The sequence below is a fragment of the Malania oleifera genome, chromosome 2 (assembly GCF_029873635.1).
Source record: "Malania oleifera isolate guangnan ecotype guangnan chromosome 2, ASM2987363v1, whole genome shotgun sequence".
NCBI lineage: Eukaryota > Viridiplantae > Streptophyta > Magnoliopsida > Santalales > Ximeniaceae > Malania > Malania oleifera.
In genome coordinates, this window is record NC_080418.1 from 90,224,527 (window position 1) to 90,296,615 (window position 72,089).

The window sequence follows — 72,089 nt, forward strand, 5'->3', positions numbered from 1 at the left end:
TAATATATTTTCTAATTAACAACTAAAATAATATACATGTCAATTAATAAAATAAACACTTTAAAATGATATAGTAAGTAAAATAATTATGATTGTTATTTTTAAATTAATAAATTCTTCTTATTAGTTTATATTTAATTAAATGATTAATATTTTTCAATCATCAATAATTTACAAAGGAAAGGGTTTCTGAGGGGCAGGGAAGCCGAAACGAAGGAGGCAGCTACATCTTGCAGAGGAGAGGGAGAGGAGACAGTGGCCCCAACAACAACACTTGCTAAGGAGGAGAAGGGTTGGAGCTAGTGGCTTGCGGAGGAGTGGAGGCGTGGCAACGACAAATGTAGTTTGCAAATAAGGAGGAAGAGGAAGAAGAAGGCGACCAATAGTTTTGATGGTGCACCTCTAGGTCTAGGGGAAGATGTGAGGGATCTAGTTGGTTTTAGCCCATCTCCCAACCACGGAGCATTGTTGCGGCATGATCCAATGAGGATTGCCGCGATTTGTAGAGGAGATGCCTTGAAGATGAAGAGAGGGAGATGAGCATGGAAATTATATAATTACCATTAATTTTTATTATAATTATGAAAATTTCACTGTCTATTTTTAGTACCCAATTTTAAGTAACCAAGATGAACTCTTAAAATCCACTTATTCCTCAAAAAGTGGTTCCAAATTGTGTTTTTTATATTGAGGATTTATTTTTGTTAAAATAAATATTATATTTGGAATTATAAATTTTATACTTTGAATCTAAATTTAAGTGTATTTGGATAAATTTTAATATAATTTTATAATATAGTTTATTCAAATGATATACAACTCCAAATTTAAGATACTAATAGGGATGTTAAAATGGGTCGAAACTTAATGAATGATCTGATAGTTTAAAGCGGACTTAAATTTTATACAAGTCAATTTATTTATAAACGGAACGGATCAATTTGGAGACGACTCATTTATGTACGGGTCAATCCGGGTTCGGGTGGGCCACTCGACCCGTTCATTTGCTTGCTAAGCGCTGTATCCATTATCCTTTTTCTCTTACGCATAAAACCCTAATTGCTTCCCTGCCGGTTGCCTATCCACCATTCCACATTCCCACTCCTGCTGCCCTGCACTCCACTGCCGTGCGCCTTTGCCCGTCTGCCCAGCAGGGCCAGCACGCCGCACGCCAAATCGTCCTCGCCATCGCCATCGCCATCGCCATCGCCATCACCCAACGCCCTTGCCTAGTTGCCTGGCTGCCTAGCTGAAGCTCGCCATCTTCCTCACGACGCTTGGACGGTGGTCGTTCCAGAGACGCAGAGGTAGAGACGTAGAGGTGGAGGTGAGTTACGATTTTATGATTTTTTGGGTTTTCTGTTACGTTTCTGGGTTTTCTTATTCACGATCCGTTGTATCTGTCACGGATCAAGCTCCCTCACGACGCTCGGACGGTGGATATCTGTAGTTCTGTTCGGCGTTCGTTTCGGCCTTCGGGTCCCAGACTCCCAGAGACGCAGATCTACCGGAGAGGTGGAGGTGAGTTTCGATTTTTTGATTATTTGATTTTTTGGGTTCTCTGTTACGTTTCTGGGTTGTTTATTCACGATCCGTTGATGAATCGTGATGTGTCCCAGGGCGAAGAGTTTCACTGTTTCTGCGACGGAAGAGATCGGCTTTGCTCCAGTGCTCGTATCACACAGGTTCTGTTCTCTCCGACTCTCCGAGCTGCTTATTAGTTATTCTCACACTGCTTATTTATTAATTGTAGTTGTTTTGTCTGTTAATTTTTTAATCTGACATTACTGATTAAATTGTGGTTTATTTCTTTTCTTTCTTTTGTCTGTGTGTTTTTCCTTAAATTTACTATCTATATATATATATATATATATATATTCACTCCATGGATATCTTGAAAGTTTTAGTCCTTTTATGTTTTGTGGTATTTTAAAATTTTATAATACAAGCATCCTTGCTCTTCCCAAAGCCTCAAAAATCCATTCATTAATTCCTAGCGTATCCAATTCTCACCAAACCAAATAACCAAGTCCACAACTCCAAACAATAGAAAAGCATGTGAGATGCAATCTCAGAACTCTCATGATATAAAATACATAGATCAGGGTATAAAGCCTTATAGGGCCTTCTACTCTACAACAAATTGTTGGTGTCAACTCTATTAAGAACCACGAATCAAATAAATGCCTTAATTTTAGAGGTAAATCATGTCTTCAAGACACTACAATGACTGTGAAAGAAGCATTGTAGAGTTGACACCAAGATCTCCACCTTCCCATCAAAGAAAGGAAAAACATAAAAACCATGCCCATATCCTTCCTCCTACAAATATCTTCCACCACCGCATTAATCGCCAGTACAACATCCAGGGTTCGTCTACCTCCCACAAAAGCACTATGAGTGAAAACAATATCATTCAAAATTTAGAGGCCTAAAGCCACATAACATATTAGCAAGAACCTATGCTAAAAGTTGACACCTTGACACCTTATATAACAACTCTTCTTTGGCACCAAAGTGCTAAAGGTGGAAACAATGCTCTTGCCAATAAATCCTTTCAAAGAGAATTTTGAAAACCCTTTAATAAGTATACTCGCACCACGTCCCAATATGCCATATTGTAACCATCTGAATTGGGAGTCTTATCCCCCTCCATGCCAAAAACAGTTCCTTGTTCCTTCCCCTCCTACCCCCCCACCCCAAGACATCTAATCATTAGAAATAAGGTTCCATTCCAACCCCTTAATCAAAAGCCTAAAATAATCATCCTCTAAACAAAGAATCCTAAAGATACACGTCACATCTACAATAAAATTCAAATCCTAAATAATCTCCCAACCACCCATTAGAGAAGTTATCTAATTAAATTCCACATTCTCTTTCCATTGGCCAATGTATAAAATAAGATAAAATAAAAGATCAGAATTACATTCACCTTCCTCTTACCATTAAAATTTAATCCTTTGCCTCCAACTTCTAGCCTCCTTAAAACATGCCCTTCCTCCCCTACCAAATCTGCAAATCTCCTTTCCTATCTAAAAACTCAATGTCACATAAGATATTTGCCTTTCATCTATAATGTTCCCAAATACCGCTAAACTCCAATTTTTAAAAGCTACTTTTAAATGCTTCAACATCTTTGCAAACCTAAAACCATGCTACCCCCTCATAGAACGAGAATTCTACACATCCCCCACAAAATGATGAAAATAATGATTATCCAAGCACATATTCTTGAAACAAATAAGGGTATTACCCCACTTGATCTTACAAAACTAACAAAATGGGAAGATGATCAGATTTTTACAAGAAGCAAATTTCAAGCTTTTACTTGTTACAATACGAAAACATTAAGATAGTCTACAATAAAAAGGCAGTCTTTGAGGAATGTAGGAAATTTTTGTTTCATTTTTCTTTCTTAAATGGCAGTCTTACCAAAATTAGACCATTTTGATAAGTTCTCGTAAAAAAATAAAAAATAAAGAAGATGAACTATATGTTTCATCATTATTAAAATGGTCATTACCAAATTAAGATGACTAGTGCAAATTTTCTTTCATTGGCTCCCCCTTACAATGAAGCAACTATTATATTACGTCTGCTTTAGTAACTTCATATTTCAACATGTTTCATTTCCTTTCATGATTTCATAGTCCTATGTACACTAGGAACTAGAACCATGCAAACTTAAGAGTGCCAAAAAAACAACAAACTTTAGAATTTAGATTGGAATTTACAAGCATTTTGGCTTAGATTATTTATATTAAAAAAATATATATAGGTCCTTAAACTACAATCTATATTGTATACATATTCAAAGCATCTGCATAATATTTTTTTTTTCCTAATAATTGATGACTTGAACTCATGACATCCACTACTCCATGATCCTCATCGCTTATGACAAGGCAACAGTACTAGTTGCAACACATGGACATGTTCAATACTCAATGTACATGCTTTGTTACATATTACCCAACATAGAACTTGCACTTTCATCTTTTCATGATGTTTCCTTAACCTTCCTGAAAGAGTAGATCCCAAGTGATCAAAAAGTTGATAAACTTATCTTGTGAGAACTAAGCAAAGAGGCAAAAGCACATAGCATTGAACTACAACTCCTTTTTTGCATAAAGAACAAGATATGAAAACAATATCAAGTTTATTTCCTCTCCAACCTAATAGGATTTCAATATCACAAACTCAGTAAATGCATAAGGGGGAAAAATACACATGCGCATTCAATTCAAACAAATAGAATGGAATAGAATAGAATGCCCCAGCAGATTCATTTAAGAGGAAAATTTGTCCGAAACAAAATTGCTCGATTCATTTAACCCGAATGCTAGGTTTCAAAAAATGTACTTTGGCCATAGGAGAGTGTTTAGATGAGAAGCGTAAGCAAACCAAAGTGCCTAAATGATAATAGAAAATAAGCAGGAGAATTTTAGAATTGTAGCTCTACCATTCCATGAAAAATAAAATATTTTGTCCTTGTGGGAAGGGGCAACAGAAAATATACAATTTTAATATTAATTTCAGCATACAAATTACTGTCTGCTGAAGAGTGAAAGGCAAGAATCGGTACAAATCCGCCTCAGAGAAAAACAAGACATGGGCAATCTCGTCATAATAAACAATCAGACCAACAAACACATGAAATCAGAGCCAAAATCGCACGAGAGAAGAATGGATCTGTGCAGATCTGCAGGCAGTCAGGGAAATCAAGACAACACTAAATTAAACCCCAATCCAGAACTCCAATATCTAGTTACGACAACAAACTACGAAAAAGAGCCCAAATTGAGGCTTGATTTAGCAGAAGAACAGCAGGTTTGTGAAGACCTGCAAAGAACTTTGAACACCGATTCAGGTAAAAAAAAAAACACAGTGAACACAGCAAAAAATTCAAGATATGAGGGTGAGCAGAGGAAATTGTGAAGTAGAACTGCAGAAAGTAATAAAACTACAATCAGGCGAGGGGCGTCAGAGCAATCATACCCATCAGATGAAGGGGGGAGGGAGAGAGATACAGAGAGAGAGAGAGAGAGAGAGAGAGAGAGAGATGCTTATATGTTACAATGTAGAACACATTTTTGCCTTGTGGGTTTGGAAGGAAGGAGGGCGGAGGAAGGGGTAACTGATAGAGGCGGCAAAATGGATCGAAACTTGACGGGTGATCCGTGACCCGCCCATTTAAAACGAGTCTGAGTTTTATACAAGTCAACCCATTTATAAATGGTCAACCAGGAATCGACCCGTTTATAAACGGATTAACCTGAAATCGACCCATTTATAAACGGGTCAACCCGGGTTTGGGTTTATTTGCTTGCTAAGTGCTATATAAACACATTATCGTTGGTCCCTTACACATAAAACCCTAATTGCTCCACTGCCGGCTGCTTATCCACTATTCCACATTTCCACTCCTGCTGCCTTGCACTTGAAAATTGTTTTCAGAAAAAGCATCTATTATGTATCTTGAGCACTGGCTTTGGCCAGTCAAAAATCAAAATGTCAATCAAATATCAAACCATGGAAAATAAGAGAGTTGGATAATTGATTTTGAGTGATCTTAAGAGGTATTAATAAGTTGTATAATGTTGATTAACTGGCATATGTTGAATAAGTAACCTGGTTGAAGAAGAAGCTCTTTGTGCATGGCTTGGGCTTTACATTGTACAACTTATTAATACCTTTTAAGATCACTCAGTAACCTTGTTGAGGAAGAAGCTCTTTGTGCGTGGCTTGGGCTTTACATGTTAATGAACTCATTCATGCTTTTTCAATAGGTGAACAGTATATGCTTGTTGGTTGGATTATTTTATGCTTATTTGGAACTGCAAAGGGACAATCTTGAACTTTAGTTATGACTTTTGAGCCATATATCACCAGTGGCTGTGTTTGCTGCAAAGTTATGATGTTTTTTTTAGTACTTATAGCAGATATACTGAAACGAAATAATTTAATGGAAGTACCAAGTTGTTCTTGTTTTAAGGTTTGTGCTATTCTAATTCTCTGTGTACCATTAGCACCAGGAATTTGTTTTGACACATGATTTTTACTGGCAATTCTAATATGTTGTCCTAAAATGAAAGGCTAGGCATGCTGTTGACTTGAATGTTTAAGGTTCTATATTTTATGCCTAATAATATGTAACCTTTCATTTGATTTTTATGCAGGAAATTCTTTGTCATTCTTTGAGGGGATTTGGAAAAAAATTATCTCCTGTTATTATCTTTTCTTTATCGCAATAATATATGGGCTGAGGTGCACATTTCATGGGAGGTGTAGAGGATGATGAACCACCATCAAAACGCATGAAATTATCCTCTGGAGAACTGAAAGGCCTTTCGAACGGTTTGTCTCTTGCAGAGCCTGTAGCTGGCTCTTTGGGAGACGTGATGGCTCGGCCCCTACCAACCCAAGGGGATGAAGAGATGGTTGGTTCACGAGGAGTAATTAAAAGAGTAGAATTTGTTCGGATCATAGCCAAAGCCCTGTACTCTCTTGGTTATAAAAAAAGTGGAGCTCATTTGGAAGAAGAGTCGGGGATACCCTTACATTCTTCTATGGTGGATTTGTTCATGCAGCAAATTCTTGATGGCAATTGGGATGAAAGTGTAGCCACATTGCATAGAATCAGTCCATTGGATGAAACTATTCTTAGGTCAGCATCTTTTTTGATATTCGAGCAGAAGTTCTTTGAACTTTTGGATGGAGAAAAAGTCATGGATGCTTTGAAGACTTTGAGGACTGAGATTGCACCACTTTGCATTAATAATACTAGAATTCGAGAGCTCTCTTCATGGATTGTGTCTTCTTCGCAGAGTGCATTAGTTGGCTCTCCTAGTCAAGCTGCTGTGAGAGCAAAGTCTCGGTCAAATCTACTGGAGGAATTGCAGACTCTTCTTCCTCCAACTGTTATGATACCTGAGAGAAGGTTGGAACATCTAGTTGAACAGGCCCTTAACTTGCAACGTGATGCTTGCAGGTTTCACAATTCTTTGGATAGGGAAATGTCATTGTATACTGATCATCAGTGCGGAAGAGACCGGCTTCCTTCTCAAACTCTACAGGTACATGGTTCTCTGACTTGAGTTTGCGATTTCTATAGAGCATCTGTGCCTGTTAAGTTTGATTTTTTGGTGTATGAGTGGTTTGATGCTTGAACCTTTTTTTTTTAAATGATTGTAATCATGTCATTAGCAATTAAAGCCAATTGTCAATATTGGTTATTTTTTAATCTAACTGGACACTTGCCTGTGCACATGCATATATTTGAGTTTTTGTATAAGTTAGAAGTTAGAACTTAGAACCAATATGGGTGAAATAATTAAAAAATTCTGATGGACAGCTCTGTATGTCCCCATATTGTGTTGCACTATATCAGCAAGCATTTGCAATGGTTAGGGGACTGAAGTGGCTTATGCTTGAAGATGTTAGAAAATGTCTTTATATTCTGTGTGCACATTGAAAATTGAATTCACTTATTGAAATTTTATACAACTGAATTGTGGAGTAGTGTAGTAATTCTTAGGTCTGCAGAGCGGATGATATTTACCTAGCAGGATTTCATTGCCAAATCTAGGATAAAATTCTTTGATTGGCTGATCGAAATCTCATTAGTAAACTATAATGGAAGGATGCGTAATGATCTGGCTTTATGATAGAATTAAATTATATGGCTTGCAAGGAGTAATCGAAATTAATATGAGAACAATCTGGTTGGATGTGAAGGAACCTAATAGGGATGAAATGATTTTGCTCTCTCGTGAAGAACCCCCTCTTTGCACATCTCTCTTTTGCTTGAAATCATGTTGCTAGTACAAACTGATGGTGGGGGTTTGTTCAATGTAGGTCAAAGGGAAGTCCTTTGATCTGTGATTGGATAAGATAGAAAGGTTGGAGCTCTGCTTGAGAAGAATCATAAGTGTAATCAGTGGGTTCAGCTGTGGCTTCATGGTTTTCTAAGGGACTCTCATCTCCTCTTGGTAGGTTGTGCAAGGGTTTTCGAAGAGTCCGAATGGGATATGTCGATTACCGGATGGGGATTAATGCAAATAGGGCAGGAAAGTTCATGAAAATAGGGCATGGATGGAGGGGTAAAAGGTGTTCCATTTTTGTTCCTGAAGGGATGAAAGAGGATGGATGGTCTTGATTTGAGGATTCTTTTGTTGCTTTGGAGAGCTCTTGTCGGCTGGGATCTAATGCAGCAGATAACAAGAAGAATGGTGATTGTTCATGGAGTCAGATTGTTTCAGGCAGCACAATTGATGATGGAGGTCATTTGATTTTCTAAGAGTGTGCTGGAGGTGGTCAGCACTTGCTGCGGGGGAAAAATGCAAGAGAGTCAGCTTTGCACGATTGACAACGGTAAGGGCATTGCTTCCAGCTGAGCAGGGAAGGTTAGAGGCAGCCAAGGTCTTAAATTTCGATTTTGACTCAAATTTCGAAGCTCCAATAGTACGGAAATTTGGATTTCGATTTGAAAAAATAACGGAAATTAGTAGTAAAACATGGAATTCTTTGTGAAACTTTTGAAATGGTTAACAAACATAATAATGTAAGTTTTAGGACTAATATATTGCAAGTTAAATACATCTATGTTGTGTATGCGGTGGAAAAGTTGTAATATAATATGTGTATCAAACATATTTGTAAGATAATGTACAGTAAACATATTCAGCTAATACAAATGAAATTCATAAATCATTTAAATATTATTTATTATACAAATGATGATAATTTAGACATAAATGGTTAAATTAAATGCTGCTGTAAGTTTATTTTTTCATATAATTTCAAAAGCATTTTCAATAATATTTTGTTTCGATAAAAATAAATAAAATAAATTAAGGGAGAAATTTCACCTCACTCCTAAATTTCTTATTTGAATTTCAATGAAATTTCATTGTATGGTTAAAATTTCGACAAGTTTTGCTTAAATTTTGAAATTTCGATCAATTTTGGGATGATTTGTTGAGATTTTGATGGAAATTATGCAAGACGGAAATCGTCTGCCATTTCGATTTCGAGGGTGACAGAAACCGGAAATTTCGTGGAAATTTAAGACCATGGAGGCAGCTAGAGTTTCTTGCAGGGTGATGGGTTGATGAAGATTGGGTGGGCTGGGCCTGGTTTGATGACTAATAAAGACTTGGGCCGGCTATTGGAAAATTATAAATCTCTTTTAAACTCTTTGCTGGGCTTGCTGTTTATGGAAGCACAAGAGCAATCTTATGATTTATCATTGGGCTTAGGCAGTGATAAAATGCAGATGGGTCAATTCAATGAGCAGGCCCATAAGCCCTTAGAGGCCCTTGACCCAAAGGAAGTCCTTCAGCCCGAGTCTGGGGAGGCTATGGGAGTTCAGTGCTTTACAGAGCATAAGCAAGATGATCAAAATTCATTTTTTAATGAGGTACAGGATGATACAAGAGGTCCTATGTTGTGCTTCTCTTCAAAAAATACCCTTGGCGGTCTTCAGGAGGGATGTTCTGGTAACAGCAAAGAGCAGGCGATGGAAGTAGGAAGTAAAGGTGCTTCTCCTTGGCAGGAGAAGAATGATAATAGGGGAAGCTTCAGGGATGAAAGGGGGGATTCTGGTTCTATGAATCTTAATTCTTGGGAGTTTGAAAACCAGGAGGTCAGTTGGAAATTTTGATGGTAAGGAGGTCAATTTGGATAACTTGAGAAGTGGAAAAGTTTACATATGCAAACAATTGTTGAAGGGAGGAAACTTAATGGAGATATGCAAGCTTTGTCAGGTGAGAAAACATAAACAAATCATTAAGAGAGATTCCAAAGGTGTTCCAAGTATAGTGGAGGAGCCGATTGGTGAGAGGGCCAAATGGTGCAAGGATAGTAAGAGATGGGGGGGGGTTGTTTTGGATGAGAATGGTGTAGGGAGTAGTGATTTTGACTGCGAAAAAGGTTTACTTTTGGATCATATTCAGGATAAGTATGGATATTCCTCTGATTCTTCTATTAATTGCCTTGGGGATTTATCTTATGTGCTGCCTCCTCCTTTAGAAGGCTTAGAGGGAAACATAAATTTAAGGATGGAATTCTGCCTTCTCCAGTTCTAGAAATCTCTAGGAAAGACATTGACACTCAGCGTCTGTTGGATGAATTGGGTCTTTGTCTGATCAAGGAGGAATTGAAGTTAGGCTTGATGGGGAAAATCAAAGGTGAAGAAGGGTCAAAGGGAGCTAACTAATTTGAAGTGTTCGATGAAGTATGTTTGGAAGGGATCGGGGATTTCTGGGCTGATAATAGCAGTTTTTTCCCCCTTTCTGTTTTGCTTTTATTTTTTATTTGAATTTTGAATTTTATTTTTATCTTCTTTTTGAGAATTTAGTGTCCTAGTTATGATTGTACATTCTCTATCTTTATAGATACATATATATATATATATGTATGTATATATTGTTATCAAAACAATCTGGTTGGATGTGTGATGGATGATCTTTCAAATGTAGCTCTTGCACAGGTTGACCATCGGAAATAAGACTGGTGGGGTTATCAATGGTTATAGGCAGAAAGAAAATGGAAATTGGTTTGATGAAAGGTTGAAGAACATGCAGGAGTTTGAGTATGAATAAGGGAGAAAAGATGCTGTTTAGTACTGTCTGCTTGTGAATCAGAAGCTGTGATAGTTCATAGCTTCTGGTTTTGTGAGAGAGTTGATGAGGGTGATAGGAACAAGGTTGGGCAATGTTTGGTTTTAGAAAAGTTCACTTGTGGTATATGTGTTGGATGATGGCGGGGCTTATGCACAGAAGTAAGCTATAGTTTGCAGGAAGGGAAGGGAAGAAAAGTTGCACCAAGTATCTTAGGTGTCATGCCAAAGAAAAGATGCATTGCACATCAAGGCCAAAGAGGTGGAAAAACTTCTTCCTAAAGCCAGCTGAATACAGCCATATATATGGAGGCTACACAACTAGGATCTTAAGCATCACACACAAAAGAAATGATGCATCACCCTGCAAAGTGTGAGAGCTGGAATATTCATTCATTGCATCTCTAAAACAATATGAATGCGACCATAATTATCAAGGATAAAACTTGGAGACTATGTTCCTTTGGGACTCAAGTAAAGTTTGGGTCAATGGCCTAACTTTCTTGCAAAAGTTACTCTCTTTTGAATCCTTTGCATTTCTTACAAAATAAGCCTAAAATTTTAAACCCAAACTAACTGTACCTTGCTACAACCCAAGGGAAAACATACAAAAAATGCCCATGCAGTAAAAACTATAGAAAGAGCATACTCAACTCTAAGATAACTTGATCAAATATTTATTAAATCCAGTGTACTAGAAAACCTCCTGAATGTTCCAAACTCCGAAGTCATATTAGCAATGCTAGATGAAAACTTGGGCTTTTGACAAGACATTTTTTCCTCGTATTTTATTTTATTTTATTTTTTGTTATAAACTTGCTGGGTGCCGCTATTCCTCATCAATGTTGGGGGTCTGTTTTAACTAGATTAAGGAGCACTTTTTAACTCATTTCCAATGTGATGTTTGGATATGGTCATTCTATGAAGACTGGTATAAAAAAAGGGATTGTCTTATGCTTAGGGATGTATTAAAGTCTCAATTTATTGAAATCCATCTATTGTCATTTGAGAAGATGGTTAGCAGGATTTTTGGTGTGTTTGGAGAGAATTGAGTGTGCCCTTTGAAAGGTTTTATTTGTTTGTTCATTTCTTCCTTCAGACATTTTAGGGGCATGGAAGTCAAAAGGAAACAAGTTCTTGGAGTTGTGCTACTTCTGCTGTTGTTTGGCGTATGTTGGAACATAGTTCTAGAATTTATAAAGGAAGGGTGATGGCTCTAAATGTATTGTGGAGTGTGGTCCTATTTTTTTTTTTTTTTGGTTTTTTGGGCTTCTTTATGTGCTTAGCTTTATTATTGGATGGTAATTGGCCTACAAAAGAGAAGTAAATTTTTGGTATTCAGGTTGGGTTGAAATTTGGAAAGATTAGTTTTTGTTTATTTTTTGTTTTAATTCCAACATATTTTTATGGTATTTGATAGAGAAGCTTCATGGAAAATCTTCAATCATTGGTGGAAGCAGTGGTGAGTGGCAATGGTTTTGTGGCACAGTGAGAGTATCAATTGTGGAAGCAGGGTTGGGTGTGGAGACATGCAAGGGATGTTTTTGTGTGAAGTGCAGCATAGTGATGCAGTGTCTGCTTGTGGTACGTGGCAATAAAAGAAGAGGATTTATGAAGGCAAGAGATTGGTAGAGGGCAGAGGCAGCTAGGATTTTGGAAAGGGTGAGCTATGGGTTGATAATGGAATGGAGTGGGCCTCAATTTTTCACTATTGTGTGCATGAGCGTTTGCACGTGTCCTTTTTGGTTATATTGAGTAATATAAGCAATTTGAGTTCATGCCTGCATTTGGATTCCAAGAGCACCTAATGTTGAGCCTAAATTGGAGCCCTTTGTCAAATTGTTTAAGAGTAAGTGGTACTCAAACCAAAAGTATAGAGGCCTAGCATGTTATCATTTTGAATATCCTAGCCCAACCTAGCTCCTAGCCTTGTTTAAAACCAATTTCAATATTCCTCGCTTCATAGTAGATGAGCTCTAGTTCACTCAGCCGGCTGGAGAGCAAGGCATGGAGCAAATAGTATGTTGCTAAGAATTGCAAGGTAAGTTAACATGATGGATCTTCCAAAGGGTATGAGAGTTGGGGGACAAACTTAGATTCCTTGGGGGGTGGTGGTGGTGGTGCAAATGGTAATTGCAAGATGGAAAGGTATTGTGATGCAGGACCAATTGTCAGCTTCAATTCTCAATTTTAACCTCCTTAAACTAATAGATATTAGACCTTTAATAGGCTTGCAATGCTTGGAAAATAAGAAAACTAATTTAAGAAACCTAAATAAACTAAAATACTAGTTTCCTAAATAATACTCTAGAATCTTTCTTCCTAAATAATAATATCCTGGAATCTTGAAAATATGACCCTAATAAAATTAAAAAATTACGGAAGTAGAATAGATCTTGTTTGTACACTGCATCATTCTCCCCTAATTAGAAAGAGAATTCAACCTCAAATTTTAAAAATCCAAAGGATGAAGAATCTAGATTGTGTCAATGCTTGAATTTGACCAATGTAATATGCTAGCTGCAGTTTGAAGTAGGATCTCATGAGTGAGAAGCCCGTGGAGGCTCAATTGACAAATTTATCTGGGATGATGAAATCAACTTGCAAGTGATCAGGCTTTTGATGCAGTGGTTCTTTAATCTTAATAGTTGCTTCCGCAACTATTTCAATAGGTCGGCATGCAGGCCTCAGTACAGTGGTTCTACAATTTCAATAGTCGCTTCCACAATTACCACTTCTTGCTGGATTACCTCTTCTGTAATGTCGGGAAAGGAACTAGTCTTCTAATCCACAATAATTAGGGTCAATGATCAATAAAAGAGAGTAAGGCATAAAATCAAGCTTGTTGATCCTAGAGTGAAAAAAATTCCACAGCCAAGTTAAAGATAATGTTTTTTTCCTGCTCTGCCCTTTTTCCCCTTTGCCCCATTCAGTCACTGATTCTCGTACTTACCCAGGTTCGTTTCACCTGCTTCAACCAAATAGATGTGGTTAAAATGAACTGATTGAAAGTTGCTTCTTTGAATGAAACTAGGCCTGGCTTCAAGGTAGGATTCCTGCTACTTCACTTCACTTCAAGTCTAGGCAGATCTAGTGGCAGCTCGAAATCACGTTGATTGGAAGCAATTGAAGGTTGCAGGATTTCTAGGACGTTGTGGTGGTTTGATGACCAGTGAAGTGCTGTTAAATCACTGGTGACAAGTGCTTGGAGGCAGTGTTAGGGCTTAGTCGACAATGGAGACTCTAATGACAATGAACAACTTCATTTCCGTTTGGTGCTTTGACGGATTATGGGACTGAATTGGATTCGACTTGGATTTGGAAGGTAAAAATGGAAAAGATATAGGTTTGATCGAGGTTGTACAAACTTCACTTCAAGGTTTGATTTGAGAACCACATTGCTGTGATGAAGACAAGGACTTTGAATAATCTGGATTTCAATTTAGATGATCGATATTGGTTGATGTTCCAATTTCAGATTATATATATATATATATATATATATAAATATATATATATCAAGCTCTGCTTCTACTTGAATTTTTTCTTGGTTCATGGCTTTGAGGGGGTTAGGCAAGGAGATCCTCTCTCTCCTTTTCTGTTTGTTCTTGTGTTAGATGTATTGAGTAGATTGGTTTTTGGAGCTGTAGGTTTTGTGGGAGGGACTTAAGCTTGTTGTTGTTGTTGTAGATAGAGGTTTTGTTAGGGGGTTGGGGTGGGAAGTGAGTGGGTTGTGGTTTCTAATCTTTAGTTTGCTAATGATACTATTTTCTTTTTAGAAGAGCATAGGGATTTCTTTAACGTGCTTTCGATTTTGCAATTGTGTGAGGGTCTCTGGTTTAAAAATAAATTTGGGAAATAGTGTTTAGCTTGAATTAATTTGGATATTCTAGATCTTTGCAATTGCCCTCTTTGGTTGGGTGTGGTATTCTTGATTGGCCTCTGAGTTATCTAGGTGTGCCTCGAGGACCCTTGCTGCTAATCTAGATCGCTTGGGTGTTGGTATCCTGTGGTGGGGAAGGTGTCTAAGAGCTTGGATGGGTGGAAGGGTGCTTCATTTTCTCTGGGTGGGTGTATTACAATGATTCAGGCTTGCCTTGCTAGTATTTATCTTTATTTCTTTTCTATTTGTAGAATATCTATGATGGTAGCCAGTAGTATTGATATGATCATTAGAGATTTTCTTGCTCTGTGGTGGGGGAGAATAAAATCATTTGGTTAGTTGGGTCTTGGTAATTTGATGTCTAAGAACATTGCTTTAATGGGTAAATGGTTGTGGCGATTTCCCTTAGAGGACTCTTCCCTTTGACACAAAGTTTTTAACCCCATGTTTGGAGAGGCCTGAAGTTGTATTAGATTTGGATGAGATATAATATAAAATTGTATTGAAATTTGTCCAAATCCAAATCCAAGGTCCGAAATCCATGTTCCCAAGTGCAGCGTAGGAGTAAATTTGGCATGCAGGATAATGGGTGGGATGCTAATTTGGGTTTGAGATGTTTTTGTTTTAGCCCTTGGAAGGGTATTTCACAGTTATATCCTCTCTTTATTCCTTATACAAATTTTATTGTGGGAAATGGGTTGTGTTCGGTTTTGCAAGGACACTTGGGTGGGTGGTTCCTTGCTTTTTTCATCTTTTCCTCATTTTTTTAGACTGTCCTCTCTGCACAGTGAACCAATTTCTTCTTTCTTTATTTCTAATGGGGCTGGTTTCTATTGGGATTTCCATTTTCGTAGGGCTCTTAATGATGGGGAGGTTTTGGAGCTTTCCTACTCATTAAGCTTGTTGGATGGTATGCTCCTTTCCCAAAGGAGAGGCCATCATTCTTGGATTCTTGATATTTTTTGGGGAGTCTTCCTGTAAATCCTTATTTGAGAATTTAACTGATAAAAGCTTGTCTTTTCTGCTTGATGGATCCATTTTTAAAGCTAAAATCCCTCTAAGACTGGCTTTTATTTGGTTGGCTGTTCTTAATAGAGTTAACACTAACAATCTGTTGCAGGCTAGAAGGCCTTTTAAGGCTTTATCACTGGGTGTTTGTTATCTTTGTTTTCAAAATTCAGAATCTGATTCTCATTTTTTTCCTGCATTGCTCCTTTTCTTGGAGGGTGTAGGACAATCTTTTTGGTTTATTTGGTGAGAATGGGGTGTATCTGGAGTTGGTGGAAGTATTGTTGGCTATCCATTTTTCAGGTTTTTGAAGGGATAAGATTCTTGTCTAAGGCTGTTGCAATCGGGTATTGAGAATTTAAGATGTATTTTTTTTAACACCACCTTACTGCCCCCTAGCAAGTTTGAAAAATAAATAATGAGGATATTTTCAATTGAGAGAGCCTTGGAGAGGACCTATCATCATGCACTTCACCCAACTAAGGCAGTGTCATCACATTTTGATCTTTCTGGTTTGTGATACAGTTCTATTGATCAGACAAGGCCCATACTTTTCTCTAACTTTTTTCTTTGGTGCAGATTTATGGGGATTAATATCATCTTAATCAACTTTTTTTTTTAACCTTTTGAGGAAAGGGAAGATTTGTGAACATCACAGAGAACAAATTAGCATTATTTCTTCATTCATTTATGAATCAAAGAACAATGAAGGAGTTGTATTCTTTTTTATTCATCAAAAACTGCCAATCTGTGGATGATATCGTTTCAAACACCAAATCATTTCATTATGTTACGATTGGGAGCGAACCACTATGGTCAATTTCTGTTTTCTAGTTAGTTGTTAGTGTGTCCAGCTAGCCCCCGTTTGGAACATCTTTGAAAAAAAGTACTTAATATGAAAAGTACTTAAAGTACTTGTATCAATAAGTAGTGTTTGGTTCACACTTTTAAGTACTTATTTCATAAAGTACTTTTTTCAAACTACTTATTTTCCAAGTATTTTTTGAAAAAGTATTTTTCTGAAAAAAGTACTTATTTGGAAAAGTATTTGTAATAAGCAATCCCAGACTAGTTCTAAGGGATCGTTTGGAGCCACATAGAAAAGTACTTTTTTGGAAGAAGTACTTATATGAAAGAGTACTTATCTAAATGTCGAAGATTTATGATGATTGATATTTGTGGGTTTGGGAGAAACATTAAGAAAATGGTTTATGAAGATTGCTTGTTTTGCTATTCTTGTGCATGCTGTGAATTGCGAGAAATAAGGTTTTTCGTGATGAACACACTCCCTCTTTTACTCTTGGAATAGGTTAGAATTGTGTTCCTTTACCTAAGATGACTTTGGCCTTCTTTTGGAATTTTATTGAGGGTATTTCTTTGGTTTACATGCAACGTGACTGGAGGGCGGTCCTGATGTACATTTTTTTTGTTTTCTGTTTTATTTCTTTGAAGGGTGTTTTTTTATCCTTTTATTTATAGGAGGATACTGTTTTCACCCCTTTTTTTAATCCCTCTTCTCCCTCTTAATAATTCTTCTTTTTCTTTCAGAAAGATGGATGACTAATTGGGTATGATGGCCTAACAAATTTTGGAATATGGTGAAAGATGTGCTTTTAGTATTAAAACCGATCTTAGTTTTGGGGTGAGCTGGGATTTTAAACATTTCACCCTACTTTTTACGTAGAGTACTTCATTGGAGTTGCATGAATATGGCATTGAATTGGTGATGCAAGAGCAAAGGTTAAAATTTTTTTTTATTACTGTTCATTGCACTGTACCATTCATGTTACTTTAGCAATATTGTCTAGAGGCGAGTTAGTTAGTTAGTTAGTTATTTTTTTTAATTACTTTTATTTAGGTTATTATTGTTCAAGTCTTCTTAAGTAGTCAAATGACTAGCATGTGAATTTTAAAAACCATTCAAGAGACTAAGGCTCTTTGTATTTATTTTCTCTTAGTTTAAAATTTTGTGTTTGAATTCTCTTTGAGGATTACAAATCCTAGGAACTTATTTATTCTTGTTTCTTTTCCAATCCTTGTGTTTTTCAGCTTTTTTTGGTTAAAAATGTAGACCTGTGCTCCTAGATCAGTCCCTCCAGAGCAGAGTTAAAAAGTCATCCATGAGTTCAGATCAAGCCTGCCATGGTCAATTGGAATGCTGTCACAATCCTTTCCGTCTTTTCTCTTGTTGTCCCTTCAAATAAAGTGATGCATTACATATTAGCTTGCGCTCATCTTAAATTTTGACTTCAAATGTGAACTTTTGATCTGCTCTTCATTTGTCAACGAGGACAAGTTACTGAATACAAATTAGTATTAATGGCCATTGATTCCATGAAACATTCTTTAGTAAAAAAATCTTAATGTCATTAGAAATTTGACTATTCAATTCTCTGCGGATAATCTTCCCAAATTTTGTTGAATGTTACTTCTTCAGTATTATATGAAAAAGGATCTCCTTGGGTAAATACTCTAGGGAATGAAATATTAACAAACTTATTTCTTTTAGACAGAAAATCAACCTGAAATTTGACTATTTAACTCTCTGCGGATAATCTTCTCAGATTTTGTTGAATGCTCCTTCTTCACTATTATATGAAAAAGGATCTCCTTGAGTAAATACTCTAGGGAGCGAAATAATAAAGAACTTATTTCTTTTAGAAAGAAAATCAACCATGACTAGATTTTTGTGGACATTCATCAAACACCTGGTGCATGTTTGTATCTTTGCTAAGTTACTTGATTTGGGAATAAAATTTTTTAGGGTTTGTTCAGTTGTAGAAAACAGTACTCATTTTTCATTTTCAATTTTCCAAATAACTAAGATAGCGTCATTTTTATTTATTATTTTTTTAATTTTTTTTTCAACATTGTATAGAAAAGTTGGAAAACAATAAAACTGCTCTCCATAACTGAACGTGCCCTTTCCTGCTCTATATCTTTCTCTTGTGGGTCGCATCATAGCTTGTTGGTGGAGCAGTCTAATGTTTAAAACTTGATTGAGGTAGGCATCATATATTGCTGGCCAATTCCAATATGTGGAGATCAAATTCTTAGCCAAGGGGCTGGTCTTGTGTTTAAAGCTGGGGAGAAGAGAGATAACATATCCTTCTGGAATAGTATTTCAAGAGATTTCATTAATAGGAGAAGAATTAACAAAAAGGAGAATAAGACATCTCCTGAAAAAACTTCTGGAACGAACCAGCTGGAAAAAACTAAAAGACAACAAATAAAGTAAAGGAAAAATCAAGTCAAAAAGATTCCTTCAATCCCACTGAACTTCTGGAAAGCCATCTCCCTTAGAAAACCCAAACCCAACACACCACAAAGAGGCAAAGTAATGAATTTTTCCCAAACCAGATGTCAATTCCTTTTTTTCCCTGAAACAATCCGTGTGTTATGCCCCAACCACAACCCCCAAAACATTGCAAAATACCACATTTTCATAATGCAGCCCTATTCTTCCTCCTTCCAAAACCCTCAAATGAAGTAGCCAACGGTTCCTCCACTGATCAAGGACGAACCCAATTTTCTCCCAAAACACCAAATAACTTATTCCAGATCCTCCAAGCAAAATAAAAAAGATGAGATACTGTCTCAGAATTCTTATAGCAGAGCACACAAACATCTGGAGATAGAGCCTTCAAGGGGGTCTCTTGATCTGCAACAAGTTATTGATAATTTGGTATTGATTTTATTAAGCACAACCAACTAAATAAAAGCCTTTTCTGTTTTTTGGGGGAGGGGGGGGGGGGTTGGCTTACTTTGGCCTTCTAAATAAATGAATATTGAGGGAAAGAGATTTGGAACATATAAAAAATGCAAGAATTAACCCTGAAATGATCCAAAGACCAAGATCCCTATCTGGAGAAAGACTTCAATTATTCAATAAAGACAATAAGGAAGATAACTCCACCAGCTCTCTATCATTGAAAGATCTTCTGAAATGAAAATTCCAAGAACTGAATCAACTGCAAATAGAACTGCATTCACATGAATTAGACTCTCTCATATGGAACAAAAACCTTAGTGAAAAAAAAGATAAATACTGACACTTTAAAAAAGAGCTAAAAAAAAGACAAAATCCCCAGAAACAATTCTGCCACCTTAACATAAACAGTAGTGTGAACAGTGTTTCACTATTGTAATTGCCACGGTTCGACAAAGTAACTAGAAAGAATGACAGTGCAATTAGTGTGGTGCAAGTATATTATGAAGAAAGGTATGCTGTTGTCTCTATAAACACTGTTGTTTTATTTATTATTTGATAGGTAGAGAGTAGAAATAAACATTAAAGGATACCAAGGGGATGTTAACCCATATACAAAAAAATAATTGTCTACAGGACTAGAAATCAACTAAATTTTCCTGCTTATCCAGTTTACAATTTGTTGTAACAATGTATTAACTCAACTAAACCATTTTATTTTAAAGACTTGCTGTTTTGAAACAATAAAAGCTAGCTTCTTTATGTTAGGTGTGCTAAATGACACCATCAACTAGTTGCAAACTTTAAAAGATCATTTGGGAACAAGTTTGAAGGCTCAGAGTTAGTTTGCTATGATTGAGCTCATAATTTATCTAATAAAATTGTGATGTACTTGGAACGTTTCTCTGGATGTGTGTGTTTGCAGTTTGGTGTTGGTGGATTGGGCCATTAAATTTTTGTAACTGTTTGAATGGACTCTACATTGTTTAGTTTCACAATTGTTGGAGCTTTGTCTATATACTTGATGTTTGGGTATGTTACTGGAGATCTGTTGATAATTGAGCCAGATACTAGAAGCACATTATGACGAAGTCTGGTTTTTGCAATTTTCGCACAAGGGCAAATATTTAGCCTCATCATCGAATGACCGGTCTGCAATCATATGGGAGGTAACCTTATCTACTTGACATCTTGATATTGAAGTAGTTATGAATTTATTGCTATTCTTTCCCCCCCTTATTAGAAGGAAATTTTTTGAAAGGGCATCAAGGGGATGCTGCCCAAGTACAAACAAATACAGAAAGATCACCCACACTGTAGGTTGTCTGTAACAAGAGGATCCTTTCACCCACACTGTAGGTTGTCTGTAACAAGAGAATCCTTCAAAAACGACTCAGTAAGCCAGCTTATTACATTACAATCCAACTGTCTTTACTAATCTGTATGGGCGAGGCCGATCCTTCAAAGGCTTTCCTGTTTATTTCCCTCCACCCAGACAAAAAGTTGGCGAGGGAAATGGGGAAGAAAGCTTTCTTCTTTTCTTCGCTGGCTCGGATAGCCTACCAAACCCATAACTCTTCTACCACAGATCTGGGGGTAACCCACTGCTGCTTGGTGAAAGAAGTGATCACGTTCCGAAAGTTTCTGGTTCAGGAGCAATGAGAGGATGTGGTCAACCGACAGCATTATCCAAACATGAAACCACCAATTATCAACAAGGATAGCCTCCTTTTCTGCAGGCTAATTAAGGGTCAAACTTTTCCGAAGTGTTGCCCCGCACATGAAGAAAACAGACTTTGTGGGGGCTGCTGATCCAAATGGGTTTTTAGGGGAAGTTGCTGGTTGTTTCTGAAAGAGAGAGGTTCTAGTAAGAAGATCTTGATGTAAATCAACCATTTCTATTGAGGACCCATTTTGGGTCATTAGTGGTGTTCCTAATTAAACTTGTCCAAGCTGCCATAATAGTCCGTGAGGTGGTCAATTTTCCAATCCGTGACATTTCTAAGTTTCTAACTAAGGGAATGTTCTAAACAATCCTTTGATATAACTTGAAGATGATTATTGATAAAGGCATACTTATCATGAGCCAAACTGAAAATGGAAGATAATTATGCAATGTCGGGTGATTGGCTGCACCAAATATAGTGCCAAAATAAAATGTTGCCTCCATTCCCCACTTGAAAACTGAGGGGTAGAAATCATCCCAATTTTTCTTAGTGAATATCCAAACTCCATTTCCATAGCAGCATCTCTCAACATTAGTGATCCAATCATTGTGATGAAGACCAAATTTAGTGGCAATGATTTCTTTCCAAAGTCGTTCTTTTTCCTTTATGAATATCAGCAGCCATTTCCCAAGGAGTGCTTTGTTGAAAGTAGAGAGGGATTTTAGCCCTATGCCTCCAAATTGAATAGGTTGTTTAACCACTCCTAATTGACAAGATGATAGACCAGGAGTTCCTCCAAAAGATTCTCCTTTAAATGACATATAATAATAGATCAGGAGGTTAGTCAAGCTGCTCTTGATGGGAACAAGTCTCTCATCTTTTGACAAATAATTCCTTTTCCAGTCCACCAACTTCTTCTCAAACTTTTCAATTATGGAATCCCAAACTTGTTTGTCTTTTGAGTAATGCTCCAAGAGGGAGACGAAGGTAGGTAATGGGGAAACACCCTAATTTGTAGTCCAAAAGACCAGCAAGGAGAAGCCTCCTAATCCTACCCTGACCTGGAATAGTTTGCTTTTACCTTGATTCTCCTTCAAACCTCAGCAACGTGCGTTCATGACTAAGGATTTGTTGGGGATCCTTTTTTCTCAGAAAATGATAATGTCGTCCATAAAAAGAAGATGGGAAACTTCCATAAGGATCCCATTTTCTCTAAACTGAGTCCTTTGAGAAAGCCTCCTTTAGTAGCTTTATTCATCAACAGGCTCAGCAGTCAGCACTTCCATTACCAAGATAAACAAAAAGGGGGTGGGGGTGGGGATCACCCTACCTTAATCCTCTAGAAGAACGAAAAAAATCAGATGGGCAACATTGATGATTCGATCCATTTGCACCACATTTCCCATAACCCATTCTACTAAGAACATGAAATTGAAAGTTCCAATTAACATGATCAAAAGCCTTCTCATGTCAAGCTTGCAAATCACCCCCTCTTTCAATAGGCATTCACAACTTCATTTGTGATAGGGGCTCATCCATGATTTGCCTAACGGCCATTAAGGCATCTGGTGCTGTCTAATGGCTTTTTTTAAGCTTCATAGCAAGGGCTTTGGGCATAATCTTGTAGATACTTCCCACCAGGCTGATTGGGCAAAAATCCTTGATTTTGCATGCGCAAACTTTCCAAGGAATCAGGGTAACAAAGGTGGAACTAATGCAACTCAAGAATCTCCCTGTTTTGGAAAATCCTCAAAAATGCTAAGTATGTTCTGCTTGAGGTGGCCTCAATTTGCTTGGTAAAACCTAAGGAGAAACCATTGGGGCTAGGTGCTTTATCCCAATTACAATCCTTGAGACCTTAGCAAATTTCTTCTTCATCAAAGGGCTTTCATGCCACTTTGGTAGGATTAAGTGAAGTCAAAGTGATGCGATCCACTACTGGCCTCCATGCCTTAGATTCAATGTATAGATCCTTTTGGAAATTGAAAATGGCCTTTTTAATATCCTGGTCTTCAACCATGATGCTAGACATAGTTACATAGTGTTGAATCTTTTGTTAGCATTTGTTGTCTCGTGGAAGAAACTAGTGTTGCATCTCCTTCCTTAAGCCATAAAGCCTTGGATTTTTGCTTCTAGTTGATTCTTCCAAATTACTGACCTTTCTTGAATAGAAATCTTCTAGCCTTACTTTTGGCATTGAATCCATGACTCCTTATCTATCTCCTTAATGCCATAAATGATTTTATGTATTATTGTTCCAGCATTTTAGTTTACTTTTCAGCCCCTTCAATTTGAAGTAAACACAAAGGTTCACTTCCCCCTCAAAGTGAAGTGAGACCATGAATGATTAACTTGATCAATGTAACTGTTGTGCTTGAGGCACATGTTTTTGAAACAAAAAAGGAGTTGCTTCCACTTCAAGGAGGATTGGGAAGTGATTTGGCGGGATAGGCTTGGGGAGGAAATTCTAAGTAACCTTTGGGAAATGTTCCCAATCTATAGAGATCAAGGACATATCTATACTAAAAAAATATTGGAGTCTCCTTGGAGTTGGACCAAGTGAAAGAGCGACCCATGAGTGGAAGATTGATGAGGGCATTCACATTGATGAAATTGAGGAACTCTCATGCAAGGGTTCTTCAAGGTTCCCCCACTTGTTTCACAAGGATATAAGACCATATTGAAGCATCCCAAAGACCCAAGGAGCATCTTGGCTGCATCTGATTTTCGAGACCTCATTCCAAAAGAGCTGTCTAGAGTGTCCTTTACCTAGACCATGGATATTGGTGAGGACCCATTGGAAATTATCCTTCAGGCCGATGCACAAGTGGGAAGTCGAGAAGGAATTTGAAGATTGATCCAACAAAGAAAATCCACCTGCAAAACTTATGCTGCTAGAAACTGTTGACCATAATCTGGTCTACGGATTCCAATTTAGTTTCCTATGAGCAAAAAATGTCTCCACTTACTCCTTAAGAAAATACTTGGTTAAAGCCCTATTTTATTTGTCATTCAATTCCCTCACATGCCGCTATATCTACTTTCTCAACATCGATTCACCAAAAGACCTTGGCTGTTGTCAGCCTTCACCATGTCAAAGATCCTACCTTGTCATAATTCACTGAAAACATCAAATACTTGAGTTCCCTATTAGTATCCATCTTCTTGTTGCTGTCTAGGGGTTTTTTGATGGTAAGTTTCAAGCCTTGAAGGCTATATTTTCAAAGTTGTCAAGCATACTCCAATGGTTTTACTAACCAATTTCATTTTTCAAAAAACCCAATCAAAACTTGCTCCTTAACACAAGCACTACCCATGACAAGCCCATTCAATTCCACAAAATTAGGATAGGAGGAACCGTCCTTTGTAGTTTTATGGCATGGTCCTACATTGAATGTGTACTATAGGGAGACGTTGGGTTTATAAGGTTGGTTCAAATTCCAACAATGGAAGTGCCTTTTTCTAGACAAAACCATGAGACCAGTGGGCCAAAGTGGACAATTCGTCATTGGAGTTAGGCAAGACTATAACATTTGGTATCAGAGCCGCCTTGAGGATACTATTATGTGGGTGCATCCTACACAGAGGTGTGGGCCACTCTGATGAGGGCATCAACAATCGGATGAGAGAGCATGTGATGATCCCACATTAGACGTGTACTATGGAGATCTTGGGTTTATTAGGTTGGTTCAAACTCCAATTATGTCAAAGCGCCATTTATAGGACAAAATCATGAGGCCAATGGGCCAAAACAGACAATACCTCCCTTGAGTTGGGTTGAGATTGTTACACTTAGACATGTGTTATTGTGTTAAATCTTTTTCTCGAGACTCCAAAGCTAGGTTGCCTTCTTCCAATTGAGCTTTATTAGGTGGTAGGAGGGGTTTTTGTAGTGGAGGAAGGGCCCAAAGCTGATTGGCGTCTTAGTGGATGGGGTCTTCATAAAGTTCAAAAGAAGACAAGTAGATGACACTAAGTGGCCTAGGGGTGACACTTAAAAGGGGTGCAAAAACGAGCAGCAAAGCCCCTAGATTAATGTTGGTAGAGCCCAATTTGAGGCCCATCCCAAGGTCCACAAAGGAAGCAAACAATTTGGGCCTTAGGGGGTCTAGTCTCGAAGATTCAAAGGAACGGTAAAAAAAATGCCAGCTGCCCTTTTCTCTCCTCCCTAATGGCACTTACGAAGTAGTGGATTGTCTTGCTTTTGCATAGAGAGAAACCTCAAGGAGTCCCTTCTTGGTGTGGAGACTTTCGACTTCCATTTTGCAGTGGATATCACTTACCTGCCGATATCAAACATTAGAGATGAGATTTTACGCCAACCTATTAAGGCAAAGCCCTTGGAAAGGCCATATTTGTTCAAGCACTAATGTTGATCTCTGTTGGGGTTAAGGAATTGCTGAATTTGTTTGCCTTGAGTTGAAGCAACAAGGTTTTATCCTTGTTCCCCATGCGTTGGAACCAAGAGGACAATGAAGGTCTTTCCTTTTTGAACGCCTAGAAATATTTTATGCACCTAGGAACCACTCAATCTCACCTACCTCTAGGAAATTTGTGATCCTCTAGACCCTTCGATACTCCATGATTATAAGGCGATTGACATACTCTTAAGTACTAGGCCGAAGGTCTTCATCTTGATGAGAGAGAGATCTCCTTCCTCTTCTCCCATTGTGAGGTGATCACCATCTCCCTTCTTGATCTGTAGACTTTGGAGTTCCCTTTTGGAGCGCTGTCTCTCACCTCCTTAGATTGGTTGCTGAAGATGAGATTTTACACCACCCATTGAGTCAAAGCCCTTTGGAAAGGCCATATTCCTCCAGCCACTACTATTGATCCTAGTTAGGGCTAGAAAATTGCTGAACTTGTTTGCTTTGAATTGAAGCAATGAGGGTTTATCCTTGTTCCTCATGTGTTGGAACTAAGAGGACACTGACGATGTTCCCTTTCTAAATGCTTGAAAATATTCCTGTGTCTAGATGCCACTCAATATCACTTACCTCTTGGAAAATTGAGATCCTGATGGCACTTCGACCCTTCGTGATTATGAGGTGATTGACAAATGGCATCAAGTACATAGATTGAAGGTCTTTCTCTTAATAACCGCTGATTGCCATGTGTCGCCTTGCATGTGCGAGAGAGGGGAAGTCTCCTTGTTATATTAAATTGACTTTAGAATATTGCAAATAGCTTTTAGGTTCTTTTTTGACTGAAGTTCTTAGAAACAAAGTTTTTACAGCCTTGATACAGGGACCACTACCTAAAAATCCATTGAAATTCCACAAAGTGAAATGATTTACATTTAACCCTGTAATAACTAATATTTAGTGAAGTAATATTCACTTAACAATCATTAAAATTTAAGAAAAACAACTTGATTCCATGGTTGGTTTTTAATTATTGTATTTAGGGTTGTAACTTAGTTATTGGAGCTGGCTTGTTGGTTAAGATAATTGGAAGCTTTTGTTGGCTTGTTGGTTTGGTTTTAGTTCTGGTGAGTTGGGGGAGTCAAATTTTTGGTTCTGCTCAGTTACATACATACATACGAACATACATACATATGTATGTGTATATATGTATGTATGTATAGACACACACACACACACACAAAAGAGAAATCAATGAACCAAAGCAGACCGAGCAAGATTTAGAACCAAGTGGGTCTAACCAAATGAATCAAACAGAAACTTGAAATGTAGAATTCATGTTGTTTGTTGGAAAGGGGATTGTAGTAGCTTTAAACCATCTTTACCTGTTTTGATATTTGGTTTTATACTTCAATAGTTATCAATTGTGCTAAATGGCTTTTGGGATATGAAAGATTTGTGAATTGTAAAATGGTATCACCTAATGCCACTTAACATACATTGTAATTTGTCATTGGCTGCCCTCTCCTGCAATCTAGCCCACAATCCTATATCACCAATTTCTAATTTGCCAGCCACACTCTGCTGGTGCCTGCTGCTCCACTGACTTGCCATTGCCAGTAAGCCATTATCGTTACACATTCTCACTTGGATTATAATATTAAGTTTTTGTTTTTGTTTTTGTTTATATAAGTTCTCTCATTGGGTAATTAAATGTATAGTGGTTGAAAATTTCTTTTTTATCCCAAAAATTTTGGTTTGTTTTGGTGTGGCTCCCCACTAACTTTGTTTTGGTTTTGGGTCCAATTTTCTCGAGCCAATTTGGTTTAGTTCAGTTCCAAATTTCCCTTGCAATCAAACAGCCAACCCACTTTCACTCATTTTTCTGATAAAAATATATCTAATATTAATAGAAAATCTCCTCTCCCTATTCTCTCGCTAATTTGTTTTTTCTCCATCTCTTCTCTTTCTCATTCACTGCTGTAAATCGCTCCATTTTTTTTGGCTGTGGTGTAGGGCAGTGAATGAAAGAGAAAAGATGGAGATATAGACAGATTAAAGAGAGAAGCAAGGAGATAAGAGAGAATAAAGAGAGAAGAAGAGAACTGAGAGATGAAGAAGAAATGTGAGAATGATGAGAGAGATTTGGATATTGAGGCAGACAGACGGAAAGGGGGGGGGGGGGAGGGAAGAGGAGAGTTAATAATCCAAAACCAATAATCCCCAACATCACATGTCTATATTATTGACAACCGAGAAACTGTAAAGATAAAGCAATCAAAAATTAGAAAATAATCCCAAACAGACAAGAAGTTACAAAATGACCCCAAACAAATTTAAATGTATAAAATAACATCAAACAATTAAGTATCAAAATAAAACCTAAAATAACTGAAATATCTAAAACAACCCTAAATTAACTAAAATTCATAGAAAATATATAAATTCAATCTAAACAATATAAATTCAATCTAAATATTAAATATAATTAGATGCATAATTAAATATATATAAATAGATATAAATAAGAAAAAAAATAAAAGAAATGATAATATGAAGGATCCGTTCAGGAAGTGATTTGTAAAAGTTACAAAATGACCCTAAACAAATCTAAATTTATAAAATAACCTCAAAATAATTAAGTATCAAATTAAAATCCAAAATAACTGAAATATTTAAATCTAAGATTTTCTAAACAAAGATAAATTGCTAATTTCTAAAATCTCTGAGGTAGAATATGATCACCTAGAACTATCCATTTGGTACTCCATTGAACTCCCCGAGTTAGAGAAAAATTGAACTCAACCTCAAGTTTTTAAATTGTGTAACCAACAGCTTGATAGTCTTGAGCAACTTCAACCAACAAACAAGATGAAAACCTAGCATGAACTGTACCACATCCTTAATCCCCATAGAGAAGTATCACATGGGTCTTTTATATTAAATACTCCCATCATTCAAAAGCTCCAAATCATTAATATCATGTTTCACACGTGATGACACTGACAAAAACAATGCAAGAACTTGAACTGGAGAAGCACTAGCCACTAGCTGATTTTGTCAAATCACTTGCAAGCATTGAAGGCTCCAACATCCTTTGATAAAGTAACTAGTCCAAACAAGAAACTAATTTAATATCCAAATCTAATGGCAAATCAAGTAAATATTCAAGAATGACATCAAAATTTCACTACATTTGGTTAAAGCACATGTGAAGGGAAAAGAAGTAGGTGATGGAAGCACATATTCAATGCATGAAGAAGCAATTATCTCAAGGGGATTCGAAATACAACTTCAATAACTAAGTGCTCATTTTGTTAGGATTTTGGAAATAGTTTTTTGTATTTTTGTAACACAGGATACAATTAATGCACAAAATTTGTGCTTGGTTAAGTGTTCTCAAAAAATTCAGAAACATATCCAAAAACATCTCTAAAGAATCCAGGTTTTTAGGAAATGATTTAAAAGTGTTTTCCATGTTTGCGGTTACAATACTCTGACAAGGTATGGAATATAACCCACTTTTTAATAACAATAGTAGTAGCAGCAGCAGTAGTTATAATAGCTATTATATTTTATAACAAATTGGCACTTGGAATAATCAAATGCAGCCCCACTATTTTCATATGTGGGAACAATTTCATAACAGCTAACCAAACAGGTTTTTGAGTATAAAAAAAGTGTAATGCAAACCCTTATTTTCATTTTCAAAAACAACAATATTGAAACTCACTTTTGGATTCTTAATGGAACGGGCCCCAAGGAATCTTCTAAATTTTGGAGCATTTGATTGCATTTCATTCCATGGGCTAGAAGTGGGAAATTGTAGTTCAGAAATTGAGTCATTGGCAAACACCTCAATCTTCAGAGTTGGCAGCTCATCTTGAATTTCATTGCTAGGCTTAGCATCTAGAATCATCCATAGGCAGTACTCCAGCATGCGGACATATGGATATAAGAAATTTTTATAAATGGGGAAATAAAGCTAAGGTAAAAAAAAAACGGTGAGATCAGCGACACTTTAACGTGATTAATAAAAAATAACTGTTGGCTATGATCTGCATGGAAGTTGGTGAAAGAAGCATTTTTCCCTTCTTTTCTAGACTTGGTGAAAGAGGCAAACATTATTCATTTGCTTACACAGATGTTTTAAGGGAATTAGGGCATGAATGACAGGTTTTCTGCCTTTGATTTTAAAGGACGAGCTTTCTATAGGCTATGTTATATATATATATATATATAAAATGTTTATATTGTAAAAATACAGAGTTTAATTTTGTTTATTGTCTATATTTTTATTTTTTATTTTTTTAAAAGAAGGCGATATACACGTGCAAAGAAACTTTTTGTTGATGAAAAGCATAGATTTTGTGTATCCTGGATTACTAACTATTATAGTGTTAATTCCGTTTGGAATTGGGGTTGAAACCCTTGCATTTTGTGCAACATCATAGCACAACTTCCTCTTCCATGCACTCACCTTGCCTTAGTCATTGACCATTTTTTCGTTGATTGGAGCATCATGTGCGCCTAGCCAAATAGCATGGACAATGAGTTCCAAAAGCTCCTGGTCACATAGCACTAGCAGAAAGTGGTTCACTAATGACTCATACTACACACAGCAAAGTTATTGGTGATAAAATTTCTCCTCTATCTTAAATCATCAATGTCAAAATCCCTTCCAACACTTCTGTGAGTGTCCAAGCTAAGGATGCACTACCTTTAGAGGAGCCCTAGGGTCTACATGCACTTCTAAGGTAAAAAAATGGTCTAGAGGTACTATTATCTTGCAGGGAACATAATCTGATCTTTAGAAGGCCTCATTCGGGCTTTCTTTCCAGCACAAGCATCATCCTCCTCAATAGTTAGGCCATGGTCGTGGAGATTTGTTTTAAGATTGGGATCTGAATGCATGGTGGAGATTTAATAGAAGATTAAAAGAATAGGGAGGAAAATAGAGGGAGGTTGTGACACTTGGCCTTTCTGAAAGAATAGTTTTGAAGGAAAAATCCAAGGGCATTATGCATGACAGATTGGCTATGAATGCCTATATGAGTCTTTGCTGTCTTATAGCCCCATTTGCTTCGTTCACTATTTACCCATGCTAGAGTTTGAAAATTTAATTTTTTTCAGTCTGTCCTTCTGTGGGGTCTAGGTTTAGAAAATTTACTTTCCAACTGGATTTTTCTATTAAGAAAATCAAAAGTTTCATGTTCAGCAGCCTTCTCCCACTGAATGTGCAGAAGTAAGCCGGTCTCCCACACTTGCCTGAACTATTGCATTCTAAACTTGCTTCTGCCCTGTAGTGTCCTGCATCATTAATCCTAGTCTGCAAAGAAGGTGTACTTGATTTCTTATTCTCCAACTGGGAAACATGCTCTTGGGGCTGCAAGAATATATCCTTCTGAAAGGGATGCCCAACTCCTGCGCTGTAATTTCTTTCTCCTTACTAAACATATTCATGCACCCAGCATTCCTCTTTAAACTAGAATATTGAGTCTGATATAAGATTCTAAAGCAAACCAGGCTTTTCCTTTATAGCCCCCGAATGGGCCTTGGCTATAATAGCTTCCAAATTGTCTCTCCCTTAAGGTGTCCTTTGAGGCTTGCTACAAATCAGATCCTTAAATGCGCCCTGCCTTTTATTCAAAGTTCATTGGGCAGGAAATTGAACATGGACAAAACTTTAGACATTTGGAGATTGGGCTTGTTCACTCAGATGGCCACCTCAAATCCTTTATTGTCTAAAATTTGCACAATTATAAAATAATAGTTAAGCATCCCAGCCCACTCCACCCCATATCCAACTTATTCCCATCACCCAACGAAACCCTGGCCACCTCTGCCATTGTTGCCATAATCCCCATGCAAGATGCTGTCCCGCAGTTTTTGCTGGCAATGGACAAACATGATGAAAATGCCGTTTCTGCGAGTATGGAAAACCCTAACAAATGCGCATAACTCTTTCAAGAACTCTCACCACCCATTCCCTTTTGATCCACAGGGAACAGCAATGTCCTTTCGGTCCCTGCTCTAGCTCCAAGCCTCCAAAAACTTCCCAAAGTTCGTTGGTCAAATCACCCACAAATTTCTGACATCAAACTTGGTTTTTTAGAAGTTTGGTAATGGGGATTTAACGACCCCTCTTATCTTTTATTATCAAAAAAATATACTAATCTGTTGCTTTGCTAGGGTAATCATAGATGATAATTTTCCATGGGAATTCGACTTTTAAAGACATCTTTGTCCCTGCAATTCATTGTGTAATGTCATAAGGCGCCTCTTGAAATTAAAGGAAACCCAAACTCCATTTTTATTGTTTTGAACACCCATGGAGGTCCCTGATGGGTCAGCTATAATGATCGAGGGTGAGTTGTCATCTTATTTATTCCTCCATTTTTATCATTTTCTTCTTTGAGCTCATTTAGGCACCAATTTTTTTGGCAATACACACACTCCTAGCTGCCGTACTGTCGCATATCCATGGCCAGAAATTGTTCTTATTGTCATTGCCAATGGTCTATTAACCTTTGTACAACTGTCAGCTACAATTCCTGTCTTTACAACAAACCAATTAACCCAACACCTTTTGTGTCTAATCCACAACATATCTTGTTGATATCATAACTGCCATTTGTAACTTTTGGCCCTTGTTTCAGTGGCATATCTTCCATTCTAATGGCCATTGAGACCTTCAGTGGAGTACAAAACTAAGGAGAAAAGGAGGAAGAAGAGATCAGTGGAAAAGGTTTGGGAAGAGAAGTGAAGGAAGCCATGTGCCACTGAAGAAAATTAGGAAAAAGAAGTAAGGAGCAAAGATGAGAGAAGTAAAATGTTTTCAAATATTTTATATATTTGTCAAAAGAGTGAAATCATGAGGGTTTGCTTGATATAGTTTCTTTTATTTGTTTTCTATTTTTCATTTTTGTGTAGTGAAGAAATAGATTATGAGAACACATTTTTACATTTCAATTTCTTTTGGTCGATTTTTAGCTGTTTGCGAAAAAACTGAAAATTAGATTTTATGGTTTTTGGTTATTTTGGCAATGTGTTGCTAGAATATTTTTTATATCCACAATTAAATTTTTTGGATTAAATCATTCATTTTGTACACACTTTAATTATAATAAAAATAAAAGTAAAATGATAAAAATAATTGAAAATATAATTAAATAAAAATGTCTATAAAATTTCAAAAAATTGAAAAATAGTTAGTTATTACAAAATAATTTTACAAAATTTCAATTGTCATGTATAATAAGATTGTTCTTGTAAAGTCGGTTTTCAAACATAATAATGAATTGAAATAATTGTAATAATTTTTTAATTTTATTTTTTTTGTACTTTTATTAATTTTATTATATATATTTTAATTTTTATTTGATTCAAGGAAAAAATGAGCATTTGTTTAATTATTTTTTTTAATTTTTTTAGTTTTAGAAACATTAATCAAATTTGTTGATTTCCATTTTTTAATTTCTGCTTTTGGTTTTTCAGTGTTTGTTTCTAGTTTTCTTTTTCATAATTTTATGATAATGATATACTATTTAGTGAGATCTATTTTAGTTACGATATTTTTAATTAGTGCAGCTAAAGATTTCTACTTGTTGATTTTTTTGCAATTACTTTTCTCATCCAAATCAAATCTAAAAAAATTAGTGAACCTCTTTTATATCGATAAAATGTTGAATTGACATTGCACATTATATCACTATTATTTATTATGAGCCTAGATAGCTCTAAAAAATCCCAAGTTTTATTTTTGAGTGATTGGATTCTCATTGTGGCTTCAAGTGCATAGTTATCATAAAATTATTAAAAGATAACATATATATTTTTTGTAATAGATAATATCTGAGCCTCAAATTGACTGGCTAATCCATAATGTAGAGAGGCCTTCACTTAATTTCTACCCTCAAACTGAACACCATTAAATTATTTGAGGGGCTGTTTTGTATTACTATAAAAAAATTACAGAAACGAAAATTAAAAACCAGAAGTAGAAACTAAAAACTGAAAACCAGTAATTTGTTTGTTTAATATTCATAAAATTAAAATAAATAAAAAACCTAATTTAAAAAAATTCTCATTTTATCTTTAAATCAAATAATATTATAAAAACGTGATTAAAAATAAAATTGCAAAATAATGCACATTGAAAAAAAAAATACTATAATAAAAATAAAAATTATTATAATTATTTTACTTATTATTATACTTTCAAAATTTACTTTACAGTGCAAATTTTATTGGACATAATGAAAAGTAGTAAAAATATTTTGTAATTGGTTTTATTATTATTATTATTTGAAATTTATGTATATTTTTGTTTCAATTATATTTAAATTCATATGATCATTTTATTTTAACTTGAATATGAAAATGTATAAAATGAATGATTTAATCATAAAAACTATTTTTGGATATTTAAAATTTCTAGCAACAAGTTACCAAAACAATTGAAAACCATAAAATTTTGTTTTGAGTTTTTCGCAGTCAGGAGAAAGTATACAACAGAAATAGAAAACTGCAAGATAAATAAACGTGTGTTATAATCTGTTTTTTCACTGTACAGAAATAGAAATAGAAAACAGAAAACAGCAATAATACCAAACAGACCCTTAGATGACAACTTCAATCGAATAAATTTAATAGGTACAAGTCCTTAATTGTAATACTTAAAAGTATGGGGACAAATAGTTTTTAGTTTTTCTATAAAAAATTGTTTTGAGTTAGCTGCACGAGCACATGCTTATTATTTCACTCTGTGAAAATATGTAGTTGATCATCCATATTATTTTGGGGTTTTTTGGGCTTGTCCATGTTGATGAATAGGGCTCATATTTCAAATTCAAATGAATTTGGTATGCTTCTTTTACAATTGCAGCACAATGGTATTTTTTGAAAATTACAATCTTATTTCTGGAAATGTAGTTTGGGCATCAAACACTTAAATCCAAAGTTCCTAAAATCTGCAATGTGACCCAAATGGGATCCTAGGTTTCCAATAATTTAATTATTGGCTCACATTCATGGATGCTAACATGATTGTGGGAATCCAAGGTGCCCTTACTTCAGATTTGGTTCAAGCCTAGTTCCTCCATAACCTCCCTAACCCATATCCGCATCTTAGATTCTCAAGCATGACAAACCAAGCCTTATTTACTGTTCTGTGGCTAGCCCTAATTTTGGGCATGCCTACAACTTCTTTGTGCTCCTAGTGACACATGCATCTGTGTCAAACAGCCTTCTTTCAAAGACCAATAATCAACTTTCAGTGGTAGATGACTAGGACTCATTTGATTCTGATTTTCAGAGCTGGGAAGCTTTTCCCTTTCCTATCGACTGTTGTGCACCATCATGCTCTCAAGTACATTGTTTCCCAACTGCATTACATTACCATACAACTACTGACCTGCTATCCATCTTGGGAGTTATGGTGGAGAGGCTGAAATCAAGTGTTGGTATCTTACCATACGAGGTATAACTGGCCTTTTATAATGTACAATTTGCTAAATGCTTGCATTGTGCCGATCAGTTTGAGCTTGGCATCATAGTTCTGTATGTTCCATCTGAATTGTTAAGCATTTTAATCCTTGGCCTATCTACTAGATGCTTCTCCATTATCTATATATACCTTCTCACAATAGTTTTTCATTATTTAATTTAATTTAATTTATTTTCAGATTGACACCAATGGAGTGTTTTTAAAGCATAGACTGACTGGTCACCAGAGACCTGTCTCTTCTGTTTCATGGAGTCCTGATGACCACCAGCTCCTCACTTGTGGTGTAGAAGAGTCTGTTAGGCGCTGGGATGTCTCTTCTGGTGAATGCCTTCATGTTTATGAAAAGACCGGATTGGGCTTGGTTTCTTGTGGATGGTTTCCAGATGGCAAATGCATATTCTCTGGTGTTACTGATAAGAGCATTTGCATGTGGGATTTGGAAGGAAAGGAGCTGGAATGTTGGAAAGGTCAAAGAACACTTAAGATTTCGGACCTGGAAATAACTGGTGATGGGAAGCAGATTATCAGTATTTGTAGAGATACTGCAATACTATTATTTGAAAGGGAAACTAAGGCTGAGAGATACATCGAGGAGGATCAAACCATAACTTCATTCTCATTATCAAGGGACAGTAAGTTTGTGCTGGTCAGCCTTTTGAATCAAGAGATCCATCTTTGGAACATTAATGGTGATATCAAGCTCATTGCAAAGTATGAAGGTCACAAACGCGCCCGCTTTATTATAAGGTCCTGTTTTGGTGGATCTGAGGAAGCTTTCATTGCTAGCGGTAGTGAAGACTCACAGGTATGGACTTGCTATTTTTGAATCGATATTTGAAGGTTAATATGTATCAGGAGTAAGGTAGTTCTTTTCAGTTAGAACAGAAATAGGTAGTTATTGATTATGAAGTCATTTATCTTTTATAAAATGTAATGAGAATATAATGAACCGTATTAGTTATCTTCCCCCACCCCCCTTCACTGCTTGCAAACCTTTTTTGTTTACACGTAGATTGTGAGAAAAATCAATGAACATAAGGATATCACATTGGGCCAGAGAATGCATTTGGTGTGCAAGCTGGCATGACCCGAATTGTGTAATCTAATTTTTGTTTATGATTTCAGAAAAAAAGTGACCTGGTTGCACTTGTAGGAATTGATTTAATCTATGCAATGACATCTAAATACTGCTCATTTGTTTTTAAGTCAGGTTAATTTGGCATGCACAATGTTTCCCGTAATATTGCTTTTTTGTTTTTATTTTTACATTAAAGTTTCGTCATATTGGTCAATCTTCGGCATAGAAACTCCCTCCTCTTCAACCTTCCAAGCCAGCACCCCCCCTCCCAAAACAATCCAAACACAAAATATTCCTTTTGTTTTGTTTTTCCCCGTTCATGTTGATAGTTATTTCATATATGATTGAGATCTTTTTTGTTTCTCTTCCCCTGTGATTGCATGTGGCTAGAGTCTATTGTTAAGTGACAAGAATGACCAATTGAATTGAGCAAGGTTTTGGAGAATGGAAGGTGGAACCTTTTGCAGCTTTTTGTATTGAGCTGCAATGTTTCTGATCCTTCTTGGTCACCCTGCTATTCAAGTTGCATAAGTGCTTGTCAATTTTTGAAGACAAACTTATGTTTTGCCACTGTAATTTGTAGGTCTACATATGGCACAGAGGCTCAGGTGAACTGATACAGTCTTTGCCTGGCCATTCTGGAGCCATTAATTGTGTGTGCTGGAATCCAACAAATCCTCACATGTTGGCATCGGCCAGCGATGATCGTACAGTTCGTGTATGGGGCCTAGGTCAGATAAATTTGTCAAACAAAGGTACTCGGTGCAATGGCGTCCACTATTGCAATGGAGGAACACAGAGCTGAAAACAGAAGGGGAAAAAATCATGGACTAGTTTAAGTTTGTTATTTATATTTCTTTTCCTGAAAATTTCTTCTATGTAAATACATCATTTGCATTTCAAGGAGACATAACAATCATGTGGATTGTGCAAGCCATTTTCTGATAATAAATCATCTAGTTCCATTTTAAATTTGATTAATTAAAAAATATTAATGTTGAATGGCTTTTTTTTAAGGCTGGTCCAAAAAATTGGGATGCTGGTCTAACAAGAATGAGCGGTGATACTCTTGCTCAAATTTGGTTGTGCCGCAGCTCACAGGTTCTGAAATGTTTCAATCCGGCAATGTATTTTATTTTTCTGCACATTATTATGAGTTGCATGCTTTTATTACATGTTTGGAACATTGAAATGGAAAAGATTCAAACTTATCATTTGATTTCTTCGTTCTCACATTTAAATTTTTATTCTATTCCATCACTCTCATTTCGTTGCACAAATCAAACGTGGCTTATGATTTAACTTTTTAAAATTAATGGATCTCATTTCCTACACTTGAATTCTATTACCTCTACTTAATCAAGGAAAACGCATTGGGCCTGAAATTATGGAGATGATCTGGGGTTTTTTCATCTTTTCACCTTGATATTGCAATCATGAATATATTTTTTTTGTTTTTGGTTATATCTTTGCCTAAAAAAAAAAACCCTGCATTGTATTATAAAGTTTACGAATATTAAATGATAATGGTGTGTAAAATTAAATTTTGCTTACTGATATGCTATGTATTTTATTTTATTTTTTCACTCTATAATCAATCAAGTATTAAAAAGTTAGGAATAATAGTTGGCAAGACTCAAAGACAGATTTGGGGTAATAAGTAGAAAATGTATTTTCTCAAATATGCCTCCTTAATATTGCCCCTTAACCAAAACCTATGTAGTATATATATGCATGCGTCTGTATAAATACAGCATTTTCTTTGTTTCATTTGATTTGGTTTTTTATTATTCTACTAGAAAATATGTTATTTCATAAAATAAAGACAGGGATTTTTTGTTTCTTTCAAAATTTTGTACGTTTTATATAGTTATGGAGGAGGATTTAATGGGGGTAAAAATATGGCGTGTAATTCTTGAAACTTCCCTCCAAATCTGTGTGGTTTACATCCAAAAAAGGGATGGATGGAAGGAAAACATGAATGGAACAAAGAGAGACATTGACCAAAGTGTAACAGCTTAAAGTCGCAATTGATATGTATATATATAATATATAGATGTATAAAACTAGGGAACATAGATGAAGAAGTAGTACAAATGAAAGGATGAGGTATGGTGAGCTAGGCAACGCTGAAAGAATCTGCAGTGCTCTCCACAAACCTCCTCGCTCCCTTAAACCATCTCTTGTCCCCGGCTTGCGCCTTGCAAATGAAGAGCTTCCCATCCGCCACCGTGGCTGTTATCAGTTGGTGTTTCCCCCCTTCATCTCCGTCCGCAGTTCTCGTCAGCACCGACACGAAGTAGTACTGCTTCCCTCCCACTACCGGCGTTGCGCTTTCCAATATGTTCGCCGTTGCCACCACGTTCTTGTCAAACCCGCCCTGCCAATTCACACACGCACGCACGCACATAAGTACATACATGCATACGCACACGTACCATAATTAATTCATTAAGGAGTAGTACCTCAGCTTCAGTCTTGCCAGAGTATACTTGTCTTCCTAGCAAGTAGTCTACCTGTGAAGCACAAACAATTTCTTCTTTTATTAATTAATTCTTTGGAATTCTATGGGTGACGGGTAATCCAACAAATTAGTATCATATTTATGAACATGCATGCCCGCAGTGCTCCGATTGATTAGAGCTAGCAAAGGAACAAATTAAAGGGAAGAAAGAAATTAATTAATCAGGGGATGTTTGTATATATATATATATATATATATATATATATATATAGAGAGAGAGAGAGAGAGAGAGAGAGAGAGAGAGATACTTTAGATAGGAACTCCTCAGGGGAGCCATAATCGGTTATGGACTTCTTATCGGTAGGGGTGACCATGACGGAGACATTGCTATTGGAATCGAAGTTGTCCTCGTACCTCAGAACCTGACCTGGGAATTCCCTCTCCTTGCTTGGGTTCCATTTTGATGGTATCGACAGCTTGAATCCTTCCCCGTTGTATGGCAAGAAGTCCGTGTTCGTCTTGGGCTTCCCAAAAATATTTGCTGTCCATTAATTAATTTCATCACCATTTACAATTTAAAATATAGGTTGATATATGTATACTAGCTACCATTATTAATTGGCGGATCAAAGCTAGCAACAAGTGCCACAGCAGGAGATGGAAAATGATTCAAGGCTAGCACTTCCGTTGTAAAATGATGCAGGCTTATGCCTACATACCTACATACCACGCGTGGAGATACGAAGTCATTTTCAACACAATGCTTTTCCGTGGATTAATTAATGGAACTGAAATGGTTTAATTTTTCTCTCTCCCACACACTGGTGCAGGGGCATTCTTAATTACATGCATCCCTCTTGTTAATTAAGAGATTCTCCTTCTCCTTCTCTCTCTCTGGCAAAAGACATACACTAATTAATTAAGATGTAATTAAATCCTGATGAATCACCATAATCTAGCAAATGCAATCCAAATAATTAAAACCCATTTACCCAAATTAACATGAGTTTGAATTGAGCTAATTAAAACATCTTCAAGTTCTGACCCAAAGCCCTCTAAATTAACAAAAACAGAACGCATTAAATGACGCACCTCTTTCCCAATTTATGGAGTATATCCTCACTAAGACATTCCATCGAAGCTTAAATTTAAAAATTATACATGTAAAAAAGTTATATTAGAATTTTAGAAAGTAAACAAACTGCATTTAGACAGTGTAATTTATCCAAACTAATTAAAATATATATCAACGTATGCAGATATACCAGTTTCTCCGTAGGCAGCATCGGCGGGGGAAACCTTGGAGCCAACGGCGGCAGCACCAATGAGGACGGTGAGAGCCAAGCGGCGAGAGATGGTGGCGTTGCCGTCGTCTTCAGGATGGACGGCGACGGCCTGCTGCTTATTCTGGATGGCGCGGGAGAGAATGAGCTGCTGGTGGCGATGGGGGGGCTTGATGGCCGCCAGTACTACTTGCTGCTGCGGCTGCTGGCGGTGCGACGAGGAGCAGGAGGAGGAGTGTCTGATACCAATTGCATGGTGGTGCAACAAACATGCAGTGGATGCCATAATCAGTACGTATAGCACGTGCTGGATCTAATGACTACACCTTTTGCTTTGATCTTCTTCTTTATGATGTATCGCTTGCTGATCAGTTTTCGTCGGGGGTGTGTGTGAGCCAGCGCAGGTAAGGAAATAATTGGGCGGTTGTGGATATTGGATAACGGGGAGGAATGGATGACGGGGAGATCGCATTTTTGACGAGGAGATAAGGTTCTATTGGCTTGCCCTCTTGCCACGTGTCACTACATCCCTCTTTGTCCAGCTCCAATGTCAGCCTGTTCGTGAGGGGCTCTTCCATCTCATTTCTCCTTGTTTGGGGGAATTTATCGCCTAATTAATTAGTGGACAAAGTAAAAGGATAAAAATTCATTTCAAAAATATTATATAACTCCTATGACATTTTAAAAATGTAACAAACATATCTTGAGATTTGCCAAAAAGACACGGCTTTAAAGGAAAAGTTTAAGTTTTTTTTATAAACCTTAGGGAAGATTTTTGAGACTTTTAAAGTATCAAGAGGAGGTCTCGGGAGATTTTTGAGACTTTGAAACCTCAAGGAGAGGTTAGAGTTTTTTAACCTTAATTAACTAGATAGAATTAGGAGAAACCTCTAATTTTTTTTTTTTTTTTATATTTTTTGAGAACCTTAAATTTCTTAGAAATTAGAAAAAATTCCTTATATTTTGAACAATTATAAAAAAATTTCTTAGTATTAAAATTTTATTGATAAAAATAACCTTCATTTAATTCCCGTCATACAACTAATTTTAGGGTTCTTGAATAACTATAAAAAAAATTTGCATACTTTTAATAAGGGAATATATGCCTAAGGAATATTGTCAAATCACTAATCTGCTAAGGATCAACAACTGACTCCCCCAAGTAGCACATTACATTATAAAAACTTGCAATAATGCAATTCCATACAATGACACACCTGTCAAATAGCATCTTATCATTAAAATCCAATGCATTTGATTAGTAAATCACCACAATCTTTTTTTTCTTCTCCATGGTGGTAATCCCATAATTAATGGCAAAATTGTCAATTAATAAATTAATTTTTGACAAAAAATTCATCATCAGGTTATTGAGCATCGTAATTTTTTTTCCTAACGATGTTTTTAACAAAAAACCATTTCATAGTAATCGACTTCAGTTGGTAACCTATGCTTACATTGCCAATGCTGACTATTGATGCGCAACGATTTTAATCTTCCGATCAACGAAATAAATTACACAAAGAACATTCATAGAAAAATGGAGATGAGAGATTTTACGTGGTTCGGCAAGGTTGCCTACGTCCATGAAGTGTGCACCTGGAGAAAAATCTACTATGAAACGATGGCAGTATAAGATCTGATCAGTCTCTCCCCGATCCCAGATCCCCTGTACACCCCTTTACCTTCAACCCATTGAAGAAAAGTTCTTCTTAGAGAGAACCCCTCTCTAGTTTTCCTTGCACAAAATGACAAGCAATCCCTTATATTTTCCCATGGCTTACAAACATATATATGACACCACACAACCGTTGAATTTAGAGACAATCCAACGGTTGTGATAAAAGCTACCATAAATAAATAAAAATAAACATATTTTTTTAATAATCTCCACCTTGGCTTTTAATAATAGTGAAACACAACATTCCATCCCCACGCTCTGAGATGCTCTGTCAACAATCAACAAGAGATTACATTAACTAAGTCCAGACAGTGCTTGAACTTAGCTAATGTAACAAGCTTCGTGAGCATGTCTGCAGTATTTCCATTAGTGTGGATCTTCAATAATTGGAACTTACCACTTTCAACCCAACCTCTAACTGCATGGTATTGCATGTCAATATGCTTCGTGCGAGAGTGGTAGACCTGATTTCTTGCCAAGTGGATCGCACTCTGACTATCACAGAATACGTGCAACCTATCTTGCATAACACCATGTTCCTGAATCAGTCCAGTTAACCACAAAGCCTCCTTACTTGCCTCCGCCAAAGCTATGTATTCAGCTTCTGTAGTAGACAAAGTTGTAATATGTTGCAACATAGCCTTCCAACAAATGGAACCACCAACCATGGTAAAAATGAAGTTAGAAATAGACTTCCTCTTATCCAAATCACCTACATAATCAGAGTCCATATAACCCTGAACATTACAATCATCGGTACTTTCAAATAGGATACCATAATCAGAAGTGCCATGCAAATATCTGAAAATCCATTTCACCGCATTCCAATGCATTTTACCAAGATTAGCCATATATTTGCTTACCACACTAACTGCATATGAAAAGTCTGGTCTACTACATACCATAGCATACATCAGACTCCCTACTGCACAGGCATAAGATACACTAGCCATATCCAACTTATTCTCATCAGTAGAAGGACACAGTTTAGCAGACAACTGAAAATGAGCAGCTATAGGTGTACTTACCGGTTTAGCCTTACCCATGTTAAACCTTTCCAACACCTTCTTAGTATACTTACACTGTGACATCCACAACTTCTTTTGTTATCTGTCCCTCTTGATTTCCATGCCAAGGATCTTTTTAGTTGCACCAATATCCTTCATCTCAAACTCATCCTGTAACCTAGCTTTCAACACATTCAACCCATCAGTACCATTAGAGGCAATCAACATGTCATCCACATATAGCATAAGGATCACATATACACCATTGTTAAGCAATTTGAAGTAAACACAATTGTCATAACTACTTCTAACATACCCAATCCTCAACATATAAGAATCAAACCTCTTATACCATTGCCTAGGGGATTGCTTTAAACCATAAAGAGACCTATTCAACTTACATACCAGGTGCTCTTTACCTTGTTCCACAAACCCTTTCGGTTGCTCCATAAAGATATCTTCCTCCAACTCACCATGAAGGAAAGCTATCTTTACATCCATTTGTTCCAGATCTAAATCATGCACAACAACCAATGCTAACAAGGATATAATAGAAGCATGCTTAACAACAGGAGAAAAGATTTCATTATAATCTATACCTTCTTCCTATTTGTATCCTTTTTCTACTAACCTGGCCTTATAATATCTCTTCTAATTCTGAAGTAGGTTATTTCTTTCTGAAAACCCACCTACAACCAATCAGCTTCATGTCCTTGGGCTTATGAACCAACACCCAAGTGCCATTCTTATGAAGAGACTCCATTTCCTTAACCATGGATCCAAGCCAACTATCTCATTTAGAACTCTCAACTGCTTCCTGAAAATCAGTAGGATCTCCACTACTAGTAATCAGAGCAAATGCAACTAAGTCCTCAAACCCATACCTGACCGGAGGCTTAACATTCCTCCTTTCTCTACCGGTGGCTAGCCCTGTAGGCTCATGTCTATCACATGTACGAGGAATTTCCTGAGGAACTGTAGGTTGTCTCACTGTATCCTGTGCAACAGAATCAACAACAGTAGTCTAAGTATTACCCATACCTGAATTTTGAATACTGTTCAGCTCCACCTGAATAGGTACTCCCGCCGAATCAGACTCAACTTTCTTATTAGCATTCTCCTTCAACATGGATTCCTCATCGAAGACCACATCCCTGCTAATCACCACCTTATGTCTATAGGGTCTTACAACTGGTATCCCTTCACTCCTTCTTGGAAACCAAAAAATACGCACGGTTTGGACTTAGAGTCCAACTTTGATCTATCCTATTCGTGCATATGCACATACGATGGACTGTGACGACCTGCTTAATTACCATATATTTTTTTTACATGTAATATAACCATTAAAACAAACCCCAACAGATCATAATCAACCTGAACCCATGGGTGCTAGAGATACACCAGAAGTACAGTACGAAAGCCTAAGTAGCAGGAAACATGAAATCATATACAACTCATAATACCATATACACAATACCATCTATCTCAATACTAGAGTTACTACATCCACTGAATGTATATATATACAACCAAAAAGGCACCTAGGGTCAATTCCCACAAAACCCTACTGACCCTATGAAAATATTTACCCTCTAGAAAGGGCAGATCAGCTGTATCTATCTCAACAGAGTTTTATTTGCTCTCCTATCAGGGGCTTTTGTAATGATTATATAATTTGGGGAGAGACACCTCTCAGTAAGGAAAATAAACTAATACTAGTATGTGGCAACATGAGTTTATCCGTGCTATAAATAAAAGCATATATAAACATATCTAGTAAATATGTCTGTATCATTTCTAAGAAAAGCATGCATAATCATAACATGACAGAACATATCGGATTTTCACAGCATAATCCATCTCATATAATAATAATACGAAAACAACCTTGGTAGGTTAGCTGGCTATTGTCATGTATTACCCCTACATGACTGGGTTGTGTGGCCTGAAGGTGGAACCTGACAATGGTTGGCCGACCACTGCCAAGTCAAAAGTATAGTCTGTCAGTCCAATGGGTCTACCAGACCTGGTCTATACACCAGGGGCGTCCACACTTCTTAAAACCATATTGACTATCCGTTTTCACGCTAACCTCATACGGCAGCGTTAACACAATATCATGATGATCATGAACACATAGCAGCGGAACCATGCAAGTGCTAACCTAAACCAAGCCAAGTTTTGATAACATATAGCATATAATCAAACTATGATACATAGATATTTCATACTAATATTTTCTAAGTTAATATCATCACATCATTTTATATATATATATCATGAAAATCATTAGCCCGTACGTCAGCATTTCATATTTTATCAATCACGGCCCGTATGCCGTATCACATATCAATAGCTCGGCCCGTACGCCGGAAAATCATATCCATAGTTCAGCCTGTACGACGATATAATATATATACAAAAACATCCACGACTTGTATGCCGTTTTTTCATAATAAAATTCTATATCATTTAACATTTCCCAAAAAACAGTATTTCATCACAAACTCTACTCATGCCACACCTAATGGGTTTCGTGTATATTCAGAATATATCGTCATTTACAGCAGTATTTCCCAACATAGTGTATATATATAAATATATTTATTTTCTGAAATCAAATGCTGTAACATCATATATATATATATATATATATATATACATATATATATTCGTAGAATAACTAGTTTAGTTTATCTCCTTACCTGATTCTTGAAAAAACCCCTAAAACAGTCAATCCAACACCCGCTGGGTTCCCCGTTCAACACCCTGAAAATGATATTTCCCAGAACTAAACTTTAGTATTTCTACACGTACTACGTTTTCTATAACTGTTGGGAAGGTCAAATACAGAATAAGAGCCTTACCCTGATTTTGGGATGAATTCCAAGCTCGTCCAACCGACAATCAACCCCAGCAGATATAAAGAAAACTTCCCCAAGAGTGTCGTGGTGGCTTCGAATCGTCGATCTGGCCAAACAAACCTAGAAATTAAGAGAGAAGGGTGGAGGGACGAAGGGAGGTGAGAGAGAGAGGGTTTGGGCATTGGATTTCAGCCTAAAAAATGAAGTTTGGCCTATTTATACACTGACCTTTGTCGACAAGCCACATCACCTTGTCGATGAGGTCATGAAGATAATTCTTCGACGAACTCTCCCCTCGTCGATGAAATTCAAAATTTGCCAAAAGATCCTCTTGGTACTTTCTCGTCGACGAAACGCTCCCTCGTCGATGGGACCCCCTTGTTCTCTTGTCAATGAAATCCCTGTGTTCGTTGACGAGGACCTAGTTAATTATTTCTCTTAATTCCCTTTTTCCCTCCTTCTTCCATAATTTAATTATTTAAATGTTTGGGTCACTACATGGACAACCAAATATTCTCAACACAAAGTAATCTATTGGCTTACCTGTCCATACCTCCTCAGGAACCTTTGCGTTAATAGCTGCAGAAGGAGACGTGTTTACTAGGTAGCATGCCATACTCACTGCTTCTACCTAGAATGACTTAGGCAGATTAGCCTGAATCCTCATACACCTTGCCTTCTGTAGTAATGTTCTATTCATCCTTTCAGCCACCTCATTCTGCTGTGACCCATATGGAACTGTATAGTGCCTATTGATCCCCTCTTCCTTAGAGAAGTCAATGAACTGACTATTTTTGTACTCCAGTCCATTGTCAGATCTCAGAAACTTCACCTGTTTCCCAGTTTGCTTCTCTACTCGAGCTTTCCATTCCCTAAACTTACTGAATACCTCACTCCTGTGCTTTAGAAAATACACCCAAACTTTCCTGGAAAAGTCATCGATAAATGAGAAAAAATAAATAGTACCACTGTGAGACAGTACCTATACTAGACCCCATACATTTGAATGAATGTACTCCAACACCTCCTTGCTCGTATGCTTTCTTGTTCTGAAACTCACCCAACACTGTTTACCAAACAAGCAGTATATACAAAAATTAAGCTTACAACAAGAATTACCTCCCAGTAAGTTCCACCTGTGTAACTCCTGCAAACCACGCTCACTCATGTGACCCAACCTCATATGAGTAGTATCATATGTATCTGTATCTGAAGAGGTACTAGCTGCAGCACCACATGTCACTGTGCTACCCACTAGAGTGTATAAGTTGTTCCTCAGATAACCCTATATTACTACTAGTGAACCTTTAGCCACTTTCAACACACCATCCCTAGTTGAAAAAGAGAAACCATTACTGTCCAAAGAGCACAAGGAAATTAGATTCTTTTTCAGATTCGGAACATGCCTAACATCCCTAATGGTTCTAACCACACCATCAAACATCCTGATTCTGACCATTCCAATACCAAGAATACCACAGGAAGCATCATTACCTATTAACACCATCCCTCCAGAGATTGGTTCATAGGAGCCAAACCAGTCCCAATATGGACACATATGATATGAGCATGCCGAATCCAAAGTCCAGGTATTGGCTAAGTAACTAGAACCTGTAGTAAAAGCCAAAAGATCCCCAGCAAAAACTGATGAACTATTCTCCACTACAGTAACCTGCTCAGTGTTCTTCCTGTTCTTTTCCTCTAAATCTCTTTTCCTCTTAGATAGTCTTTCTTTATATAATCTTCTTTCCTATAATAAAAACAACCACTCCTCCAGTTCCCACTCTTACCCCTGGACTTGGATTGAGATTTCCCTCGATTCCAATTACCCCTGCTAGAACTCCTGCCCCGTTGTTGGCTAGACTCACCCTTAGCCACCAACCCTTCTCCATGTCCTGGATGATCTGGTTTGTAAAAATTCTCACTCTCCAGAATGGCAGTAGTCACCTCAACAACTATAAGAGTCTCCTTACCCAGTAGTAGTGTGGTTTTCAAAGTATCAAGTGAACTGGGAAGCGAATAGAATAAAATCAGTGCTTAATCTTCCTCCTTAATTTTTACCTCAATACTCAGCAACTGTGTGATTATCTTATTGAAATAATTGAGGTGTCTTTGACTTCTGTACCCTTAGTCATCCTCAAGTGATACAATCGTTTCTTCAAATACAGTCTGTTAACTAGGGACTTGGACATATTAATATTCTCTAATTTTTTCCAAAGCTCAGCTGGTGATATTTCATTCAACACACTGTATTTAATTTCTAGAGTTAAACTTAAGCGAATGGTACTTATCGCTTTCATTTCCATCTCCTCCCACTGATCATATGACATGATCTCTGGTTTCTTGTCTTTCCCATGCAGTGCCTTAATCAGTCCTTGTTGGACCAACACATCCTTCACAGTGCTCTGCCACATATAAAAATTATTTTTCCCATTAAAGGGCTCCACCTCAAACTTGGCCTTCGAAGTACTCGCCATTAAATTTTTTTTTTCTTTTCTTTTTCTTCTCTTCTCTAAAATTAGCAGTGATGTCAGCACCTGTCAGGATAATGTTAACAACGGTACCTGTGTCAGCTTATGCATCAGGGCTCTAGGGGGAGGATCTGCGCCTTAACCTGCATTCTGACCCGATTCTGAATCTGGGCCCGTCACCAAATTATTCATCAAGTTCTTCATCTGTGAAAATATTTTTTTCCAATTTTTTTTATCACACCTTCAATTGAAAAATGATCCTCCTTCAATTGAAAATTTCTAGAATAATTTTTTGACACTTGATATAAATCTTCGCGTACGTTAATCCGATCTGAACGAACCGCTCTGATCTTGAGCACCCTTGCAGAAAAACTTCAGATGCAAAAATAATTTCTTTTGATCTGATATGATCTATCATATCTGCGCCCAATCGAAACCATGCTCTGATATCACTTGTTGACACGCAACGATTTTAAACTTCCGATCAACAAAATAAATCACACAAAGAACATTCACATAAAAATGGAGACAAGAGATTTTACGTGGTTTGACAAGATTGCCTACGTCCATGGAGCGTGCACCTGGAGAAAAATCCACTATGAAACGATGACAGTACAAGATCAGATCAATCTCTGCCCGATCCTAGATTCCCTATACACCCCTTCACCTTCAACCCGTTGAAGAAAAGTTCTTCCTAGAGAGAACCCCTCTCTAGCTCTCCTTGCACAAAATGACAAGCAATCCCTTATATTTTCCCATGACTTACAATCATATATATGACACCACACATGTAGAGACCCAAATAATTTTAGTATTTAAATAATAAAAGAAGAGGGAGAAAAGGAAGTTCAAAAGGAGAAATTGCAGGGCTCGTCGATGAACCCTTCGGTTTTGTTGATGAACTCACCACTAGATTCGTTGCATGCCACGTTTCTCATCGACGAGAAATTACCGAGAGGGCTGTTGCAGGGTTTGAAATTCGTCAACGATAAGTAAATGTTCATCGATGAACTCTCTTCTGGGTCTCGTTGACGAAGACTGGTGCATAAAAAGGCTCAAATCCGATTTTTTTGCGAGAAAATTCAGCCAAATCCTTTTCTCTCTCTCTCCCACTTTGGTTCCCTCACCTTCTCTCTTCGATTCCAGCCCCATTCCTTGTTGGTTCGACAATCAGAAGCCACCACATCACTCCTGAGAAGATTCTCTGCACATCTGTTGAAGTAATTTGTTTGTTAGACTAACTTGGGAACCATCCCAAAATTTGGGTAAGTAAGTTAATTTCAGTTTTATAAGGTTTTTGGTGTTTCTGGACTGAGAAGAATAAGTTAGGTAAGGTAATACTGAACTTTTGTTGGGAAAATATCAATTTCAGGGTGTTGAGTCGGGGACCACACAGGTGTGATTTTGGAGTAATTCGTAGGCTTTTTCATAACTCAGGTAAGAGGATAAATTAAGTCAGTTATCTTATGAAAATATATTTATTATTTTAGAGCATTTAATTTTAGGTAAATATGTATATTGTAAAATTATGTTAGAAATAATGGCGTTGATTAGAAATATGATTTTCATGTATAATATTAGAAATATGATTTTAGAACAGATTTTATGTTCTGAATATTACCCCTTTTGTGTGGCATGAGTAACATTTATCATGGAAATTATAATGCGGAAATATTATGTTTTTAGATTCAGCATGTTATTATTGCTTTCAGAAAAATATTAAAAACGATACAGGGAGTTTCAAACTGTGGATTTTATATGATATACCGGCGTAAGGGCCGTGAATTTTATATGATATGCTATGCCGGCGTAAGGACCAGGAATTTTACTTGATATGTTATGCAAGAATTTATGAAAATATTATCATAACAGATATTATTATGAAATAGTCATGTATCATTATTTGAAACTTACTATATGTTAACAGAACCCGGATTCACAAGGCACAATACTGTAGCTATATGATACGATCATGAATATGTTAGTGATACCACTTGTCGTAAGGGGTAGTGGGAGATTGACAGTCGATGTAGTTTTATGGTAGTGTAGGAGTCCTTATGGTGTCTAGACCAGGAGGGGCAGACCCATCGTACTTACAGACTTATGTTGATCAAGCGTGGTCAGCCAGCCATTGCTAGGTCCTGCCTTCGGACTGCACAACTTAGTCATATGGGGGTAAGACATGACACTAGCTAGCTATCCATCCAGGGTGTTATTTCGTGTACGGTATATGAGATGATTTTTATGTATAGAAATTCAGTATGTTACACCATGTTATGATAAATCATGTTTTTCCCAGATATGATATATATAGTTTAATCAAGTATGATTTATGTACCGTATAACACAAAAATACTCATGTTGCCACATACTGATATTAGTTTATTTCTCTTACTGAGAGGTGTCTCACCCCAACTATATAAACATTTCAGGAGCCCCAGATAAAATAGCAAATAGAGGTCCGCAATGTTAGAGTTCGACTGTTCTACCCTGTCTGAAGGGTAAGTCCTTATGCTAAGGTCCGATGAATTTTTGGGTGGTTACCCTGGGGCATTTTTCTTTGGATATTTTGGGATGTGTGTATGTATATGATGGTTGTAGTAAAACTCTAGTATTGTGTTGGTTGGATGATTTGTTATGTATATGATTTTACGTTTCCTGCTGCTTAGGTATTTGAGTAATATTTTGGGTATATCCCTGGTACTCATGGGCCCAGGTTGATTATGTTATTCAACTATACAATATTATTACATTAAATGCTTTTATAAAAAAAGAAATAAAAAAATAAAAAATAAAATAGCAAATTAGGCAGGTCGTTACAGTTTGGTATTAGAGCCTAGGTTGCTAGGTTCTGTAGACTTTAGGATGCACCGGAAACGATACTAGAGTTATGGAAAGAATTTATGGTTTTGTTCTACAATCTAGAGGCAGGACTTCCGTGGTGGTTTCTGTGTTTTTCCTAGGGTGAGGATTCTAGGAAAGTCATAGTAAAATATTGCCGGCTTGTGTTTCTAAAGTGTAGGATTGAATCTTGAAATAAGATAAGGATGTAAAGATAAGAGATTTTGGTTAGATGTGTAAGTTATAAGGATAGGGTCCCTAAGTCATGTTCATTGTCTTTTCAGGATGGACCTTGGAGGAGGTAGTGCTCATGCGAGCGGTAGTGACGGTGCAGGGCCCTTGAATGCAGGTGGGACTGATTCAAATGCAGTATTACGTAGCGTAGCTCAATAGGTTATGACTAAGATTGCTAGGAGCTACAGAGAGCAAGGAGGCTCATCTGCAGGCCATGGGTGCACGATAAAGAAATTTACCAAGATGAATCCTCTGGCATTTTTTGGAGGAGTTGATCTTGCAGCCACTGAGAATTGGATGTAGGAGATCGAGAAAGTTTTGGCGGTATTATAGTGTACAGAGGAGCATAGGGTCCTCTTCGCCACCTATAAACTGACAAAGACTAAGAGGTGGTGGATTGCTGTGAGACTTCTGGAGCAGCAGAGGACGACGCCGATAGTTATGACATGGGACCGATTTAAAGAATTATTCTTTGATAGATATTTTCCAGCCACTATTAGGGAAGTTAAAGTGGAAGAGTTCCTGAATTTGAAGTAGGGACAGCAGTCGGTCCAGCAGTATGCGGCGTGGTTTATAGAGCTATCATGCTTCGCCTTGTATATTGTTCCCGATGAAGTAAAGAAGGCGAGATAGTTTCAAAGAGGATTGAGGCGATGAATATACAAACAGGTGGTGGTGCTGAAGATACAAGATTTTGCTGAATTAGTTGATAAAGCAGCTTTGGCCAAGGCTAGTGAGCGCATGGATGCATAGGAGCAGGGACAGAAGAAGAGATCTGCGCCTTCAAGCTTCCAGCAGGGATTTAGGCAGGGTTAGTGGAGGAGAGGAAACTATGGCAGAGGATAGAGGCAAGAGACTGGAGACTAAAGGTCGTGAGTTTCAGGCGGCGCAGAATTTTCCTATTTGTCATACTTGTGGAAAGTGACACTTGGGAGAGTGTCGAGTTGGGAGAGTCGTCTGCTATCACTGCGGTAGGCAAGGACATTTGGTCCGAGATTTCCCCACACCACCTGATATCGCCCTGCTCCTAGACTGTACCGAGGAGGTTATCAGGCGCCCCGTGGAAGCCAGCAGAGGAATGTAGCTCCAGCGAGGGTCTATGCTTTGACGCCTGGTGATGCTGAGATAGCTAGCGATGAGGTAACAGACATGATTAACATGATTTCATTTAAAGTTATTTTATTATTTAATTCAGGAGCCACACACTCGTTCGTGTCTATGGAGTGTATTAGATTATGTGGGGTAGAAACATAGTTTTTAGACACCGAATTGTTAGTAACTACACCAACAGGGTCAATAGAGAGGTGTAGTAGAGTGCTGTGAGGCTATCCAGTTAATATTCAGGGGAAAGTTTTGCCAGCTGATTTGATAGTATTGGATATGCATGGGTTTGATGTAATTTTTGGTATGGTTTGGTTGACATCCAATTACGCCAGTATAGACCATCATTTGTAAGAAGTAATATTCAGACCTCCAGGAAGACCAGAATTTAGGTTTATAGGGTTGCGTGTGCAATGCCCACCACAGTTAGTATTAGTTCTACATGCGAGGAGATTACTACTTAATGGTTGTTAGGGGTTTATGATTTTTGTGAAGGAGGTGTCAGAGAATGAATTGAAACTGGGCAATACACCAGTGGTTAAGGAATTTCCAAACGTTTTTCTAGAAGACCTACTTGGGTTACCTCCTGATTGCGAGGTAGATTTCACTATTGATCTACTTCTCGGGATGGCACCAATTTCTAAAACTCCTTACAGAATGGCTTCAGTAGAGTTGGGAGAACTAAAGGATCAGTTGCAAGACTTGCTGGATAAGGGTTTTATTCGATCCAGTGTATCACTGTGGGGAGCTCCAGTGTTATTTGTAAAGAAAAATGACGTGTCTATGAGGATGTGTATAGATTACAGGGAAATTAATAAGGTAATGATCAAGAACAGGTATCTTCTACCCCATATAGACAATTTATTTGATCAGCTTCAGGGTACGCGGGTCTATTCCAAGATTGACCTCAGATCAGGCTACCATCAGGTGAAAGTAAAAGCAGAAGACGTCTCGAAGACAGTCTTCAGGACCAGATATGGGCATTATGAATTCCTCGTTATGCCTTTTGGTCTGACGAATGCTCTTGCTGTATTCATGGACTTGATGAATAGAGTCTTTCACCAGTATTTAGACCAATTCGTTGTAGTTTTCATTGATGATATACTGGTCTACTCGAGGAGTTTTGAGGAGCATGAGACACATTTATGGCTGGTACTTCAGATGCTCAGGGAAAAGAGATTGTATGCCAAGTTCAGTAAATGTGAATTTTGGTTAGAAATAGTGTCGTTTTTGGGGCATGTTATTTCAAGGGATGGTATTTCAGTGGATCCTAGCAAGATTGAGACAGTGTTGAATTAGGAAAGGTCGAAGAACGTTCAGGAAATTAGGAGTTTCTTGGGACTGGCGAGTTATTACCATCGATTTGTTGAGGGGTTTTCAGATTTATTAGGATCTCTCACGCGGATAATCAGAAAGAATGTTAGGTTTGAATGAGATGAGGATTGCGAGCAGAGCTTTCAGGAACTGAAACAGAGGCTTGTCACTGCACTAGTGTTGATCATCCCGTCAGGGTGTGATGGTCACGTAATTTACAGTGATGCGTCTTTGAAAGGGCTTGACTCTGTATTGATGCAACATGGTAGGGTTGTAGCTTATTCCTCTCAACAGTTGAAAGAGTATGAAAAGAACTACCCTACCCACGATCTAGAATTGGCTGCAGTGGTACATGCGCTAAAGATTCGGAGGCATTACTTATATGGTGAAAGATGCGAGATATTCTCCAATCACAAAAGCTTGAAGTACTTTTTTACTCAAAAGGAGATGAACATGAGACAAAGAAGGTGGTTGGAACTTATTAAAGATTATGAATGCACTATTAGTTATCACCCAGGGAAGGCATACGTGGTAGCTGATGCTCTGAGCAGGAAATCAGTAGGACCAGCACTGGCAGCTATGGAGGTTCAGCATCCGATTTAGATGGATCTAGAGAGACTAAGTGTAGAGTTGGTAAAGAGTGATCCTTAGGCATTTATTGCTAGCCTGGTTGTGCAACCTACTCTACAAGAAAGGATTAAAGCAACTTAGAGGGATGACGCAGAATTAGCAGAGCTGATAGTTAAGGTGTAGGATGGATAGGGAGATAAATTCAGTATTTCTAATGACAGAGCCTTGAGATTCCGTTCTAGGTTATGCGTGCTTGCAGATATGGACACTAGAAGGGCGGTCTTAGAGGAGGCTCACGGGTCCTTATACATGGTTCATCCAGGTAGTACTAAAATGTATAGGGATCTGGCAGAGTTTTACTAGTGGAGTAGCATGAATAGGGAAATTACCGAGTTCGTATAGTAATGTTTGACATGCCAGCAGGTACAGTATGAGCACCAGAGACCGGCGAGCTAGTTGCAACTACTTTATATCCCAGAGTGGAAGTGAGATCATCTGTCTATGGACTTTGTGACAAGTTTAGCACCTGCACCGCATGGTCAGAATGCTATTTGGGTGGTCGTTGATAAATTAACGAAGACCGCTCACTTCATTCCTATTAAAGTCAATTACTCCATGGACAAACTGACAAAGATTTATGTTTAGGAGATAGTCCATTCTTATGGTGTGCCAGTATCTATAGTATCAGACCGAGACCCACGTTTCACGTCACGATTTTGAAGGAGCTTGCAGGAGGCTCTGGGGTCTCAGTTATCTTTCAGCATGACGTTTCATCCTTAGACATATGGCCAGACTGAGAGGGTGATTTAGATATTAGAAGATATGCTGTAGGCGTGCGTGCTGGATTTTGGGGGTAGTTGGACCCAGTTTATGCCGCGAGTGGAGTTTGCATACAGTAACAGCTATTAGGCTAGCATCGAAATGACATCTTATGAAGCACTCTATGGTAGGAGATGTCATTCTCCTCTATACTAGGATGACTTAGGTGAGCGGCGAGTTGTGGGGTCAGAGCTAGTGCAGCAGGCATATGATAAAGTTCGGTTCATCAAAGAAAGGATAAGTGCAGCTCAAAGTCGACAGAAGAGTTACGCTAATACTCACCACAGGAAACTAGAGTTTGATGTTGGAGATCACGTGTTTTTGAAAATAGAACCATTAAAGAGAAATATGAGATTTGGAAGGAAAGGTAAGCTTAGCCCTAGGTTTATTGGCCTGTTTGAGATTCTTGAGAGAGCGGGGTCAGTTGTCTACAGACTAGCCTTACCACACATTTTGTCTAGAATACATAATGTATTTCATGTCTCCATGTTGAGGAAATACGTCCCAAATCCCTCCCATGTGATCAGTTATGGTGAGATAGAGCTCGGGGATACTCTGGCATATGAGGAGGTACCAATATAGATTCTAGAAAGGAAAGAACATGAATTAAGCAATAAGAAGATTCCTTTAGTAAAAGTCTTGTGGAGAAATCATGCGATGGAGGAGGCTTCATGGGAACTCGAGGAGCAGATACGACAGAAATACCTGTATCTTTTCAACGTGGATCATAAGTAATCAGGAAAAATTATTGGTAAAAACGTAAAATTAATTTTGTGCAGGTTAGTTATATGTAATAATTTTCTAGTAGTAGATAGTATTTTGGTTGTGGAAGAATTTTATTTTATGTGTATTGTAATGTCCCAGAACCCAAAATGTAACCACAATATTCCTCCACCATAAGTGAGGGCAAATAATAAAACAAGTAGCCCTTTTTCTTTTAAGGATGGTGTCAATATAGATAGTAAATTTCGAGCACAAAATTTTATAAGGGGGGGGGGGGGGAGAATGTAGAGACCCAAAGAATTTTAGTATTTAAATAATAAAAGAAGAGGGAGAAAAGGAAATTCAAAAGGAGAAGCTGTAGGGCTCGTCGATGAACTCACCACTAGATTCGTCATATGCCACATCTCTTGTCAACGAGAAATTATCAAGAGGGTTGTTGCAGGGCCTGAAATTCATTGATGATAAGTAAATGTTCGTTGACGAACTCCCTTTTGGGTCTCGTCGACGAAGGCTGGTGCACAAATAGGCTCAAATCCGATTTTCTGCGAGAAAATTCAGCCAAACCCTTTTCTCTCTCTCCCACTTTGGCTCCCTCACCTTCTCTCTTTGATTCCGACCCCGTTCCTTACCGGTTCGATGATCGGAAGCCGCCACGTCACTCCTGGGAAGATTCTCTACACATCTGTTAGAGTGATTTATTGGTTAGACTAACTTGGGAACCATCCCAAAATTTGGGTAAGTTAGTTAATTTCATTTTTATTAGGTTTTTGGTGTTTCTGGACTAAGAATAATAAGTTAGGTAAGGTAATACTGAAATTTTTTTGGGAAAATATCAATTTCAGGGTGTTGAGTTGGGGACCACATGGGTGTGATTTTGGAGTAATTCGTAGGCTTTTCAATAAGTCAGGTAAGGGGATAAACTAAGCCAGTTATCTTATGAAAATATATTTATTATTTTACAGCATTTAATTTAGGTAAATATGTATATTGTAGAATTATGTTGGAAATAATACCGTTGATTAGAAATATGATTTTCATGTATAATATCAGAAATATGATTTTAGACAATATTTTATGTTATAAATATTACCCCTTTTGTGTGGCATAAGTAACATTTATCATGAAAATTATGATGCTGAAATATTAAGTTTTTAGAATAAGCATGTTATTATTGCTTTCAGAAAAATATTAAAAACGACATAGGGAATTTCAAACTGTAGATTTTATATGATAAGCCGACGTAAGGGCTGTGGATTTTATATGATATGCTACGCCGGCGTAAGGGTCGAGAATTTTACTTGATATGTTATGCAAGAATTTATGAAAATATTATCATGAAAAATATTATTATGAAATATCCATGTATCATTATTTGAAACTTACTATATGTTATCAGAAATCAGATGGCTTGGTTTAGGCTTTCAAGAGGCACGGTACCGTAGCTATATGATCATGATCATGAATATGTTAGTGCTACCACTTGTCCTAAAGGGCAGTGGGAGATCGGAAGTCGATGTGGTTTTATAGTAGCGCAGGAGTCCCTCTAGTGTTCGGACCAGGAGGGGCAGACCCATCGTATTTACAGACTTATGTTGATCTAGCGTGGTCGGCTAACCACTTTTAGGTCCCGCATTCGGGCCGCACAATCTAGTCATGTGGGGGTAAAACATATCACCAACTAGCTATCCATTTAGGGTGTTATTTCCTGTACAGTATATGAGATGATTTTTATGTATAGAAATTCAGTATGTTACACCATGTTATGATAAATCATGTTTTTCCCAGATATGATATAGATAGTTTAATCAAGTATGATTTATGCACTGTAAAACACAAAAATACTCATGTTGCCACACACTGATATTAGTTTATTTCCATTACTGAGAGATGTCTCACCCCAACCATATAAACATTTTAGGAGCCTAAGATAGAAGAGCAGATAGAGCTCCGCAGCGTTAGAGTTCGACTGTTCTACCATGTCTGAAGGGTAAGTCCTTGTGCTAGGGTCTAATGGATTTTTGGGTGGTGACCCTAGGACTTTTTTTTTTGAATATTTTGGGATGTGTGTATGTATACGATAGTTGTAGTAAAACTCTAGTATTGTGTTGGTTGGATGATTTGTTATGTATATGATTTTACGTTTCTTGCTGCTTAGGTATTTGAGTTGTATTTTGGGTATATCCTTAGTACCCATGGGTTCAGGTTGATTATATTATCCAGTTGTATAGGATTATTATATTAAATGAGATTATGGAAAAAAAATAAAAAAATAAAAAATAAAATAGTAAATTTGGCAGGTCGTTACAACACAACCAATGGATTTAATACTAACAATTATTCATTGTCGAGATCCTATAATTATTACCAGACTTGAAAGCTATTATGATATTTATTTTACTTTTCTCGATAATTGTATTGGTACATTATTGACGATTTATATGTGTCGATGCCCATTTTGATCGAATGACTAAAACATAGATTGACAAGTCCCATTTACATGTCTTTGTCTTTCACTTTTCATTTCATACTTCTCTGCTTCTTTTTTGTCATTTTTTAACTGTATCAGATGATCCGGGACAATAATATTATATACTAAGATGGGGTTCGATAGTGATTTTGACCTAGCGCGCAACTGCACGAGCCAATCCGTGGAGGAACACACACATGTGTGTATGGGCATGCACATGCCTCCTCCAAAATGGTTTCATTTTGTTTTAATTGAAAATAATTAAAATAAGTAGGCACGTGAGTGCATGTTCCTCCATGTGAGGCCTATGTGTGCACACACTTGCCACGTAAATAAAATGGTGTCATTTCCCAACCACTCTCTCCTTGCCCCTCTGGTTGCCATGCTCTCTTGTCTTTCACCCCCTTTATTTTTATTTTCAATTTTTTTTTTACTATTTAAACCCTAGAAGGGGTTTCTGCCTGAAGGGGAAGGGGGGCTCTTGATTACTCTCTCTCCTCCTCTTCCTCTCTCTCATCCCTCCTCTTCGCTCTCCCTCTCCTCTCTGCTATCTTGGGTTTGTATGGGTGTTTTTAGTGTGTGCAAGTCTGTGTGCACGTGTGTGTAAGTGTGTGAATGGATGACCGTGTGTGCATACATGTTGCATGTGTGTAGTTGTGTGTGTCCATGCATGCAAAATTAAGTGATGGCATATGCATGCGAGGCCAAATTTTTTTTTTTTAAAAAAGATAATGTTAAGACTATTCATTAATGATCAAACCTGGAAACAATATAATAGGAAAATGAACAAGACAATTACATTCCAATGCAACAAAAGGTAGTAAAATAAGCTAGAAAAATGGAAGGAAATGGAAGCTATAAAAAACAACCTGCTTCAAACACTTAGAAAAGAAAGTCATAACATATCTCCTAAACAATGAGCAGCAACCCAAAAAAAGAATATGAAATGTGACCGTGGCAGCAGCAGCCCAAACAGCGGGCTTTCCGCCAATAACCAAGACTGTCCCCAATCTGTAGCAGGAAAAGCAAGTTTGTAGCAAATGATACAAAGCCGCAGAGATGCTTACACTCACTCCGAAGAAGCCCCCCCATTAACCTCCTAAATTGGACAAAATGCATTGGAATTCTTCCCTATCCAAGTTTGCAAGAAGAGAGTAGGATCTAGATCATAGAAATAGATTGTCGAGGCATCTAGAAACGACCTCCGAAGGTGAGGAGGAGGAGTCCCTGAAAATCCTTCTATTTCTTTCTTTCCATATCTGCCAACAAACCACGCCTATGATCGCTGCTGTAAGGCTCTTTAGAAAGCCTTTAAGTCTTGTGGAATTCCAAAGGTCGTAAAACGAATTTAATTTGAAGTGGAAAACCAATTGAAGTTGGAGACAATTACAAATAGAAGCCCATAAATTCCTGCTGAAATGACAATGAAGGAGCAGATGGTTAACCTCCTCGCCCTCCTCTTTGTGAAGAATGCACATCGTGGCCAGTTTCCAATATCTCCTTTGTAAATTATCAGCTATCATGCAAAATTCTATTGTTAATTTCCAACCAACAAAAGATGCTGGCCTTTGAAGGGAGAAAAATGTTCCAAAGTTTAATAGCAGGTTTAAGACTCTTGGGATGAAGTTTCTAAGAAAGGGCTTTGTAAAAGCTAGCCATCGATTTTTTTTTTTAGAATTGTTAAGATCCTAGTAGCAACAATCAGGCGAACCTATTCTAACAAAGACTTTATAGATTAGTTTCAAGAGCTCAACTGCCTGATTTGCCTTATTACCTCTAATTTGCCAATTAAGACATAGGTTCAAAAAGGTCTGTCATTAGAGAAGTGTAAAACCTCTGCAATTTTAGCCTTTTGATGAGTCGCCAAAGCAGAAAGATTGGGATAAATATTTTTGATTGTGTCCCCAGTAGCCCATTTATCTGTCCAAAAGTTTGTTTTGTTTCCGTTGCCAATTTGAATTTTCACATGCTCCTAAACTTCTGCGTTAAGTTTGAGCATATTCATCCAAAGACTTCCCCCGAAGTATCTTAGACGCTTGGGATAAAGCCAAATAGAAGAACCAACTCTGTATTTAGAACAGATAACCTTTTTCCATAAGCTATTGTCTTCTCTAGAAAATCTCCATATCCATTTTACAAGCAGAGCTTTGTTCATGGTCTCCAAATTCTTTGTTCTAAGCCCACCTTTATTTTTGGCCCGAGTCACCAACCTCCATCTGACAAGGCCATATAGAAGCATGCATGAGGAAGTCAGGTGCATGCATGTGTGTGTGTGTGTGTATCATTCCCTCATCTTGGTTCACCTTCTACTCCATAGAAAATCTCTACCAAACCACGATCATAGCTAGTAAAGATTTATCCTTTCACTGGTCCGTATCCTCGTTCTAAATTGTGATCACATGTAAAGGATACAATCCAATAGAGATAAATCAGAAAGCACCAAAGAGCTTTGCTCAAGAAAGATTCATATTCTCCTATATGCTTTTTGCCCAAGCTTGGACATGATTACTAGCATGAAAATATTTTGGAAAATGTTCGGCATCTCCTGAATACTCATTTGAACCAAAAAAAAAAATTTAATCTCTAAGTTTATGCATTCAAATTCGCTTCACAAGCCCTCAAATTGAAGTCAAATCATTTAGAACTTCATATCCTTCGATTGGTAAAAAATGGCCAAGATAATTATCCCAGGTTTCAATCTATATGAAAGCGCAAGTATCTAAGAAACCTATGCACGAGCAGTTAAGATTGAAAGCCATTTGAACTTGAGCCTTTTACATACTAAAATTCATAAGAATAGAGGCATGATAGGCTTTATTAATTGAAGGAATATTGATTGTGACTTTTTGATCCTTTAAAGCCTAAGCATTAAAAGCCAAGCTTGAATCATTGAAAATCTAAAGCACTTGGCTAGAAATTTGAAAAATTTGAAAACTTGAAAAAGGCATAAGATAATAGAGTGCATAACTCAAAGGGAGCATATCCCTTTCATGACTACATAAATTAAAGGCTTTCATGATTATACTCTATTTATGCCTATATGTTTTGCGAGTATAGCTCTGCAGGTTACTATCCATTCTTGCTTAATGCTTATACTGTCTAATGGATAGTTAATTTTGTTTAAATGCTTTTAACTACTGGAGTGCATGCATTGAACTGAATGCCACCTGCATAGCTGATGCAGTGATATAAATTCCATGCAGTTAGTGGATTTAGGTTGTTGCATGTTTAAAATGAATTATTTGCTGAAAACAACCAAATTTTAGCATATGTCCATTTGGGAATTGTCCTATTTACAGATGGCATGTTGCCAAAATTTTGTTAGATCTTTCCCAAAATAATCAAAATTCATAGACCATGTGCTTAAACGTTTATGTTTGGTGCATGCGTGAGTAAACCACATGATTATTGCATAATTGTATGAGTATAGCCTTGTTGACTATCAAGTGTTAATTAGAATGCCATATACAGTAACCTTGTGTCGAACGGTCATAATATACTGTATACTGGAATTTATTTTGAAAGGATGAGTGAATGATAAAATGAAAATTTTATCTTCATCCTTAGTTGAAAATGCATGCTTGAAAATATTCATAGGAGCTGAACTCCATCCCTAGAGAAAGAGCATAAAGGACTTATGTGCATCATGTCTCACTTTTTGAATATTGAGGCTCTTCTGAAAGCCCTGAACATCATATCCTGCCCTTAAAGCTCTAAAAATATATATATGGATTGTTCTTGGTTATAAGCATTATATCATGCCTTAATATTTCTTTTCTGATGCATATGTCATCTATAGGGAGACTATACTGGTCAAGTGATAAAGGTCATTTAATCGACACTTAGTATAGTTGTTCTTTTGATAATTGCTTATACTGTTTTGCACTCTGAATAAAATTAATCTTTGACTAGTATAAGCTGTTTAGTGCATCTAAGCTAGGATTCAAATCAAAAAGGGGAGCATCTAAAATTAAATTTCCATTTTGTCATGCTCACCAACATTGTTAGCTTAGTTATGTTTTTGAATTCATTGTGGCATGTGCTTAAATGTGACAATTTTATTGAATACCTTAGGTTGAAATATGTTGATTAGCCACAATCATTTGGATTAGCCATATGATCTTGCATTTGAAATTGTCTATCTTTAAAATTCATATGGATGCTTTTCTAGTTATATTATGAAGTGTGCTTAAATGCTTAACTAGAAAAATCATCACTTAGTTTAGCCCTTTTGCTGATGCCAAAAGGGGGAGAATTTTATGAGCAAAATGATAAATAACTTTGATGCCAAAAGGGGGAATTTTTTATAGGGCAAATTTTTATTGGAGTAAATATATGAGATTTAATGTGCTCTAATGCTAAACCTAAATGCATGATGAATGAAAATGTCTTCTTTCTTAAAAATGTTTGAGCTATATTATTTATTTTTAAGATATGCATGTTCTTAGGGGAAACCTTTTCATGCTTAACCCATTTTGATCTTATGTGTTTGTCATCATAAAAAATGGAGAGATTATTGACTTTTTGAGTCCGATCCCTGTTTTGATGCTGACAAAGAACAACTATCTTATGTGTGTTTTTAAGTGCTTGAGCATGTTTACATTTCATCACACACATAAGGGAAAGAAAATGGAAGCCATGAAGGACTTCAAGCTTATACACTTGGCGTACTTCATGAAAAATCAGAAGAGCAAAAGAAGAAGAAGAGGAAGACATATATATATATATATATAAAATTTGAAAATGCATTTAAGTTTTGGTTTGTAATAATGCATTTATGCATGATGGAATTGAAAGCTCAAACATAGACCATAGACTGACCTTAGGGCACCTCAATCTTCTTAAAAAACCCTTCACTTAAAATGTCATACTCATACATATAGGGTAAGGAAAAATTAGGGCAAAAACTTGGACTTTCAAATGACCTCGATCGACCAACCCTTGAGCATTATAAACGCCTCAGTTAACCGACCCTTCATTTTTGGCATGTTAATAAGCCTCGGCTAACCGACCAATTTATCTCTTAAAATGCCTAGTCAACCGGCCATGAATTCTTAGCAACTTTTAATGCTCAATTGACTGACCAAAATGAACTAAGTTAAGCCTTAGTTGACCGAACCACGAAGGCTTGGAAATCACCTTTGGCTCAACCGACTGGCACCTTGCCCAACCGATCAAGCCTCACTGAAAATTTGAAAAATACACAGGTCAGCCAACCGGTGATTTGCACGGTCGATTGACCCTCTCGGATAGGCTAAAATTTGGCTTGTGGTTAGCCGACTGGCGCCTTTTCCAGTCGATTGATCCTCTCGGGTTGCCCGATATTTTCAGCACGAAACACAATTATTTTTGCAATTAAACTTTTCTTAAATTTCCACTGTGTCTTTAACGGTCATAAATTTTGGGAATTCTATATATACCCCATTACAAAGCTTGATTAGAACCTTTGATTAGCTAAAAATTCTCTCTAAAATTTTTGTGCTATATTTTCATATACTCTCACATATTCAAGCTTATAGTCAATCTCTTTCTCATATTCACTTGTGTTCATCATTATAGAAAGAGAGCATTAATTTCATCTTCTTCATTTGCAAAGTCGTTGCAACTTGAAGTTAGATTGAATACTCCTTATTGTGAGGATCATATATCTCATTTCTTAAAGCTTATACTCTCTCATTCATTCATATTTGTAAATCATTTTTAAAGAGTGAGCTTGAGTTTATCCCATATTATTTCATTGATAAATTTTGTTGGGAAAACTTTCTACAACTTGGGAATCTTTGCACACTCATTGCAAGATTCAAAGCTAATTTTTGTGCTTATTGGAAAATATTTTTTCAAAGCTAATCATCTTTATCTCCTACACCTTATTGTTGAAAAATATATTTTGGAGATATTTCTTGAGTTCTTAAAATCTTTGTTATACACTTAGCATATATTATATGCTTAAAACAAAGATAAGATTAACCATCTTCTCTCACAATATCTCACATATATATATATATATATCTTTGAGAGGCATCATATAATCTTTATTGAGCTTAAACTCCATCATACTAAAGTGCATTGCGTTTATTGTTATACCCATCTGCTTAGTGAAGAAACACTTTATTTGTACAAATTTTATTTTATCTTTGTATTCCAAGCATGACTTAAATAAGAATACACCGTCTTGTAAGGTGTATTGGTTTGGCTCTAACCTGGTTAGGTGAGCTGAGGAAACTCTGCCTCGTAAGGAGAACCGGTTTGGTTCCACCCGGCAAGTGAACTAGGGAGACTTCGCCTTGCAAGGAGTACTAGTTGTGATGTAGTCCTGTAATTGAGTTGGGGAGATTCCGCCCCATAAGGAGAGTTGTAAATGGCGTTGCTCCGCCCAATTAAGTGAGCATATAGTGGAATCCTTAAATGGTTTGTCTTGAGGCGGGGATGTAGACAAGATTGACTGAAACTCGATAATAAATGTCATGTTTTTCTCTTTCCTTACGCTATTTAATTTTTGAACATATATGATTATGATGCAGTCTCAAATTGAACATACAACCTAGGAAGAATTTTTTAAAATATCCAATTCACCCCCACTCGTGGAAATACACCATTCATATCATTTACAAATGTGAGTTTCTTATACTTTAGTTTGGATGGGAAATGTATATAATGGATACAATTTCAAGTCAAACACATAAGAGTTAAGTGCTTCCTCTACTGCTTATTGTTTGCATAATTGAATGGATCTTTTTAACTGGTCCATGAAGAGCTACAATCAACTACTAATCTTTTTTGTAAAGTTGATTGAATCTTGATAAAAAGATGATGTGCATGCAAGAGGTAACTAAAAAATTGGATTTTCATTCTATTTATTGAATTCATCCGCGAGAGGTAACAAGATCAATGAAGATAGATATTCCCATGAGAAATGATCCGCCAAAAGGCGTTTATAATTTAGAAGTTGGTCTTAATTAATATGAATTCTTTTGATTTTTGCAATTTTTCTTTCATACCGTCAAAAAAATGTTATGACATTATGTAATATTATGATTTAAGGATTTATTCTTTAAATGCAAATATGTATATTATTTGTTAAGCATAAATAACTTATGAATATATGCAAATTACATTACATGAAAATGAAATTATTTACGCTCCTTAAATAATGTTGAAATAATACTTTTTGTCATAAATTATTTTTAGTTCGAGGGCATTTAAATTACACGTAGAACATACACATATGACAGAATTTATTAGTATATAAAAAAATATAAAATTATGAATATCTCTTTTTCTTATTTTAATTGATTTTTTTATGCATAATAAAGAAGAACTTAAAACATAGTACCACGTGCTTTGCACGTGCTCTACACAAGTTCACCTGAATGCTAAATGCCAAATGAATCTCTCCCTCGCTACTTGTAATAAATTTTGATCTTGAGCCTCATTCGGCCTTTTCTAGCAACGAAAAGTTTTCTTTTTAAGTGAGCTGGTTACTCTTACCGTTAGCGGCCGGTCAGCGCACGCAGATACCTACCATAGTCGCCGAGCTCTTCCGGTTGCCACCCGGTGGCTCTGAACTCGCAACGCGATTGTTCTTTAACTCTTCTGACCTCTTTGCGATTCTCTTGCCTCACATCACCTTCTCCGAGAAGAACAAAAACCATTCTTTTCGCCCCCTGGTTTGTGCTCTTGCTCTCTCTCTCTCTCTCTCTCTCTCTCTCTCTCTCTCTCTCTCTCTCTCTCCGCTTTATTAAACTGTATCTAATTCTCACAATTTTTCTCCAAGAATTTGATATCTGTTGCCGCATACTTGTTGTAGGTCGAATTCTTATTTTATTTTATTTTCAGTTTTCTTTCAGTGTTTTTGGATTAATTGCCGTTGGTTTTGAGGTAATTGTGGGTTTGGTTTTTTGTGTTTTTTCTGTTCTTTGGAGATATTTTGGCATCTTAGTGTTTATAGGTATGGGATAATCGTAGGGTTCATTTCAGTCTGAGCTTGATTCTATAATTTTTTTTTTTGATTCTTAATTTAAATTTTGTTTATACACAGATTGTTCGAACGATAAATTTTGATAGGTACTTGGTTGATCATGATCAAGAGCTTGATCTCCGCCTCTGCCTTTTCTTTTGCTCACAGAACTGTGCTCATCTTTCAGTTGTTTAATTATTAGAATTTTTATGTACGGATTTCTGAAATTTATTTCTCACTTGTCAAAGGATCTAGAATGTAAGATGTTCGTGATTTTCTTCTAATTTCTCGTATATTTTATTATAATATGTCTTTGATGGAGCTTTAGAAACTATTAATTTTCAAGTCTCTGAGTCTGATGTGTTGAAGAGTTTAAACTGATGGAATCAAAGCTGTAGTTTTGAAATGTTCTCTTAGGTTTATTTTTGTTCAAATTGGGCGCAAACCTCTGTTTAGGATGAAGGTGAGGGTATAGCTAGAGTTTGGGTTGTGCCTTATTTACAGCATATTATCATGTTATTTTCTGTACATGGTTGGCACCTCCCTTTTTGCGCCTTTTAAAGATTGTTTTGCTTATCAGAAAAGAGAAAAAAAATAATTGCCAAGTTATAGTGCATTGCTTCTAGTGTCTCCAAATGGGTTCATTTGGGTCATGTTCATTTGTAGTTTTGAGCTACTATTATGTACATTTTTCATAGGATGATTTTCATTTTTTAATTTTTGACAATTTTTTTGTTTTATTTAGTAAAGCATAGGAACAATGCCTGAGGGAGTGAAAGCTGAGAATCTATTGAACAGTTTAGTCGAAACAGTTGCTGATAGTGTTCAAAAGCATAAATCTGTTTCCTTTTTTGAGGAAGAGAAGAATGAATCAGTAACTTCTCAGTTCAAACGGCTGTTTGGGCGTCAGAAACCTGTCCACAATGTTTTAGGGGGTGGAAAATGTAGAATCTTTTGCTTTTGCTTTTTATTTTCTTTTACATTTTTTTTTTGTGCTTGATAAATTTTTCCATTTTTCATTTTTGTATGAGGTGTAGCTGCTGATGTGCTGTTATGGAGGAACAAGAAGATCTCAGCGAGTGTCTTAGCTGGAGCAACTGCTATCTGGGTGCTGTTTGAATGGCTTAACTACCATTTTCTTACATTTTCCTGCATTGCTGTGATTCTTGGCATGCTTGTCCAATTTCTGTGGTCAAATGCCTCTAATGTATGGAACAGGTGCACTCATTTGCATCCACATTTCTCATCTTTTTCTTGGATTTTTATTTTATTTACAAAATTGAGGCAACACTGTATTTATGATGCACGCTCTTTGTGGCGACAGAGCACAGTCCAATGTACCACGTCTCATTATTCCTGATGAGTTATTTGTCAACATTGGCATCTCAGTTGGTACTGAGGTTAACCGGGCTTTGGGGTTTCTTCAGGATGTTGCATGTAGAGGAACTTCGAAGCAATTTCTCATGGTACGTTTGAATACAGAAATGGTTCCTCATAGTATTTGTTTGCTGCCAATGCTTGAAAATATCATTTTTTTTTTCCTTCCTGCACGTTACTAAATTCTGTTACCTAAATTGGTGAAAATGTTCCTTGTACGCAGAAATTATCCTATTATTATTTTGTTTTGAAAAATTATCAATGCTTATTCTATGATTTTACTATATTTTCAAGAGCATATCATTGTCCACGGAAGTACCCTTGAAAGAAGCTTCTTGTTTTCTGGTAAATTATATTTTCTTTTTGTACAATTCTTACTTCCTTTTGAAAATTATAACTGTTTCTTGAGGAACAAGATTATGGTATTCCCCATAACTAAGAGAAGCATGGCATCGACTGTGGTAGCTGTTCTGTTTATATTACAGCTAATAGTTAGTTTAGTTAGTTTTCATTGATTCAGTTAAGTTTGTTTTTCAGTTCAATCAGTTTGTTTTCTGGTTTTCTGTTTTCTTATTTTCTGGTTCTTTCTTTCTTCTATTCTCTGGTTATATATACAGAGATCTCAGATTGTAAAAAGCAGATTTAATGAGAAGATTTTTGGCTTTGTCTTCATTCTTCTCCTTTATCTCGTTACTCTCTCAGGACTCTGTTACATGGTATCAGAGCAGATATCTTAAGAGGGTATGCTGCAATGTCCATTCCCCCTTCTTCTGCATCCATTTTTATGTCTAACACAAGCGTAGAGAGTAGCCCACACCATTTACAGAATGGTGATTCACTAGGTGCAATGCTGGTGTCCAATGTATTCATTGGTGAGAATTATCATACATGGAGCAAGTCCATGATGATGGCCTTAAAGGCGAAAAACAAAATTGGCTTTGTAGATGGATTAATTGTTCGACCAGCTTCAACAGATGCTTCGAATTCTTTATGGGAAAGATGCAACAATATGGTATGTTCTTGGATTATCAGTTCTGTGTCAAGAGAAATTGGAGCTAGTATCATATGCTCACAAACTGCGAAAGATATGTGGCAAGATCTCAAGAATAGGTTCACACAAGGAAATGGGCCCAGAATTTTTCAACTTCAGAAAGATTTATCAATGCTGGTTCAAGAAAATATGTCGGTAAGGGATTACTATACGAAATTCATGTCTTTGTGGGATGAATTGGCTGATTATAATCAAATTCCCACATGTTCTTGTGGGATTTTACGAACCTGCACATGTGATGCTATTCCGCAGTTCTTGAAATACCAAGATAGACAACATGTTATTCAATTCTTGATGGGATTGAATGAATGTTTTTCTCATGTTAGAGGTCAGATTTTGATGATGGAACCTCTACCAGAGATCAACAATGTATTTTCTTTAATTGTTCAAGAAGAGAAACAAAAGGAAATTGGTAGAACTGGTGCAATTGACACTATGGCTTTTATGAGTAAAATGCAAGACTCAAGTTCTTCAGGTCAAAGATTTATTTCTAGAAATCAGCAGCAAAGGAAAGCCAAATTGGTTTGTACCCATTGTGGGTTGAATAATCATACGATTGATAAATGCTACAAGATACATGGCTATCCTCTAGGATTCGAATTTAACAACTCTCGGTAGAAAGGAAAGTCTTCATTAGCAAACCAAGTCACAAGCCAACCTCCCTTTGAGCCTGTTAATCAATTACCTTTCTCTCATGAGGACTGTCAGAAGTTGTTAGCTTTAATCCACTCACAATCAAATGAAACCATCACTCATCAAGCAGCTAATATTGTGTCTAACATTTCTTCACAAAATACTCAAGGTATGATCCTTTCCAGCTTTCCTTCAAGTCATTCAGCATTTTCAATATCTTAGAGTAATTGGATTATAGACACTGGTGCTACAGACCATATAATTCATTCCATTGATTTTTTTGCTTACATAACAAAGTCCTTAAACACTTCTGTTATGCTTCCCAATGGCAACAATGTACCAGTTACTCATCTTGGAATAGTAAAATTGTCTGAAAGATTAATTCTCAAAGATGTACTTTGTGTATCATCTTTCTCATATAATTTGCTTTCGGTTAGCGAACTCACTTCATCTCAGCAATGCACTTTCATATTCTTACCTAATGTTTGTTTTATTCAGGAATTTACCCCATGGAGGATGATTGGGATTGCAAGAAAATCTGCTAGGCTATACATCTTGCTACAATCAGGTGCTTATGCTGTTGAGTCTCCACAAATATCAACCACTGTGAACTTTGTCACAAATTCCAAAATCTGGCATAGTAGATTAGGACATCCTTCCATGTCTCGATTGTATCTTCTTTCAAAGAATATACCAGATATTAGTTTTTCAGAAAAACCTGATAGTCATTGTACAATTTGTCCTTTAGCCAAGCATAAAAGGCTTCCTTTTGAGACTCATTCTTACAATAAAAGTTCTTCTTTCAATCTTATTCATGCTGATATATAGGGACCTTTTTCTGTTTCAACTCATAATGGTTCTAGCTACTTTCTTACCTTAGTTGATGATCATTCAAAATTTACTTGGACTTAATGAAAACAAAGTCCGAAGTCAAAAATATTTTCATTACCTTTTACAATTTGGTTGAAACACAGTTTGACACAAAAATAAAATGCCTGAGATCTGACAATGGTTTAGAATTCAAAATGACAAATTTTGAGTAAGAAATCTCCATATGAAGTTTTGTACAATTCAGTTCTAGCATATCATCATTTAAAGGTTTTTGGGTGTTTATGTTATGCATCTACTCTTGCCAAAAACAGATCCAAATTTGCCTGGGTGTTTATGTTATGCATCTACTCTTGCCAAAAACAGATCCAAATTTGCCCCTAGAGCAAGAAAATGTATGTTTGTAGGATATCCTTTTGGTATAAAGGGTTACAAACTTTATGATTTGGAACAGAAAATTTGTTTCATCTCTAGAAATGTCACATTTCATGAATCCATATTTCCTTTCTCATCTCCTTTGAATACATATTCTATGACTGAAAATTCATCTCAGCCAAATCCCACTTCAGAAAATTCTCTTGCAGTTCTTCCTAAACCAGTTTCAGATTACAATGAAAATGTCAGCTATCCTGAACCATTGCAATCAGTACCTCCTTCTTCAGATTTACCTTTACATGATACCAATAAACTTCCCTTTTTATAAAAATCAACTTGATTGCACAGAAGGCCTGGTCATCTGCAATATTATCATTGCAACTTAGCAGCTTCTGCTTCTCAATTATCTAACAGGGATCCTGCTATTAATTCAGGTACAAAATATAGCATATCTGATGTTCTTTCTTATTCCAAATTATCTGAATCACATAAAGCCTTCTCTGCTGCTATTTCTTCTGATTTAGAACCTTCTTTTTATCCTCAAGCTGTCAAGTATGCTCATTGGAGAGCTGCTGTGTCTACAGAATTGTCTGCATTAGAGAAGAATGATACTTGGGTTCTCACACCATTACCACCTCATAAAATTCCTATAGGTTGTAAGTGGGTATATAAAATTAAATACAATTCTGATGGTTCCATAGAGAGACACAAGGCAAGACTTGTTGCCAAAGGGTATACCCAAATGGAAGGCTTAGATTTTTTTGAGATTTTCTCACCTGTTGCAAAGATGATTACTGTGAGGTGTGTCCTGTCACTTGCTGCAATATGCAATTGGCATATTTTTCATCTAGATGTTAACAATGCCTTCTTGTATGGAGAATTAGATGAAGAAGTTTTTATGAAACCTCCTCTAGGTTATCTTAGAAAGGGGGACACAGGAGTATGTAAATTGCAAAGGTCTTTATATGGCTTGAAGCAAGCTTCAGGACAATGGAATTCCAAATTTACTTCTGTGCTGTTTGCCATGAGATTTTCACAATCAAAGGCTGACTATTCATTGTTTACTAAGAAAGAAGGTAGCTCTTTTGTTGTCCTGTTGTTATATGTTGATGATATTTTACTAGCTACTAGTGATATAAATGCCATTGAGAGTATTCAAAGTTCTCTGAGTACTGAGTTTCAGTTGAAAAATTTGGGACCAGCATAGTTCTTTCTTGGTATGGAAATAGCTCAATCGAAGAAGGGCATCTCTTTGTATCAAAGAAAATATTGTTTAGAGCTTATTTCAGACTCTGGTTTACTTGCTGCTAAACCAGTTTCTTTTCCTATGGATACTCATACGAAGTTATCCAAAGATGATGGTGCATTGGTGGATGATGTTTCAGCTTACAGAAGGCTGTTTGGCAGGTTATTATACTTGACTCACACCAGGCCAGATATTTCATTTGCTGTACATCACCTTAGTCAATTCCTAGATGGTCCTCGAATGCCTCATTTACAAGCTGCTATGAGAATTTTGAGATATCTCAAATATGCTCCTGGACAAGGCTTATTTTTCCCATCCTCATCAAAGGTTCATATCAAAGCTTTCTCAGATTCAGATTGGGCTAGCTGTATGGATACTCACAGATCAATAAGTGGTTATTGTATTTTCATTGGAGATTCCCTTGTTTAATGGAAGTCTAAGAAGCAGCACACGGTATCAAGATCTTCAGCTGAGGCTGAATATAGATCAATGGCCTTCCCAGTTTATGAAATCATTTGGCTCAAAGCTCTACTTACTGACTTACATCAACATCACCTCCAACCAGCTCTCTTATTCTGTGATAACCAAGCAGCTCTTCACATTGCAGCCAATCCAGTATACCATGAATGTACTAAACACATTGAAGTAGATTGCCATTTGGTTTGTGAAAAATTACAAGAGGGTCTGATCACTACTTTGCATGTATTTTCTGGTCATCAAGTTGCAGATTTGATGACTAAACCCTTGGGTTCTACATCATTCAAAATACTTTTGTCCAAGATGAATGTGCATAACATTTACACATCATCTTGAGGGCGACTATTATAGCTAACAGTTAGTTTAGTTAGTTTTCATTGATTCTGTAAAGTTTGTTTTTCTGTTCAGTCAGTTTGTTTTCTGGTTTTCTGTTTTCTTATTTTCTGGTTCTTTCTTTCTTCT

The 72,089-nt window shown here is 36.8% G+C and overlaps 3 protein-coding genes across 13 annotated transcripts in view; 2 read left to right on the forward strand and 1 right to left on the reverse strand.

Moving 5' to 3' along the window:
* The first annotated feature begins 955 nt into the window (after positions 1-955).
* On the forward strand, positions 956-36,813 carry LOC131149333 (WD repeat-containing protein 26 homolog). 4 transcript variants are annotated; one of them, XM_058099699.1, is made up of 8 exons: positions 990-1,327; positions 1,416-1,521; positions 1,620-1,685; positions 6,183-7,079; positions 20,292-20,393; positions 34,572-34,736; positions 34,942-35,568; positions 36,425-36,813. In XM_058099699.1, exons 4-8 carry the CDS (start codon positions 6,282-6,284, stop codon positions 36,644-36,646), a joined length of 1,914 nt encoding a protein of 637 aa, XP_057955682.1. In that variant the 5' UTR covers positions 990-1,327; positions 1,416-1,521; positions 1,620-1,685; positions 6,183-6,281; the 3' UTR covers positions 36,647-36,813. The 4 variants fall into 4 exon arrangements, with proteins under 4 accessions (XP_057955685.1, XP_057955682.1, XP_057955683.1 ...); XM_058099700.1 differs by having other exon boundaries at positions 1,030-1,327; positions 1,451-1,521; XM_058099702.1 differs by lacking the exon at positions 34,572-34,736 and having other exon boundaries at positions 956-1,327.
* Positions 36,814-37,840: 1,027 nt separating this feature from the next.
* On the reverse strand, positions 37,841-40,164 carry LOC131149334 (putative oxygen-evolving enhancer protein 2-2). Of its 2 annotated transcripts, none has more exons than XM_058099703.1 (4): positions 39,571-40,164; positions 38,614-38,846; positions 38,307-38,357; positions 37,841-38,221 (listed from the first exon to the last, which is right to left on the reverse strand). In XM_058099703.1, exons 1-4 carry the CDS (start codon positions 39,872-39,874, stop codon positions 37,961-37,963), a joined length of 849 nt encoding a protein of 282 aa, XP_057955686.1. In that variant the 5' UTR covers positions 39,875-40,164; the 3' UTR covers positions 37,841-37,960. The 2 variants fall into 2 exon arrangements, with proteins under 2 accessions (XP_057955686.1, XP_057955687.1); XM_058099704.1 differs by having other exon boundaries at positions 38,614-39,199; positions 39,398-40,158.
* Positions 40,165-65,089: 24,925 nt separating this feature from the next.
* Positions 65,090-72,089, forward strand: part of LOC131149506 (reticulon-like protein B8) — a 9,147-nt gene continuing 2,147 nt past the window's right edge. The window contains exons 1-5 of one of the 7 annotated variants that reach the window (XM_058100001.1): positions 65,114-65,350; positions 66,386-66,584; positions 66,678-66,858; positions 66,965-67,106; positions 67,312-67,494. In XM_058100001.1, coding sequence (XP_057955984.1) covers positions 66,401-66,584; positions 66,678-66,858; positions 66,965-67,106; positions 67,312-67,425 — 621 coding nt within the window. In that variant the 5' untranslated portion in view covers positions 65,114-65,350; positions 66,386-66,400 and the 3' untranslated portion in view covers positions 67,426-67,494. Of the gene's footprint in view, positions 65,491-66,385; positions 66,585-66,677; positions 66,859-66,964; positions 67,107-67,311; positions 67,495-72,089 lie in introns of those variants that run through there. The other 6 variants (XM_058099995.1, XM_058099998.1, XM_058099996.1 and 3 more) reach the window with 6 other exon arrangements.

Bases quoted from the DNA above. Each gene is read 5' to 3' on its own strand.
- LOC131149333 (XM_058099699.1), top strand. From the start codon at position 6,282: ATGGGAGGTGTAGAGGATGATGAACCACCATCAAAACGCATGAAATTA. The intron at 7,080-20,291 runs GTACATGGTTCT...TAATTGAGCCAG, and splicing joins TTCCTTCTCAAACTCTACAG to ATACTAGAAGCACATTATGA. The intron at 35,569-36,424 runs GTATGGACTTGC...TGTAATTTGTAG, and splicing joins GCGGTAGTGAAGACTCACAG to GTCTACATATGGCACAGAGG.
- LOC131149334 (XM_058099703.1), bottom strand. From the start codon at position 39,874: ATGGCATCCACTGCATGTTTGTTGCACCACCATGCAATTGGTATCAGA. The intron at 38,358-38,613 runs GTATCTCTCTCT...TGTGCTTCACAG, and splicing joins CTGAGGAGTTCCTATCTAAA to GTAGACTACTTGCTAGGAAG. The intron at 38,222-38,306 runs GTACTACTCCTT...GTGAATTGGCAG, and splicing joins CTGGCAAGACTGAAGCTGAG to GGCGGGTTTGACAAGAACGT.